Here is a 72,089-nt window from a genome sequence, read left to right as displayed (position 1 = left end):
CTCTCCCTCCTCTCTCTCAATATTTTTCTCCACTATCTCCCTCTCTCTGTCCCTCAAACACCAGCCTTGTGCTCCTCCTCTGCCCTGCTTGTGCCTCCATCTCTCCTTCCTTCTAAACCAAAACTACAGTTTTCTTTCTTTTTCCTTTTCTTTCCCTCTATCTCATTCTCTCATTAGATGTGAATGAGAGGTCTTATATGCAGTCTTTGGCTGGCTTTAAAGTCCAATTATCCTCCAAGGTTAGCGAGAGCTCACTGATCCTGCGGCCCATGGAGGATATCTCTACTCTTTTGAAGAAGGGGAGGTGCACTGTACCATTTCAAATATCAAACGTTACTCATTTTTTAAATGTCACACATCTTGGCTAATAATAACACTTCACTGTCTAAAGTATTACTGACAACCATGATCATCACTCTCTACCCTCTCTCAGCCAGAAGAGGACTGGCCACCCCTCAGAGCCTGGTTCCTATCTCGGTTTCTTCCTACGTATGTAGGATCTTCATTTGAGACAGTTTGCTACAGCAGGAAAATTATCCTACAGCAACATAAAATGTGAATTATTATGTGGATTATAATTCATGGACATTGTTGTAGGGGATGATGTATTTTTCATTAGGGGAAATCAATTCTGACATTTCAGAGTGGAAATTACACATTTTAGAAGCCTTTTTAAAACTCAAATACACGGCAAGTTTGCATTTTCCATTTCTTATTTTCAAAATTAGATCCTACATCTGGTTCCTTCCTTTTCTATGGAGTTTTTCCTAGTCACTGTAACGGCTGATTTCCGCTTTGTCTGTAGAGGAGTAAGGATCGGACCAAGATGCAGCGTCGTAAGTGTTCATGACGATATTTTAATAAAGACAAAATGAACACTCGAACAAAAACAATAAATGATAACGTGATCTACAAAAACCGAAACTGTACCGTGTGGCGACAAACACACACACGGAAACAAACACCCACAAACCAACAGTGAAACCCAGGCTACCTAAGTATGATTCTCCATCAGAGACAACTAACGACACCTGCCTCTGATTGAGAACCATACTAGGCCGAAACAGAAACCAAACATAGAAAAACAAACATAGACTGCCCACCCCAACTCACGCCCTGACCATACTAATTAAAGACAAAACAAAGGACATAAAGGTCAGAACGTGACAGTCACTGTGCTTTTGCATCTGCATTGCTTGCTCTTTGGGGTTTTAGGCTCGGTATCTGTATAGCACTTTGTGACAACTGCTGATGTAAAAAGGGATTTATAAAATAAAATTAATTGATTGAGATAAGGAACCCTACTCAATGGGATAATAGTAGAAGAACACTATGGAAAAAAATATGTTATAACATTTTGTTAGGACCACACCCTAAAACTGATGATTAGATAATATGATCATCGTTAAATCAGCATTGGATTAGATAATGCTTCTTTGAGTCATGGTATGATGGACATGATATAATGCACTCAGTTGTGTGAAAACATGCCAGCATTCTTATCTTCTTTTTTCTTTTACCCCTTTTTCGTGGTATCCAATTGTTTAGTAGCTACTATGTTGTCTCATCGCTACAACTCCCGTACGGGCTCGGGAGAGACGAAGGTTGAAAGTCATGCGTCCTCCGATACACAACCCAACCAAGCCGCACTGCTTCTTAACACAGCGCGCATCCAACCCGGAAGCCAGCCGCACCAATGTGTCGGAGGAAACACAGTGCACCTGTGGCGCACTGCGCCCGGCCCGCCACAGGAGTCGCTGGTGCGCGATGAGACAAGGATATCCCTACCCGGCCAAACCCTCCCTAACCCGGACGACGCTAGGCCAATTGTGCGTCGCCCCACGGACCTCCCAGTCACGGCCGAGCCAGAGCCAGAGCCCGGGCGCGAACCCAGAGTCTCTGGTGGCGGCTGCTTGCGGAGTAAGGAGTGAGAGTAAGACCACTGCGCCACCCGGGAGGCCCCCCATCATTCTTATTTCATTTCAGAAGTTATATCACAGACATTTAATTCCCTAACTGAAATGGAATTCTGCAATCAATGCCATCACATCAGTACTCTTGTTCAAAGCACTGTAATGGCTGGAACGGAGCAAATGGAATGGCATCAAACACAAGGAACCATGTGTTTGATGTATTTGATACCATTGCACTCATTCCACTCCAGCCATTACCACGAGCCCGTTCTCCTCAATTAAGGTGCCACAAACCTCCTGTGATGCACCCCCCCCCCCCCCCCCCCCCCCACTATGACAGCACTGTTGAAATGTGGGCTACATGTGGTGAATGTACTCCATTTACTCTACATGGGTATGTGCGGTCAGCACTAAACCTGGTAAAGACTAATGTTTGAAACATTGTAATCTGTACCAGTGCAGCAAGCAACACTGCAGTGAACATTGAGTCAGTATTCCTTACTATAGATTGTGGATAGTTGCGGTGGTGGTGGTCTGACCTCCCATGGCCTGTTGGAGCTAATGAAGTTCTTCGCTAAGTAATCCACCCCAGTGGAAATCATCTGAGCTGAAGCCAACATATGGTTCCTCAGTTTTATTTCACCATTGCATGCCCATGCATATTCTATCAGGCAGCATGCCGTGCTCCCGTCTGTTTCATAATGGAGATTTTGCCAGATGCAAGGCAAGATGGTGTGTGTTTTTCTTGTATGTCTTCCTTTCACTGTTAATCAGATTTTATAGTTCATGTACAGTCATGTGAGATCTTGGTTAAAACAACTTCGCAATATCCTTGTAGCTGGATACTCCACTAGTCACAGTATGTCTTGTCTCAGGGCTGTATAATGCTGGTATGACTTCTGTTTAGTTCCAGAAATGTGCCCTTTACGCTCAGTTTGTACTGATGTGGGATCTTAATTTGATCACCTTGTTGCAAGGGATGTTTCCTGCAATGCAGGACATTTTACACTTGTAATGTATTTAAAGGTTTAAAAAGGCTTCTAAAGTTTGTAATTTCCACATTGACTTGACTTTCCCTTACAAAAATTGTATCCCCCGCTACACAAATGTCAATTAATTATAATCCACATAATTCACCTTTCCCATTGCTGAAGGATTATTTTCCTGCTGTAGGAGACAGGCTCAAATTAAGATCCAACATCTGAATGTCAAATACAATTTGAGTTATGGAACATTACAGACTATATTGCCGACCTGTAGCTAAATCAAATCAAATCAAATCAAATTTTATTTGTCACATACACATGGTTAGCAGATGTTAATGCGAGTGTAGCGAAATGCTTGTGCTTCTAGTTCTGACAATGCAGTAATAACCAACAAGTAATCTAACTAACAATTCCAAAACTACTGTCTTATACACAGTGTAAGGGGATAAAGAATATGTACATAAGGATATATGAATGAGTGATGGTACAGAGCAGCATAGGCAAGATACAGTAGATGATATCGAGTACAGTATATACATATGAGATGAGTATGTAAACAAAGTGGCATAGTTAAAGTGGCTAGTGATACATGTATTACATAAGGATGCAGTCGATGATATAGAGTACAGTATATACGTATGCATATGAGATGAATAATGTAGGGTAAGTAACATTATATAAGGTAGCATTGTTTAAAGTGGCTAGTGATATATTTACATAATTTCCCATCAATTCCCATTATTAAAGTGGCTGGAGTTGAGTCAGTGTCATTGTCAGTGTGTTGGCAGCAGCCACTCAATGTTAGTGGTGGCTGTTTAACAGTCTGATGGCCTTGAGATAGAAGCTGTTTTTCAGTCTCTCGGTCCCAGCTTTGATGCACCTGTACTGACCTCGCCTTCTGGATGATAGCGGGGTGAACAGGCAGTGGCTCGGGTGGTTGATGTCCTTGATGATCTTTATGGCCTTCCTGTAACATCGGGTGGTGTAGGTGTCCTGGAGGGCAGGTAGTTTGCCCCCGGTGATGCGTTGTACAGACCTCACTACCCTCTGGAGAGCCTTACGGTTGAGGGCGGAGCAGTTGCCGTACCAGGCGGTGATACAGCCCGCCAGGATGCTCTCGATTGTGCATCTGTAGAAGTTTGTGAGTGCTTTTGGTGACAAGCCGAATTTCTTCAGCCTCCTGAGGTTGAAGAGGCGCTGCTGCGCCTTCTTCACGATGCTGTCTGTGTGAGTGGACCAATTCAGTTTGTCTGTGATGTGTATGCCGAGGAACTTAAAACTTGCTACCCTCTCCACTACTGTTCCATCGATGTGGATAGGGGGGTGTTCCCTCTGCTGTTTCCTGAAGTCCACAATCATCTCCTTAGTTTTATTGACGTTGAGTGTGAGGTTATTTTCCTGACACCACACTCCGAGGGCCCTCACCTCCTCCCTGTAGGCCGTCTCGTCGTTGTTGGTAATCAAGCCTACCACTGTTGTGTCGTCCGCAAACTTGATGATTGAGTTGGAGGCGTGCGTGGCCACGCAGTCGTGGGTGAACAGGGAGTACAGGAGAGGGCTCAGAACGCACCCTTGTGGGGCCCCAGTGTTGAGGATCAGCGGGGTGGAGATGTTGTTGCCTACCCTTACCACCTGGGGGCGGCCTGTCAGGAAGTCCAGTACCCAGTTGCACAGGGCGGGGTCGAGACCCAGGGTCTCGAGCTTGATGACGAGCTTGGAGGGCACTAGGGTGTTAAATGCCGAGCTGTAGTCGATGCACAGCATTCTCACATAGGTATTCCTCTTGTCCAGATGGGTTAGGGCAGTGTGCAGTGTGGTTGAGATTGCATCGTCTGTGGACCTATTTGGGCGGTAAGCAAATTGGAGTGGGTCTAGGGTGTCAGGTAGGGTGGAGGTGATATGGTCCTTGACTAGTCTCTCAAAGCACTTCATGATGACGCAAGTGAGTGCTACGGGGCGGTAGTCGTTTAGCTCAGTTACCTTAGCTTTCTTGGGAACAGGAAGAATGGTGGCCCTCTTGAAGCATGTGGGAACAGCAGACTGGTATAGTGATTGGTTGAATATGTCCGTAAACACACCGGCCAGTTGGTCTGCGCATGCTCTGAGGGCGCGGCTGGGGATGCCGTCTGGGCCTGCAGCCTTGCGAGGGTTAACACGTTTAAATGTCTTACTCACCTCGGCTGCAGTGAAGGAGAGACCGCATGTTTTCGTTGCAGGCCGTGTCAGTGGCACTGTATTGTCCTCAAAGTGGGCAAAAAAGTTATTTAGTCTGCCTGGGAGCAAGACATCCTGGTCCGTGACTGGGCTGGATTTCTTCCTGTAGTCCGTGATTGACTGTAGACCCTGCCACATGCCTCTTGTGTCTGAGCCGTTGAATTGAGATTCTACTTTGTCTCTGTACTGACGCTTAGCTTGTTTGATAGCCTTGCGGAGGGAATAGCTGCACTGTTTGTATTAGGTCATGTTACCAGACACCTTGCCCTGATTAAAAGCAGTGGTTTGCGCTTTCAGTTCCACGCGAATGCTGCCATCAATCCACGGTTTCTGGTTAGCGAATGTTTTAATCGTTGCTATGGGAACGACATCTTCAACGCACGTTCTAATGAACTCGCACACCGAATCAGCGTATTCGTCAATATTGTTATCTGACGCAATACGAAACATGTCCCAGTCCACGTGATGGAAGCAGTCTTGGAGTGTGGAGTCAGCTTGGTCGGACCAGCGTTGGACAGACCTCAGCGTGGGAGCCTCTTGTTTTAGTTTCTGTCTGTAGGCAGGGATCAACAAAATGGAGTCGTGGTCAGCTTTTCCGAAAGGGGGGCGGGGCAGGGCCTTATATGCGTCGCGGAAGTTAGAGTAACAATGATCCAAGGTCTTTCCACCCCTGGTTGCGCAATCGATATGCTGATAAAATTTAGGGAGTCTTGTTTTCAGATTAGCCTTGTTAAAATCCCCAGCTACAATGAATGCAGCCTCCGGATAAATCGTTTCCAGTTTGCAGAGAGTTAAGTAAAGTTCGTTCAGAGCCATCGATGTGTCTGCTTGGGGGGGGGATATATATACGGCTGTGATTATAATCGAAGAGAATTCTCTTGGTAGAATTCTCTTGGTAGATAATGCGGTCTACATTTGATAGTGAGGAATGTGAGGAATTCTAAATCAGGTGAACAGAAGGATTTGAGTTCCTGTATGTTTCTTTCATCACACCATGTCACGTTAGCCATAAGGCATACGCCCCCGCCCCTCTTCTTACCAGAAAGATGTTTGTTTCTGTCGGCGCGATGCGTGGAGAAACCCGTTGGCTGCACCGCCTCGGATAGCGTCTCTCCAGTGAGCCATGTTTCCGTGAAGCAAAGAACGTTGCAGTCTCTGATGTCCCTCTGGAATGCTACCCTTGCTCGGATTTCATCAACCTTGTTGTCAAGAGACTGGACATTGGCAAGAAGAATGCTAGGGAGTGGTGCACGGTGTGCCCGTCTCCGGAGTCTGACCAGAAGACCGCTAGTAATATAGTAGAGTGTAAGAGACACAGACTGACCTGTAGTAATGTAGTGAGAGTAAGACGCAGACTGACTTGTATTAATGTAGTGAGCGTAAACACAGACTGACCTGTAGTAATGTAGTGAGTGTGAGAGACACAGATTGACCTGTAGTAATGTAGTGAGAGTAAGACGCAGACTGACCTGTAGTAATGTAGTGAGAGTAAGATGCAGACTGACCTGTAGTAATGTAGTGAGAGTAAGATGCAGACTGACCTGTAGTAATGTAGTGAGAGTAAGACGCAGACTGACCTGTAGTAATGTAATGAGAGTAAGACGCAGACTTACCTGTAGTAATGTAATGAGAGTAAGACGCAGACTTACCTGTAGTAATGTAATGAGAGTAAGACGCAGACTGACCTGTAGTAATGTAGTGAGAGTAAGACGCAGACTGACCTGTAGTAATGTAGTGAGAGTAAGACGCAGACTGACCTGTAGTAATGTAATGAGAGTAAGAGACACAGACTGACTTGTAGTGAGAGTAAGACAGACTGACTTGTAGTGAGAGTAAGACACAGACTGACCTGTAGTAATGTAGTGAGAGTAAGACACAGACTGACCTGTAGTAATGTAGTGAGAGTAAGAGACACAGACTGACTTGTAGTGAGAGTAAGACAGACTGACTTGTAGTGAGAGTAAGACACAGACTGACCTGTAGTAATGTAGTGAGATTGAGACGCAGACTGACCTGTAGTAATGTAGTGAGAGTAAGAGACACAGACTGACTTGTAGTGAGAGTAAGACAGACTGACTTGTAGTGAGAGTAAGACACAGACTGAGCTGTAGTAATGTAGTGAGAGTAAGAGACACAGACTGACTTGTAGTGCGAGTAAGACACAGACTGACCTGTAGTAATGTAGTGAGAGTAAGACAGACTGACTTGTAGTGAGAGTAAGACACAGACTGACCTGTAGTAATGTAGTGAGAGTAAGAGACACAGACTGACTTGTAGTGAGAGTAAGACAGACTGATTGTAGTGAGAGTAAGACGCAGACTGACCTGTAGTAATGTAGTGAGTGTGAGAGACACAGACTGACCTGTAGTAATGTAATGAGAGTAAGACACAGACTGACCTGTAGTGAGAGTAAGACACAGACTGACCTGTAGTAATTTAGTGAGTGTGAGAGACACAGACTGACATGTAGTAATGTAGTGAGTGTGAGAGACACAGACTGACCTGTAGTAATGTAGTGAGATTAGCATACTCTCTCGTGGAGGCAACATGAGCAGCCAAGTAAAACAGACCGTCTGCCCTGCTGCTTTGTTTCTCTCTCCTCCAACACTCTGTCTGTTCCTCTCCTCTTCTGATCTGTTTGTTCTTGCCCCCTCTTCCCACTCTACTTCTCCTCCTCTCGCGAAGGGATCTGATAACATCGCTAGTGCCAATCTATTTCCCATCAATGCCCCAGGCCCAAACGCTCAGGTTCATTTTGTACTCTAATTTCATGTAAACAAATGTGATTTGATTGCCCAACACTTACACTTACACTAGAGAATTCAGACCCAAAAGCCTATCTCTTTGTAACACGACAGCACCCTTACCAAGAAGGGTTAACAATGTGCGATAATTATTTAATGACTTATTCCACAGGCTGTGATGCATGACTAGATTACAGACGCAGAAAATAGATTACACATTTGCCATCTGCTCTCCCTTCATTGATCTTCTGATTGAGGAAAGTTGAGGGCTACCTCATTGAATTTATGCCAATCAAAATGTTCATCTCCCTGGCTGAGGCAATTTCCATCATGTTTCATTTCAGTTGCATAAACACACTGGCTGCACACTGGGAGAAATAATTGACTTACATGCTTTAATGAGTAAGCTATTAGTAATATGGACTTCTACGGTACACTTTTGCAGTGTGTGTTTATGTGTTTGGGCATGTTTGTGTGTTTTTGTGTGCGCGTGCCTGTGGGTGTGTGTGTGTGCTTTTTGGTGCTGTACTGTTTTCAATACAATTAGCATCTGTACATTGGGGAAGGCTCATCCCTTACCGTAGGCAGTCACCCAGCCACAGCTGAACCATACAGCTGTATCCGCTGGTTTAGGGAATTGTGTAGAGTGATATAAACCAGGGACAGGCAGAGAGGAGACCTTGGTTTAATATAGATATTCATAAATTAGATCAACAAGGAGACACGTGTACATGGGAGCAAACTGTTCCAATCGTTTCAGTAATTTGGTTACCAGTGCAGATGACTTGTCGAAGATTTATGAAGTCATTGTCTAATCCTGGTATATACATTACATGGCCAAAAGTATGTGGATACCCCTTAAATTTTGTGGATTCAGCTATTTCAGTCACACACGTTGCTGACAGGTGTATAAAATTGAGCACACAGCAATGCAGCAGAATGGCCTTAGTGAAGAGCTAGAGTGACTTTCAACGTGGCACCGTCATAGGATGTCACCTTTCCAACAAATCAGTTCGTCAAATTTCTGCCCTGCTAGAGCTGCCCTGGGCAACTGTAAGTGCGGTTATTGTGAAGAGTAAACATCTAGGAGCAGCAACGACTCAGTCAATAAGTTCTGGGTTTGGCAGATGCCAGGAGAATGCTACTTGCCCTAATGCAAAGTGCCATCTGTAAAGTTTGGTGGAGAAGGAATAATGGTCTGGGGCTGTTTTTCATGGTTCAGGCTAGGCCCCTTAGTTCTAGTGAAGGAAAATCTTAAAGCTACAGCATACAGTGACATTCTAGAACATGCAGAACATTTGAGATTTTAAAAGGCATCTGAAGTTTGTAATATCCACGTAAAAATTATTTTCCTGCTGTAGCAAACAAGCACAAATTAAGATCCTACATCTGTAGTTTAGGTGCAGAACTGGGGTCAGGAGAATAACTGTTGACTCCGAATGTGATGTTGATATTTAGAACAGTGTGGATAAGAGCTATCATTGTAAAGATGAACACAGTGAATTATTTAATGATAGAGTTTTACAAAGAGGGGAATTAGGCGGCAGTGTTGCTGTCTGAGTGCTGATACTGTACTATCCCTCAGTACAATAATCTCTGTTACTCTCCTCTCTATATCTCCACAGCAACTGGCCCAGCAACCAGACTGCTAACAAAATCAAACTTAACTTAGCTTCTGTGACACATTCATCTTTTGATTAGGAGTTGGATGACTTGTGATTTGTGTTTGCTGAGGTTGTGCCTGCTTGTCATCCGCTGTCATTGATATGATGATTATATGTTGGTTTTCAGCGCATGTACTCTGCATGTGCACACACTCCTAATTTCCTCCTGGCCACGTGTCAATGGGTTCATAATAAATAACCCCAGCATTCATTACTCCTCATATTATTATGGATCAAATTGTCCACACGTCTTCAATCTTAACTGTCCCTCCTCCAATCCCACTCTTTTCCAGTGCCCTCCTGGCCTCCCCGAGGCCCCAGTCACATGGCTGTCTCCACTGACTGGCTGAAGGTTTAATCTCACTAAAAGGCGCCACACCCTCTATCTGGACCACTCTTATTAAGGTAGTAGCAGGTAGCCTAGTGGTTAGAGTGTTGGACTAGTAACTGGAAGGTTGCAAGATTGAATCCCCGCGCTGACAAGTTGTGGTTCTGTGGTTCTGTCCCTGAACAAGGCAGTTAACCCACTGTTCCTAGACCAGTTAACCCACGGTTCCTAGACCAGTTAACCCACGGTTCCTAGACCAGTTAACCCACTGTTCCTAGACCAGTTAACCCACGGTTCCTAGACCAGTTAACCCACGGTTCCTATATTAGAGGTAAGATTAGGATTACAATAGATTATTCAAAGATATTGGTATTGTTTTGAAAATATGTAGTTTTGTTATTTGGTGAAATAATCATGTGTTTTATCAGGTTATGTCTGCTTCCTTTGTCTTACCCATATTAATCAAACATGTGATGGCATTTGAGGAGGAGTTGAGGCCAAGCAAGTGACAGCTGTGGTGTACTGGGAGTCAGTGTGTGCTTTTCAGCAGGAGTCAGTGGGAGACTGGGGGAATCACGTGTAGGTAAAACACACTCCATTGCATCACACTACATTACACACAACAGACTAACTGACTGCACAATGTTTCAGTCTGTTATCATAAAACCATTCAGGACAGGAGTTTTACTTTCATATCTAGACTGAACTGGTGCAATATCAGTGATTCATAGGTAGAAACTGGATCTATACACAATAATGTAACCTAACCTCTGAGAGAGATGTATCATTCTTGTTTCTTTAATAATTGATGCTAACACAGCTTTTGAAACTCTGTGCAGCTAAAAGCCAATGGATTGTTAAGTTGTATTACATGAGATAAACTGCAGAGCAGAGGAGGGAGTACAGTTTAAACATGTCCCACTCTATAGAGAGCGACTGTTGCCAGTCAGTGCATGAGTAGAGTGTACGTACAGTTAAAGTGTACATTTGAAGTAGGTTCAAACTCTTCACACATGCTGGACCAGCTATTACTAATGACACTTGTCCATCCATGACCTCTGAGAGCCAGAAAGCTATGGAATCACCTAACCATACCAATAGGCAGATTCTGAAACCTGACCAGAGATAGCCAGCCACTCCCAAAATGTGCATAGTTACTAATCACACACACACACACACACACACACACACACACACACACACACACACACACACACACACACACACACACACACACACACACACACACACACACACACACACACACACACACACACACACACACACACACACACACACACACACACACACACAGCTCTGTTCAGTTCAGTTCAGTTCAGCTCACTGAATCCTCCAGTGGGGACACAGGCTATAAGCCTCCATCAAAGAGCCTTAGATGAAAGCCTAAATAAAAGCACCTGGGTTGTGATTTGTGATTAGCACTTGGGTCAATGTTTGGATTTGATCAAAGCCAGAGGCTGTCTGTGTGGAAGTCTCTGGTCTGCTGTGGACTCTGCTCATAGGTCTGCCTTGTGATGTGTACTGAGTGGATTTTGGGGCCATTGCAACTAACTCTGCCTGGCTGACTTTGTTTAGCGTGCTCATTCATGTTGTTTCCTTTTCATTACCAAGTAATTAATGTTTGCCTGTGGTTTGTTCATGTCTGGCCTGGGTACACAACTTTAATCATACCCTGTTATTAAAACACAACTATCATTGTCATAAAGTATTTGCACAGAAATTCAAAGTGTCCATGCGTACTCATTACTGTTTATCTAAAGTTAGTAGTTCACTCAGTTTATCATGTCATCAGTGACTATACATATGCTGCTGTATGTTGGTATCCACTCTGTAAACAAATCTTAGTCTTTCTGCTACCCAATGTATGGAACTGTCCTCTTGATGTGATTTAACCTTGTGCCCTCTCATAGCCTGCACACTGACATTGGGTAGAAAGCTGAGGCATTTTGATATTTATTTATTTGTAATTTTTTTACACATACATATATATATATATATATATATATATATATATATATTATTGCTGCAATTCTGGAGCCATTCCAATATTCGCTCCCAATATCCCCATAACAGGGTGCTATGTTCATATCTGATACATCATTTTTCATCTTAACGCATGCTGATTATTACATGTCACAGTAGCAGGATGCAAATAAATGAAACAGTCTCTTTTTTAAATTGCATGTCATGTCACAATCTATCCATTCTATGAATGCTTCAGTAACATGCTTTTTTCAAAGTCCATAGGAGAAAAAAACATACAGTTTCCATTAGAGAACAAAATCTTAACAAAGAGAACATTAGTTTGATATATTTTTAAAGCTGTCAATCTATGATTAATCTCCAGCGCCACCCAAATCCCAGCACCCAACCTGACGCACGCCATGCCCCCGCCCACCTCATAGCTGAAAAAGCAGACTTTATGCAATTATTATTACATTAAACTATTTACAGTAACTTGCAAATATGGCACCAAATTTGGTAGTAAAGAAAACAACTTGTGGGTTACACGTTAAAATGTTCTGTGAGTAAATACTTCTGTTTCCTGTGTAATGGAAAAAAGAAAGGCTTGTTGGAATTCCATTAATTCCTTTAGTGCTTCATACTGTAGTCAGTTCTTTAAGAATGCATAATACAGTAAGAGAGGAGGGGGTGCTAGTGGGGGAGTGGGCGAAGGAGGGGGTGCTAGTGGGGGAGCGGAGGGCGGAGGGGGGTGCTACTGGGGGAGTGGGAGGAGGAGGGGGTGCTAGTGGGGGAGTGGGCGAAGGAGGGGGTGCTAGTGGGGGAGCAGAGGTGGAGTGGGTGCTAGTGGGGGAGCGGAGGGCGGAGGGGGTGCTAGTGGGGGAGCGGAGGGCGGAGGGGGTGCTAGTGGGGGAGTGGAGGGAGGGAATGCTAGTTGGGGAGTTGGTAGAGGAGGGAGTGCTAGTGGGGGAGAGGAGGGAGGGAGGGGGTGCTACTGGGGGAGTGGGGACGGGGAGAGGAGGGGGTGCTACTTGGGGGAGTGGAGATGGGGAGAGGAGGTTTCCAGTTTGTGCTGAGGTATAGTTTTAGTGTTGATTTTTGATGTTTTTTTTAAAGGTGCATCACCTCTGCTTGGCTCCTCCTTACATTGGAGCTGCCGCAGGGAAGGAAAATAACTGAAAGAAAGTTATTTTCATTCCCTCAGCAACTCAACTTCGCCCATCATCCCTGCTCTGACTCTGCAGAACAAAGGCATACACACTGCTTTATCTGTCGCACACACACGTGCAGGCATACCTTCTTGCATATGCACACATACATAAAGAAACTAAGGGACTATGTTGCAAAAGCAAAGGATAGCACTTTTTAGGTGAGACTTATTTCTTATTTAACTGTCCTTATTTCATATTATTACAGTAATTAGTCCTATGTCCTCTTTTTCCAGTGTGTTCTCTTGGAAGGCACCTAGTGTCACCTAGGACTCAGAGCACAACTCCCCCTACAGTTAAAATCTAACTTTAGTAACAGCAACAAAACTGCCCTTGACGTACTTTCTCTCTCTCTCTCTTGAGTCCAAAAAGCTCTTCTCTCCAATAATCCTCCAATATGTCCACGTGAGGTCCCTCTGCGCTCCTGAATAATGTTGCAGTGTACATAGAGTTAGTGCCCCTTAGGGTGGGGGGAGCTGGGCTAAGTGTTTGTCCTCCCCAGAAAAAGATTGCTTGGTCTAGAAGTCCACGTCCCCCCATGTGGAGGAACCTCTGTCAGACATAGGCTGACTCACTGGACTGAGTTCTGCCCAGGTTGGGGGCCTGGGACACATGCGGCACGTCCTTCTTACGCACCTCACAGATGGACTTCCTGCGGGCCTGAACACCCCTGACGGCCGTCTTGATCTTCCTCCAGCCCAGGTGGTTGAGCTCGGCCAGGTTGAGCAGCACACAGATACCGCTCACTGCAAACATGAAAATCAGGAACACCGTCTTCTCTGTAGGGCGTGACACATAGCACTCCACCTCCTTCACACAGGGGTAGCGGTCACACTCAAACATCCCTGGCACGTTGAAGCCATACAGGAAGTACTGGCCAGCCAGGAAGCCGATCTCCAGCACGTTACGGAACACCACCTGGATGACGTAGAAGCGGGAGATGCCCTCCTGCCGCCGAACCTTGGCGCTCTTGGCCTGCGTGAGCCCCCGGGACACATTGGGGATCTCCTTGACCTCCAGGTCCTGCTCCTCCTTGCCGCTGTCGGGGTTCTGCACCAGGATGCCATTGATGTTGCGCAGCTTGCGGGCATGGTGATCGCCTCCACGACTGTGGTGACTTGCGTGACCGTGGTCTATGTAGGGGTGCAGGATGGAGTAACTGCGGTCACGCTGCTTGGCGGACTGGTGTACGGAGTAGGTGATGAAGCATAGGCTGGGCGTACACACCAAGATGATCTGGAAGACCCAGAAGCGGATGTGGGATATAGGGAAGGCCTTGTCGTAGCAGGCCTGGTTGCAGCCCGGCTGCATAGTGTTGCAGATGAACATTATCTGCTCGTCCTCATAGACCTTTTCACCCACTATACCTACTATCAAAATACGGAAGATCACAACTACAGTCAGCAGGATCCTGGAGAGAAAGAAAGAGGGGAGAAGGAAGGGGGGAAGAAGAAAAATACAGAATTTCAGTTGTGTTATCAGGAGTGTAAAATTTCCCTGTAAGAAATTTGTCACAGAGCAGAACAAAGAATCATTGTAAGTACTGTGATACTGTGATACATCATACAGTACAGTATACTGTATGATGTTACTGGTCTATTATAATTCAGTAAAAGTGCCTCGGCATTGTGTTTGCATGTTGGATTTGACTTTTATTATGTGTGACATCATTTGTCTTAAACCAATAAAGGCTGTGCTTATGTACCTCAGCTCAACCATAGCAAATCAATAGAGACAAAAGTAGCTCTCACACCAAGGACAAGTTTCATCAGATGTGTGTAGTAATGTGTGTGTGTATGTGTGTGTGTGTGTGTGTGTGTGTGTGTGCGTGTGGACGAATCCCTCAGCTGCTGCAGTGTGTACGGAGGGGTGGAGTTGTTGCGCTCTAAATAGCATGCTCACGTGAACACACTACAGACTGTGCACACTGATTGAATCAACTCTGTTTCAACATAATTTGTCAACATATTGTGACGTGGAATCAATGTGGACAATACATACAGACAGTACAATACATTTTTTTTTTAAGTCATCAGTATGGAATCTCAAATGTGTTGATAGCTCTGCTAAAATGAGCACAGTTGTTTCCAAAGTTAAGCAGGGTATATAGAGGTAAGCATCTGGATGGTCTCACTGAAGTGCATTACCCCTGATATACCAGTAGGAGTCACTGTTCAGGCAGAAATAGTTGGATTGTGCCTTCACATTTAATTTAAATATACCTCTTTGTTTGCGTTGATAGCATGACGTTGAAACAATGTTGATTTAAATATACCATTTTACTATCAACATTTGAACAAGGTAAAAAAATATTTATAATCAAATCTAAAATTCAACATACATAATTTCAACCACCTAATAATATACTGCATATATAATATAGTATGAACAATATTTTTTACATTTTATGTGGAATTTTCTATGTAATATCAACATATACATAGTTCTGATGATTATATTGAAATGAGATTGCTGTAACAACCTAATAGTTAGATTAAGTCAATGTATTTACATTGAAGTTTTACTCTAATTTCAATGTTTACAACGCTGTTTGAAATTAGATTAAAACATTACTGGTTGATTACTTTTTTCTAATCCAATTTTCCACGTTGATTCCATTTCAACCAGTGTGTGCCCAGTGGGTATGCAAGATGAGGGGATATCACACGAATAGAGGGCATTTCACACTCATCAACACTCCTTAGCTGAATGAGAACAACACACTCACAGAAAAACTATTCAGACTTACACATTAAAATGTGTGTGTGTTTGTGTCTGTTTGCATGTGTGCGTGTGTGTGTGTGTGTGCATGTATGCATGTGTTTGTGTGTGTTGCTGAGATTTAAGACACAAAGGAGGAAGGAAGGAAGGAGAGGATGGAGAGAAGGAGAGTCTCAGTCATTACTGTGAATAATGAACATGTGGGTCCCTGCATGAATATCCATTATGTTGCTGGCTGAGTGTAACCCCACCTGTCTCCCATCTAGCCAGCATTTCCATTCATTTTTCAACATTAGACAGATAAGACATGAGCTCTCTCCCTCACAGTTCTGCCTTTCGAGACATGAGTTGAGAGCCTAATCCCACACCTCCTCAATCTACCCAGAACTACTACATCCACACACAGACACACAAGATCTAAATGGCATTATATTGTAGGCTATTGTACTTTATCTATGCTTCCTTATGTACTACAATATGCTCCACTGGCATCAGTGGATATGTAAACCAAATTAAACCAAATCAGCTATGTTTAAAATCCACTGCTAGTGCTGCCCTGGAGCAATGCCCCGTCTCTCCTGCTCTTACTCCCCCCCTTTCTGTGTATTCATTATTTAGCACACAATATTGGGGAAGTGTTCAATGGGACATTGATTGAGTGTGTGCACTTTATTTGGACCACTAGCCTGTAGAGTTCCTCAGAAGATGCAGACCTCCATTTCCACTGTAGCTAAGCAGCTTAGATAGCCTCCATTTACGTGCCATAGGCAGCTACCAGTGGCTGTTCAATTAAAGTCTGTCGCACTGCTGAACACGTGCTGTCATTTCCACCCCCCCCCTCTCTCTGTCCCTCCCTCCCCCTCCATATCTCCTGTTCTCTCCCTCTCTCTTCTAGTTTTTTAATAGCAAAGTGTCAAAGGAGACCCTGATGTGTCTTTAAAATTAGCCCCACACCCACTCTTCATAGCCGGTTACCACAGCAACCACCTTTTGAACCTCCTCTCTCAGAGAGAGAGGAGAGAGCAAGAGATGAAAGGAACATGAGGGTCGAGGGAGTAAGAGAAACAAGAATTGTGTGTGGGGGGGGAGAGAAGTGAAATAAACCTAGATAAAGGTAAGAGACAGAGACTTAAAATGAGAAAGATCAAATAAAATAAAATGTTATTTGTCACACCCTTAAGCCTTACCCTTAAATGCTTGCTTAGAAGCCATTAATTAACAATTAACAAAGAAATAGAGTTAAGAAAATATTTACTAAATAAACTAAAGTAAATCAAATGTAATCAAATAAAAAAGTAACAAGCAAATGGCATAACAATAACGAGGCTCTGTACAGGGGGTACCGGTACCGCGTCAATGTGTGGGGGTACAGGTTAGTCGATGTCATTTGTAAAGTGACTATGCATAGATAATAAACAGAGAGTAGCAGCAGTGTAAAAACAAAGGGGTGCGGGGTCAATGTAAATAGTCTGGGTGGCCATTTGATTATTTGTTCAGCAGTCTTATGGCTTGGGGGTAGAAGCTGTTAAAAACCTCTTTGGGCTGAGATCCCGCTAACGGGATCGATATGACAACAGCCAGTGAGAGTGCAGGGCGCCAAGTTCAAAACAACAGATATCCCATAATTAAAATTCCTCAAACATACAAGTATTTTACACCATTTTAAAAGATACACTTCTTGTTAATCCCACCACAGTGTTCGATTTCAAAAAGGCTTTACGGTGAAAGCAAACCAAACGATTATGTTAGGTCCGAGCCAAGTCACAGAAAAACACAGCCATTTTTCCAGCCAAAGAGAGGAGTCACAAAAAGCAGAAATAGAGATAAATTAATCACTAACCTTTGATGATCTTCATCAGATGACACTCATAGGACTTCATGTTACACAATACATGTATGTTTTGTTCGATAAAGTTCATATTTATATTTAAAAAATCTCAGTTTACTTTGGCGTTCAGTAGTTCCAAAACATCCAGTGATTTTGCAGAGAGCCACATCAATTTACAGAAATACTCATAATAAACATTGATAAAAGATACAACTATTATGCACGGAATTATAGATACACTTCTCCTTAATGCAACCGCTGTGTCAGATTTTAAAAAATGCTTTACCGAAAAAGCCACGATGCAATAATCTGAGTAAGGCGCTCAGAAACCAAAACAACCCAAATAGGTGTGTAGTCAACAGAAGTCAGAAATAGCATTATAAATATTCACTTACCCTTGATGATCTTCATCAGAATGCACTCCCAGAAATCCCAGTTCCACAATAAATGTTTGTTTTGTTTGATAATGTCCATAATTTATGTCCAAATACCTCCTTTTTGTTCGCGCTGTAGCAGCTGTAGAACTTTTTAGGATCTGGGTACCCATGCCAAATCTTTTCAGTCTCTTGGGGAGAAAATGTGTTCTCGTGCCCTCTTCACAACTGCTTGGTGTATTTGGACCATGATAGTTCGTTGGTCATGTGGACTCCAAGGAACTTGAAACCCTCGACCCGCTCCACTTCATCCCCGTCAATGTTAATGTGTGACTGTTCGGAGGTCTATGACCTCTTCCCTATAGGCTGTCTCATCATTGTCGGTGATCAGGCCTACCACTGTTATGTCGTCAGCAAACTTAATGATGGTGTTGGAGTCATGCTTGGCCATGCATTCGTGGGTGAACAGGGAGTACAGGAGGGGACTGAGCACGCACCCCTGAGGGGCCCAAGTGTTGAGGAGCAGCGTGGCAGATGTGTTGTTGCCTACCCTGACCACCTGGGGGTGGCATGTCAGGAAGTCCAGGATACAGTTGAAGAGGGAGATGTTTACTTCCAGGGTCCTTAGCTTAGAGATGAGCTTTTTGGGCACATAGGTGTTCCTTTTGTCCAACTGGGAAAGGGCAGTGTGGAACGCGATTGAGATTGCGTCATCTGTGGATCTATTGGGGCGGTATGTGAATTGGAGTGGGTGTAGGGTTTCCGGCATGATGGAGTTGATGTGTGCCATGACCAGCCTTTCAAAGCACTTCATGGCTACCGACGTGAGTGCTATGGGGCGGTAATCATTTAGGCAGGTTACCTTCGCTTTCTAGGGCACAGGGACTATGGTGGTCTGCTTGAAACATGTTGGTATTACAGATTCGGTCAGGGAGAGGTTGAAAATGTCAGTGAAGACACTTGCCAGTTGGTCCGCGCATGAGTACACGTCCTGTTAATCCATCTGGCCCTGCGGCCTTGTGAATGTTGGCCTGTTTAAAGGCCTTGCTCACATCAGCTACCGAGAGCTACCGAGAGCGTGATCACACAGTCGTCCGGAACAGCAGGTGCTCTCATGCATGCTTCAGTGTTGCTTGCCTCAAAGCGAGCATAAAAGGCATTTAGCTTGTCTGGTAGATTTTAGCTCGTCACTGAGTTTCCCTTTGTTGTCCGTAATATTTTTCAAGCCCTGCCACATCCTACGAGTGTCAGAGCCAGTGTAGTAGGATTCAATCCTAGTCCTATATTGACACTTTGCCTGTTTGATGGTTCGTCTGAGGGCACAGCGGGATTTCTTATAAACGTTCGGATCAGTGTCCCAATTCTTCAAAGTGGCAGCTCTAGCCTTTAGCTCAGTGCGGATGTTGCCTGTAATCCATGGCTTCTTGTTGGGAAATGTACGGACACTGTGGCGATGACTTCGTTAATGCAGCTATTGATTAAGCAGGTGACTGAGGTGGTATACTCCTCAATGCCATTGGATGAATCCCGGAACATGTTCCAGCCTGTGCAAGAAAAACAGTCCTGTAGCGTAACATCCACGTCATCTGACCACTCCCGTATTGAGCGAGTCACTGGTATTTCCCGCTTCAGTTTTTGCTTGTAAGCAGGAATCAGTAGGATAGAATTATGGTTAGATTTGCCGAATGGAGGGCGAGCAAGAGCTTTGTATGCGTCTCTGTATGTGGAGTAAAGGTGGACTATAAACATTTTTCTCTTGTTGCACATGGTTGACATGCTGGTAGAAATGAGGGAAAACTGATTTAAGTTTGCTTACATTAAAGTCCCCAGCCACTAGGAGTGCCGCTTCTGGATGAGCATTTCTTGTTTGCTTATGGCCTTATACAGCTCGTTGAGTGAGGTCTTAGTGCCAGCATCGGTTTGTGGTGGCAAATAGACGGCTACGAATAATATAGATGAGAACTCTCTTGGTACATAGCGTGGTCTATAGCTTATCATGAGGTATTCTACCTCTGGCAAGCAATACATAGAGACTTCTTATCGCGCACCAGCAGTTATTGACAAATAGACATACACCCCACCCCTCGTCTTATCAGACGTAGCTGCTCTGTCCTGCCAATGCATAGAGAAGCCAGCCAGCTCTGTATGATCTGTGTCGTCTTTCAGCCACGTCTCAGTGAAATAAGATATTAGAGTTTTAATGTCCCGTTGGTAGGATAGTCTTAATCGTAGATCATCCAGTTTGTTTTCCAGTAATTGCACGTTGACCAATAACACGGAGGGTACCTTCGCGATGGATTCATTAAAGAAAACATCTGCTGAAGTGGAGGGAAATAGTGATGGAACAAATTCCTAGCAGGGCAGCAGAGGCACACAGGGTAGAACATGTGTTACTGTGGTACAGATTAAATAGAGCAGCATGCTGCTGCAGGACTGTTCTCACACCACCTGGGCCTTGTGCGTGTGTGTGTTTGTGTGTTTGCGTAAGCGTGTTTGTGTGTGTATTTGTGTGTTTGCGTATGTATGTGCATGTGTGTGTACTTGGATGTGTGTGTGTGTGTGTGTGTGTGTGTGTGTGTGTGTGTGTGTGTGTGTGTGTGTGTGTGTGTGTGTGTGTGTGTGTGTGTGTGTGTGTGTGTGTGTGTGTGTGTGTGTGTGTGTGTGTGTGTAATCCATGTATATCCCTTTTTTGTGCAAGATGGCATGTGCGTCTGGCCGTTTGGAGCAGCTGTGAGTGTGTACGCTACACTACCTTTCATTGTGTTTGAAAATAAAATGGAAGAGATCTTTACGCATTTGGTGTTTCAGATGGGAAATGCATGCCAAGTACACTGTTACACACTCCTGCTCTTACAATACCCACGTGAATGTAGAGAATAACACAAGCAAACAAACACACTCGTTTTCTCATGTACAGTCAGGTCCTGAAGATTTTAAATGGAACAATTAACTTTCTAGCGGACCAAACTAATGCACAGTACACTGTGGCCTGAGCCAGTTATCACTTTGTTTTCTATTCTTTTTAAAAACGTTTTTTAATAATAAATATTTATTTACACACACACACACACACACACACACACACACACACACACACACACACACACACACACACACACACACACACACACACACACACACACACACACACACACACACACACACACACACACACACTATTTTAGGGGCTCAAAAGTAATTGGACAAACTAACACATTCATAAATTCAATTGTGAGTTTTGATACTTGGTTGCAAATCCTTTGCAGTCAATGACTGCCTGAAGTCTGGAACCCATAAACATCACCAGATGTCGGGTTTCTTCCCTGGTGATGCTCTGCCAGGCCTTTACTGCAGCTGTCTTCAGTTCCTGCTTGTTCTTCGGGCGTTTTGCCTTCAATTTTGCCTTCAGCAAGTGAAATGCATGCTCAATTGGATTCATGTCAGGTGACTGACTTGGCCATTGCAGAACATTCCACTTCTCTGCCTTAAAAAAGTATTGGGTTGCTTTTGCAGTACGCTTTGGATCATTGTCCATCTGCACTGTGAAGCGTCATCAAATGAATTTTGAAGCATTTGGCTGAATCAGAGCAGATAATATAGCCCTAAACACTTCAGAATTCATCCAGTTACATTGGCAGCCATACATGCCCACGCTATAACACTACCTGTACCGTTCTTCACAGATTTGTTTTTAAATTGAACCTTTATTAAACTAGGCAAGTCAGTTAAAAACACATTTTTGTTTACAATTACGGCCTACCGGGGAACTGCCAGATTTTTACCTTGTCAGGGTCGGGGATTCGATCCAGCAACCTTTCGGTTACTAGCCCAAAACTCTAACCACTAGGCTATCTGCCACACCACCACAGATGAGGTGGTATTCTTCGGATCATGAGCAGTTCCTTCCTTTCTCTTTCTCTTCCCATCATTCTGGAACAAGTTGATCTTTGTCTCATCTGTCCATAGGATGTTGTTCCAGAAATGTACAGGTGTTTTTTAGACTTAAAAAAAAAACTCTAATCTGGTCTTCCTGTTTTTGAGGCTTACCAATGGTTTACATCTTGTGGTAAACCCTCTATATTTACTCTGGTGAAGTCTTCTCTTGATTGTTGACTTTGACACAGATATGCCTACCTCCTGGAGGGTGTTATTGATCTGGTCAACAGTTGTGAAGGGGTTTTTCTTCACCAGGGAAAGAATTCTTCTGTCATCCACTACAGTTGTTTTCCGTGGTCTTCCGGGCTTTTTGGTGTTCCTGAGCTCACCAGTGCTTTCTTTCTTTTTAAGAATGTACCAAATAGTTGATTTGGCCATACCTCATGTTTTTGCCATCTCTCTGATGGGTTTTTTCAGCCTAATGATGGCTTGCTTCACTGGCAGTTACAGCTATTCAGGCTTCATATTAAGGGTTAACAGCGACAGATTCCAAATACAAATACCACAAATCAAATCTAGATGGTTGATGGTTTGAGTGGACATGGAGGTTAGTCTGTATGAAGTGAGGGGTATTGATGTTTCTTTTCAGCAAGACATTTAACAGACACTGCTAGATGAGAAGCAATTGGTGTCCTGTTCCAAAAAGCCAATGGCAAAGACCCTTATTATACCTACTGTATCTCTGGGCTTTGAAATGTGAGAATATATAGAGCTGTGGCAGATTATTGTCCTGCCAATGTATTGAATGTATAACAGAACAAGACAAGCTTCTGTAGGGGATAGTGGGGTAAGTTGATCCATTTTTACATTCAGCTTCACTCCGTCAAGGGAAATATAGTATTATTTCTAACAAAGACATCATATTTCAGGATGTTGAGTATCTATAGAAATAATCTGAATTCATAGAACATTACAGTTTTGAAAACATAGCTTGTCCAAAAAAGTAGTCTCTTGGAACAACCTATGGGGTAAGTTAAGCCACAGAACCGGGTAAGTTATGCCGCCTACAAATTTCTGTAATGACTGAAATATTACCATGTCTATTGTTATTTCCCAAACACAATTCAACACAATCACAACAGGTTTTTTGTTATTTAATAATTTAAAGCAGATTTTAACACATGCTTAACACCTAGCAAACACTGTACTTTTTTTTACACCTTTAACATAAGCCAGGGCTTGTTGTTACCTCATATCCCAGCAATAATGCCTTGCATTACACCTGGGAAGAAAACACTTACATTTGCTGAACTTGGCATTGGCTCAACTATTGGCTCCACTTACCCCATGGCAAACATTTTGACTATATTAGCCCACACAGCTACAAGGATGCACTAGGTTTAGGACCTTGTATAGAAGCTAAGAAAGACCCCAACTGATGTATAGAACAATCTTAAAATGATATACATTGGTTTACATACAAGCATCACAAGTAGAGTCTGTGTGTGAAAGAGTCTCTGCACTGTCAAGTTGTCACAGAGATGCTCTGAGTGAGTTTGTTTTGCAGCAGTTCCCTTGGTGCAGTCTGGTCCAGGTCCTGCTATCCTGCTATCACTATGAGTGATTGTCATGATCGTTCAAACACCTGCTGTGTGCTGCATCAGTGAAGCGGGCCGTGCCCAGCCATGCGCATCCACACCTACATTACACTACTCAAGCTGTCTGTTCAAACTCCCACTGAATAGGACTGAATGGTTTCTATCTCCTAACCTACCTATAATCAACATGACACATGTGTTCATTAGGCCTCAATAGGGGTTCACAGCAAAGTTATTGTTATTGTCTGAATTCTTATTCTTTTAATTTTCATTGACAACATTCACCTTTTTGAAGTCATCAGAGACATTACTGTGACAAACCATGTCAGGGTTGGCATTGATATCTCAAAAAAAATAAGGACACCATGAACAATGAACCTTTTGGACTATGCAACGCTAATGCTTAAAATAATCATAAAAAATCTTCTTCTCATGGACTTAAAGTCAGATTCACTACAAATGTGGTCTTTGCACTCATCACAATAGTCACTGAAGAGTTTGAGAAATGAAAGTTGATCCATTCAAAGATGTCCATATTATACTAGTTGATGTGTATTAGCACATACACTAATATGCTAAAATATGCTAAGAATACTTAAAAAATCTTGCCATGAACCATATATAAATAGTTGCTGCATTCAAATATGGCTGCACTATAGATGAATGTTAGCACATATGCTAATGCTAAACATGCTCATTAAATCTTCTTCTCATGAACCATAAGTCAAATTGACTCCAGATGTGGTACAGTATATAGACTCAATGAATTAGCCTCTAATGGATTTGATAATGTTTAGTTGCTGAATTCAAGGATGGCCCCGCTACACCACTAGATGGCACCACATCAAACCCAGGCTAAAATAACCTATGGACATGAAGCCATGAAATATGGAATGCAAATTTTATGTACAGTACCAGTCAAAGGTTTGGACACACCTACTCGTTCAAGGGTTTTTCTTTATTTTTACTATTTTCTACATTGTAGAATAATAGTGAAGACATCAAAACTATGAAATAACACATATGGAATCATGTGGAAACCAAACAGATGCTAAACAAATCAAAATATATTTTATATTTTATATTCTTCAAAGTAGCCACCCTTTTCATTGATGACAGATTTGCACACTCTCTCAACCAGCTTCACCTGGAATGCTTTTCCAACAGTCTTGAAGAAGTTCCCACATATGCTGAGCACTTGTTGGCTGCTTCTCCTTCGGTCCAACTCATCCAAAACCATCTCAATTGGGTTGAGGTCGGGTGATTGTGGATGCCAGGTCATCTGATGTAGCACTCCATCACTCTCCTTCTTGGTCAAATAACCCTTATATAGCCTGGAGGGGTGTTGGGTCTTTGTCTTGTTGAAATACAAATGATAGTCCCACTAAGCACAAACCAGGTGGGATGGCATATAGTTGCAGAATGGCAAGTCTCTTCTTCTTATTGGTGTCCTTTAGTAGTGGTTTCTTTGCTATAATTCGACCATGAAGACCTGATTCACACAGTCTCCTCTGAACAGTTGATGTTGAGATGTGTATGTTACTTGAACTCTGTGAAGCATTTATTTGGGCAGCAATTTCTGAGGCTGGAAACTCTAATGAACTTATCCTCTGCAGCAGAGGTAACTCTGGGTCTTCCTTTCCTGTGGCGGTCCTCATGAGAGCCAGTTTCATTATAGCGCTTGATGGTTTTTGCGACCTCACTTCAAAGTTCTTGAAATGTTTCGTATTGACTGACCTTCATGTCTTAAAGTAATGATAGACTGTCGTTTCTTTTTGTTTATTTGAGGTTTTCTTGCCATAATATGGACTTGGACTTTTACCAAATAAGGCCATCTTCTGTATACCACCCCTACCTTGTCACAACACAACTGATTGGATCAAACACATTAAGAAGGAAAGAAATTCCACAAATGAACTTTTAACAAGGCACACCTGTTAATTGACATGTATTCCAGGTGACTACTTCATGAAGCTGGTTGAGAGAATGCCAAGAGTGGGCAAAGCTGTCATCAAGGCAAAGGGTGGCTACTTTGAAGAATCTAAAATCTAAAATATATTGGGATTTGTTTAACACTTCTTTGGTTACCACAGGATCCCATATATGTTATTTCATAGTGTTGATGTCTTCACTGTTATTGTACAATGTAGAAAATAGTAAAATACTAGATACTAGTGCAATAACTATTGATCGAGTGGACTTTGTCTCATCGAAATGAATGTGAGATTTAAATTATGCAGATTAACAATGGGACATATCACGGAAATAACATTGAAAATATTTCACAAATCTGAAGCATAAACCATTAGTCAAATTGACCCCAGATTTGATATATAAACTCAATAAATTAAGTACTGACTTTAAAATTTATTACCTGCTACATTCAAAACCACCATACAGCACTATACTTCACTTGTGTCATCCTTGTGGTATTGAGAGAAAACCATAGTAATACTTTCACTGATTGCACATAAAGGAAGGTAGTTCCTACATGATAGAGTGCTTGCTTTGTTATCCAACTGATCTTGTGTCCTTTCTGTCATCCTGTGGACCCCGTTCATTGCTGCTTACATCTATATTGTTTAATATATTATTGTATTGAATATGGTTGGATATTTCCATGTTTTGTATTTCCTTAGAAAGACACAGGTTATTAAGTTTCCGTTCCGTCTATTAGACTCTGTAGAATTCACAGGGTTGCTTTTCCTGCAATGCTTTACTGAGGTTATGTGATGGTGGTGCACAGTGTGAGTTTTACTGCAGTACTGAACTGTTGGTTTATGCAAGTGTTGGGCTGTCTGGGTGTAGGTGTGAGATGGTTTGGGATTCCGTGTGTGTGTGTGTGTGTGTGGTATTCTGCTGTGGAACAGGATAATCAGCATGCAGTAGATTGCTGCATTAGCAGAAAGCAGTGGAAGAAGGTCATCTAGAAACATCAGTGTTGCTAAACCCTGCAGAGAGAAAAATGCCCATACATTAGAGCAAATTAAGGGAAGAAGGCCCTTGGGCCCTCACCAGCAGAATATCCGATGCCCACTGCAGATGATCAAAAAGATTTAATTAGAAGTTCGCCTGCTTTTTTGAAACCTCTTCAATCAAGCCAAAGGCATAATTTACACAAGGCCATTGATTGAACTGTTTTAACTGGTCCAGAAGATCAAGGATGGGGATCCAGGCCCCACATCTACACAGCACTGTACTACGGCATCAAAGCTCCGGCCTCAGTTCCCTCACAGCAAGACATGCTGAAAAATGATTATGTCTTACATCAGTCAATCTCACACTGGCTATGTTTACACAGGCAGCCCAATTCTGATATGCTTTTTACTAATAGGTATTTTGACCTATCAGATAAGCTCTTAAAAAGATCTGATGTGAAAAAAAATTATGTGATTGGTCACAATACCAATCGATGGAAAAAAGATCAGAATTTGGCTGCTTGTGTAAATGCACTCAGAGTGCCCTACAGTGTGTCCTATACCTGGTGCTAACATGCGTCCTTTGTCCTGATTGAATATCTGTCAAATAATTTGCATACAGGAAGAGACCGGCCAAGAACGCCTTCATCACTGGTACATTAATCTGGACAGGCTGTTTCTATAGTAACGCTGCTTGCTGTGTATATTCATTATGAGTAAAAGTCTAAAAGTATTTGTTTTTAAATATAGTTAAGTATCAAAAGTAGATTAAAAAGTATGAATAATTCAAAATTCCTTATATTAAGCAAACCAGACGTCACAATCTTCACACTCCAACAGTCAGACATAATTTAAAAACAAAGCATTTGTGTATAGTGAGTCCGCCAGATAAGAGGCAGTAGGGATTACCAGGGATGTTCTCTTGATGAGTGTGCAAATTGGACCATTTTCTGTCCTGCTAAGCATTCAAAATGTAACGAGTACTTTTGAGTGTCAGGGAAAATGTATGTAGTACATCATTTTCTTTAGGAATGTAGTGAAGTAAAAGCAAAAGTTGTCAAAAATTTAAAAAGTACTGTTACGGATACAAGTATCCTGTGTGTGTATCCTGTGTGTGTGCTTCTTTTCTCTCCTTCTCCCCTCCCAGGTGAAAATCATCACTCCCCAATCAGTCACCAATCATCAATCAGAAGACACACCTCCTCCTGTTTCCTACCCAATCACCGTTCCTTTCCCTTTGTTTAAAAACCCTGTCAGTTGTTTGCCGTAGAGCTCAATCTCTCTGTAAATGCCATGTCTGTAGATCTCGCTGTTTCACTCTCTTTATGTATTGAGCTATCTTTTGTTTGAGCACCTCCATATCACTTTGTCCTCACCTGTGAGTATTGTTTTTGGTTATGGTGTTTGTTTGTTTGCTGGTGGGAAAAGGGGGAACCAAGACAAGTCGCCCATAGGCATACACTACCCGTAGGTAAACTTTGTTAAATACATTAGTTAGAACTGGGTGGACCACCCACTGTATTTTTAGTTAGTTAGCTGTTGTTAAAGTAGGCTAGTCTAGCTTAGGGGTGTTTTTGAATACTTATTGTTTCTTTCCTTGGGTCCAGCTCAGCCCCTTTTCCTGCTCCCTCCATTACCGTGTGTTTATTAATAAACCTTGAGTTTGACGGTAGATTTCAGTTGTCGTGGTTATTTCGTTCACACTTTTACTTTGTCACTATTATAAATTGCATGAGTTGTTACGGGTCTCATTACCACTCCCCCCCCAGACTGTCGGGCCAAAAGGGATTCGTAACAGTACTGATACCCAAAAACGACTTAAGTAGTACTTTAAAGTATTTTTACTTAAATGCCTTGCACTACTGGTTAGTGCCAGGTATAAACAAAGCTCTTGAAAGCCACAGGATTTGAAGTATATGACAACTATACTTTCAAGGTCTAACTTCTCCAAATCTGCTTTGCATATGTATTGCAATTGATCAGTGAGCATACACAGCAAGCAGTGTGCTTATACACAGTTGTGAGTCCAGATGAATGTACCAGTGATGAAGGCGTTCTTGGCTGTATGTGATGTGAACCACCCTGCAGCCTCTAGTGATCCACCACAGCCAGGTCTCTAACTGAAGACTCAATTAGCTCATCCAGCTAAAGAGCATGTCTGATTGCAGCCCAAGTGGATATTTGAGTCTCAAAAGCTATCTTTGGATTCAGGATGACATTATAATCACAAATCGGAGCAGGCTACTAGAGCTCTTAAAGTTATGCTGAAAGGAAGAAACAGCCAGTAAACTGAGTGTAGAGCCGGTGTCTGTTGCAATATCTGCAGTGTGAAAATGGTTTAATTATACTTGAAATGGTGTTGGTAATATTGCATAGCTTTGAAGACATTATATCCAATGCATTTGATGTATAGCCTCTAAATGCTCTGTAGCTGTCCTGTATTGCTTCTGCAGTATATTTCAGTTTAGCTGTGTAGGCTGCCTAACCTGTGTTCATAATTCGTGTTAGATCCTATGGTATCGCATGTAGTAGCTGGTGTGTTGGCTGGACACGCAGGCCCTGGCTCTCCCAGAGGCTCTCACACACATTCATCCACACAGCAGCTGTTGCCATCAGCCTCAAGGGGCAACACCGGCCCTGAGCACTGACACCAGATGCACTGGGAAAACACACACATCACACATCACGCACACACCTAAAGAACACATAGTAGCACTCACAAATAGGCATGCATACAGACAGAACTAGCAGTAATATATACATTATGGACAGTGCACTAACACCAAGGGCACAAACAGAGCTGTCACAATGTTCAGCCACATACTGGACACCCAGAGTGAAAATGTCATTTAATCTCATATGGAGCATGTCTCCATAATAAGACATAGCTAATTTCTGGTGGCAGAACATAATGAATGAAGACCTGACCAAGCACAGAGATTAGAGCTGAATTACATTACAATACTATGGCTATCGCACTGCAGATGCATCTCTCTCCCTCCCTCCCTCTCTCTTGCTCTCTCTCCCTCGCTCTCTGTCTTTTCCCCCATCTCTTGCTCCCACTCTCAATTTGTGTTTGAGCTAGTTCAAATCCCATATTCTCCTCCCGGAGTATAGTTTTCGGTATCTGTACTTTACTTTGCTATTTAAGCAACTTCTACTCCACTACATTCCTAAAGAAAATAATGTACTTTTTTACTCCATACACTTTCTCTGACTCCGAAAAGTACTCGTTACATTTCAAATGCTTAGCAGGACATGAAAATGGTCCAATTCATGCACTTATCAAGAGAACATCCCTGGTCATCCCTACTGTCTCTGATCTGGCAGACTCACTAAACACATGCTTTGTTTGGAAATTATGTTTGAGTATTGGAGTGTGCTTCTGGCTATCCGTAAATAAAAAACAAGAATTGTGCCATCTGGGTTGCTTAATAAAAGTAATGTGAAATTATTTATACTTTTACTTTTAGTTAAGTATATTTAAAACCAAATACTTTTAGAATTTTACTCAATTAGTATTTTACTGGGTGACTTTCATATTTACTTGAATCATTTTCTATTAAGGTATCTTTACTTTTACTCGAGTATGAAAATTGGGTACTTTTTCCACCACTGTATGCCACTGATCATGATAACAACCTGTGCTGCCTACTCAGATCGTCTGCACATGGAACCGTCCCCTCTTTTCCTCCCTCTCCCTCTTTCCTCCTCCTCCCTCTGTGTATTCATGCTCCAAACCCCTCTTTCCTCCTCCTCCCTCTGTGTATTCATGCTCCAAACCCCTCTTTCCTCCTCCCTCTGTGTATTCATGCTCCAAACCCCTCTTTCCTCCTCCTTCCTCTGTGTATTCATGCTCCAAACCCCTCTTTCCTCCTCCTTCCTCTGTGTATTCATGCTCCAAACCCCTCTTTCCTCCTCCTCCCTCTGTGTATTCATGCTCCAAACCCCTCTTTCCTCCTCCTCCCTCTGTGTATTCATGCTCCAAACCCCTCTTTCCTCCTCCTCCCTCTGTGTATTCATGCTCCAAACCCCTCTTTCCTCAGCCTCTGCAGCTTTATCCCTTCCTCCTCATCCATCTCCTCATTTCCATTGTTTTATCTCTCCCTGATCCACTTGTCCTCCATTATCCCCTCTTTTCGCACCACTCCTCTCTGGCACTGTCCCCACAACAGCATTGCAGTGAAAATGATGCATCAACACACTTCCTTTCACTTTTACCTGCAAGGTGTTTAAATCTGATTTAATACAAGAACACCCAGGCTTATTTCTCTCCTGCAAAAAGCGCATTACAGCTTTGTAAGAGATCACAGGTGTATGTGTGTGTCAAATGGAAGCAGAGAAAGAGGGGGGGAGGTGAGCGAAAGGTTATAGAGGACCGTTAGGACAAACACAGAGTATACACCACAATAACTGCAGGAGGAAGGCAGAGACTTGATTTGAAGTCAGGAGATAATCTAGTCAACAGGATTATCCCAGAACGCTCACATATACATACCTTCTAATCCCACATTGCACAGGTGACAGGACCCTGATGTATAATGAGTTTACCAGAAACTTCTCTGAATGTCTGACCACATGAAACACAACTTCACAGCCTTACACCAACACATTACAGTAGTTTAAATAAGACTCCTGCTAGCCCGACGACACTTAATTCTTCTGCTGCTTCGTCGTTGGCTACATACAGTACTTTCGTCTGAGACTGCCATCATTGAAGTAATTTGTGGTGGGGCACTGTACAAAACCAAGTCATAGGATCGTCTCTAACCAATCAGAGTATCAAAGCCAATTACTGCTGTATTTGTGTTCTGGCTCTGGCCCAGCCCATCGGTTTCTGCACTAATCAGATGGCCCTGAATGTGTTCGCATTCGGTGAAGGGTCGGGGAGGTACTCAGATTCACACTCACTGCGGAGAAGAAACTAACATCTGTGGGCATATCATTTGGCTGGAACAAGGAGTCTGGATAGCCAGGCAACCTGTATACACTATGTACAGTGCATTTGGAAATAATTCAGACCCCTTGACTTTTTCCACATTTTGTTATGTTACAGCCTTATTGTAAAATTGATTAAATTGTTTCTTTTTTCATCAATCTACACACAATACCCCATAATGACTGCAAAACAGGTTTTTATATTAGAAATAAAAAAGCAGAAATGTCAAATTTACGTAAGTATTCAGACACTTTACTCAGTACTTTGTTGGTGCACTTTTGGCAGCAATTACAGCCTCAAGTCTTGAGTATGGTGCTACAAGCCTGGCACACCTGTATTTGGGAAGTTTCTCCCAGTCTTCTCTGCAGATCCTCTCAAGCTCTGTCAGGTTCGATGGGGAGCATTGCTGCACAGCTATTTTCAGGTATCTCCAGAGATGTTCGATTGGGTTCAAGTCCGGGCTCTGGCTGGGCCACTCAAGGACATTCAGAGATTTGTCCAGAAGCCTCTCCTGCGTTGTCTTGGCTGTGTGCTTAGGGTCATTGTCTTGTTTGAAGGTGAACCTTCACCCCAGTCTGAGGTCCTGAGCGCTCTGGAACAGGTTTTCATCAAGGATCTCTCTGTACTTTGCGCCGTTCATCTTTCCCTTGATCCTGACTAGTCTCCCAGTCTATGCGGCTTAAAAACATTCCCACAGCATGATGCTGCCACCACCATGCTTCACCGTAGGGATGGTGCCAGGTTACCTCCAGACGTGATGCTTGGCATTCAGGCCACAGAGTTCAATCTTGGTTTCATCAGACCAGATAACCTTGTTTTTCATGTTCTGAGAGTCCATTAGGTGCCTTTTGGGAAACTCCAAATGGGCTGTCGTGTCTTTTACTGACGATTGGCTTCTGTCTGGCCACTCTACCATAAAGGCCTGATGTCCAAATTAATTTACCACAGGTGGACTCCAAGTGTCAAGGATGATCAATGGAAACAGGATGCACCTGAGCTCAATTTCGAGTCTCAAAGCAAAGGGTCTGAATAAGGTATTTCTGTTTTTATTTTTTGCATTAAAAACAATTATGTGGAATTGTGTGTCGGTTAATGAAGATTTTCTTATTATTTAATCCATGTTTTAATAATAGTGTAACGTAACAAAATGTGGAAAAGTAAAGGGGTCTGAATACTTTCCGAATGCACTGCATATATCTAAACACTATGTCCCATAGATGCTTATAGCTATTACAGCTAAGTTCAGGCATAATGGACCAGCACAGAGATATCAGTTACCGCTAATGCCTAGAGGCTAACCAGACAGTTCTGTTGGCCAAACAGATTGAACATGGCCCAAACACTAAGGGATCATTTACAACACACCCTCATGTCCACATCAGCAGTATTGAGCAAGCTACAGGAGCAACCAGAGGAATCGATCTAGGCTACCGAGGGACAAAAGGTACAAACTCCCAGCCATCAAATAGGAGACCAATATCTGTGGTGCACTATAGGGACACCCATTTCACAATTCACATTACCACTTATTTACATTTGAGTAATTTAGCAGACACTTAAAAGAAAGTGTAAGTGAGTGTTAGTTCACAAAAGGTATTTTTTTTTTGGGGGGGGGGGGGTCAGTGTGAGAAGGTGATGTGGGGGGGTGGTTGAATTATTTAAGATACTCTTTGAAGAGGTAGGGTTTCAGATGTTTTCGGAAGATGGGCAGGGACTCTGCTGTCCTAGGTTCAGGGGGAAGCTGGTTCCACCATTGGGGTTCCAGGACACTGAAAAGCTTGGACTGGGCTGAGCTGGACCTGCCCTCTGGTAGGGGTGGGATGCCCAAGAGACCAGAGGTGGCAGAACGGAAGTTTGGGGTGTAGGGTTTGAGCATAGCCTGAAGGTAGGGAGGGGTAGTTCCCCTTGCTGCTCCGTAGGCAAGTACCATGGTCTTGTAGTGGATGCAAGCTTCGACTGGAAGCCATTGGAGTGTGCAGAGGAGCGGGGTGACATGGGTGAACTTGGGAAGGTTGAACACCAGGCGGGCTGCAGCGTTCTGGATAAGTTGCAGGAGTTTGATGGCACAAGTGGGGAGCCAACAGCGAGTTTCAGTAGTCCAGACAGGAGATGGCAAGTGCCTGGATTAGGGTCTCCGCCACTTCCTGTGTGAGGTAGGGTTGTACTTTACAGATGTTGTAGAGCATGAACCTGCAGGAGTGAGTCACTGCTTTGATGTTTGCAGAGAATGACAGGGTGTTGTCCAGGTTTACACCAAGGTTATTTTCCTCTGGAAGGGGGACACCGTGCAGTTTTCAACTGTGATCGAGAGGTCTTTGAACGGGCAGGCCTTCCCCGGGAGGAAGAGCAGCTCCGTCTTGTGGAGGTTGAGCTTGAGGTGGTGGGCTCTCATTCAAGCTTCGATATCTGCTAGGCACGCAGAGATGCGTGTCGCCACCTGGGTGTCAGAAGGGGGGAAGGAGAAAAGTAGTTGAGTGTCATCCGCATAGCAAGGATAGGAGAGACCATGTGAGGATATGACGGAACCGAGTGACTTGGTGTATAGAGAGAACAGGAGAGGGCCTAGAACCGAGCCCTGTGGGTCACCAGTCGTGAGAGTATGTAGTGCCGACACAGATCCTCTCCATGTCACCTGGTGGGAGCAGCCTGCTAGGTAGGATGCAATCCAAGAGTGTGCAGAGCATAAGACACCCAGCCCTGATATGGTGGAGAGGATCTGATGGTTCATGGTTTCGAAGGCAGCGTATAGATCTAGGAGGATGAGAACACAGGAGAGAGAGTGAGCTTTGGCAGAGCGGAGAGCCTCCTTGACACAGAGAACAGTAGTCACAGTTGAATGACCCGTCTTGAAGCCTGATTGGTTAGGGTAAAGAAGATCGTTCTGAGAGAGATAGCGAGAGAGTTGGTCTCTCGCTATTTCTCACGTCTGGTATAGAATGTGGAAACACCACAATGCCTTTTACACCACACATATAGATGCTACAGAGGAAGATATGACAATTAATAAAAGGATTGACCAAAATTTAGCTTGAGGAGTATTAGTCTTGAAGTATGTTTGATATGGGGTAAAGCCTTTCTTGTCGGGCCTGTAAAATGCATGATCAACAGCAGCACTCAGATTAAGTATAAAAGACAAGAACAGAAGTCCATGTCTGCATTAATAATGCTCTCTGTCAGACGCTGCAGACAAATTGAGAGAGTTGTCTCTGCTTCTGAATTGTTTCATTCATTGATTAATTCTCTGATTAGTTTATTTGTCTTTTGCACCAGACAGGCTATCAATGATTCCAGCTGCCAGAGGTTTGAGCTCAACTCAAAGGAGATGTGAAGAAAATTCAGATCCCTTATCCCGTGGATCAATCGAATGGCACTCAGACACATGGAGAGATATGTATACACCAGGGGAGGCTGCTGAGGGGAGGACGGCTCATAATAATGGCTGGAACAGAGCAAATGGAATGGCATCAAACACATGGAAACCATGTGTTTAATGTATTTGATACTATTCTACTGATTCCACTCCAGCCATTAACATGAGCCCGTCCTCTCACCTATTTGGTTTTGTTTGTGTGGTCTACTTCATTTGTATCTTTCTGAACTTTGATCTACTCTAGCATGACCCCAAACCATATGCACCATATGATGCTGAATAACGTGACAGAAAATACTATGGTGATACCACACCACAACCCTACATTTAACACCTTGAACATTGTTGAGGGCGACATCTTCATAGTGCAAAAGCACTGTCCAAAGTGAAAACCTCTATCTGTCAACGTGATTTAATTTGAAACTTTTCTTAAACAATTTGCATTATGAAGAGGCTATTTATGTGTTGCTCAGTTTAGTAAACTCAAGTTAAATAATCACCTCCGATTTGATTATTTAGGTGATTATGTAACTGAAGTTTAGTAAACTAAGTAATACATAAATAGTTGTATCTTCATAACGCACATTGTTGAAGAAAAGTTGAAAGTGAAATGATATAGTAATACATTCAGCATTATTACATCAAGGGAAATGTTGTATTCTTTCTAACAAAGATATCTGCATATTCTTTAGGGTGTTGTGTATCCTTGGAAATAATCATAACAGTTTTGAAAACAGCTTGGCAAAAAAGTGGTCTCTTGGCACAATTTAGAGTATGGGTACATTGAGCATAGTGATGGGGTAAACATGGGGACACATTTCTAACACTTTGTACTTTTTAAAAACACTTTCAACATAAGCTCAGGCCCTGGTGTAACCTCATAACCCAGTGACAATGCCTTGCATTTCACCTGGGAAGAAAACACTTCAATTGTGGCCTAGAAGGGGGCGAACCCAACTGAAGAATGAATTTGTCATCATTCGAACTTGAGTAATCACATGAATGCGAGGTGTCTTCAAAATACTATGCATAAAACGGACAAAATGTAATCATTTGTATGGGGTATATTGATTAGCCATTTGCTCAACTTTCCCCTGGACAGATGGCACAATTGACCTTAAAGCAACTAGTTTTACTATATTAGCCCACAAATCTACAAGGATGCATTTTCATGCTAGGTTTAGGACCTCATATTGTAACTTATAGAGATCTCAACTGCTGTATAAAATATTTAAACTATCTACTTTGGTTTACATACAAGCATCATGAAACTTATAAGTATGGGTACATTGAGCATAGTGATGGGGTAAACATGGGGACACATTTCTAACACTTTGTACTTTTTAAAAACACTTTCAACATAAGCTCAGGCCCTGGTATAACACAATACATTCTTTTGACTTTGTGAAAATCTGTTTTTTGGATCTAACTTGCTTACCACTTTCCACATATGGCTTCTTCCTTCACAGACTCCATGAAATGACAACCTCTTCCTAAATATTTGGTCACTGATTTTGTGTATGGTTTCCTAGAAACAAGGGGTGGCTCAATTAACCCTTTGGGACGACTTACCCCACTCTCCTCTACTGTATATAGCCTTCTAGCCACACACTCTGATAGACGTTACACACACACACACACAGAGAGACGGATGGGAGAGAAGGTCAGGCGTTGCCCTAGCGGCAGGGGACTACCTGGGGTTGAGGTTAATGAGCACAGCAGTTCAGTTGGCCTCCATGCTAACACAAGTAGCCAAGCTCCCCAGCTCAACATGGAAGGACAGAAAGAGAGAGTACACTAGATTTCTTCTCTACTGGACTGTACTTCAAATCATACAGCTATATATTTCACTGGGTAAGCAAGCATGTGGAAATGGCAATGTTGTGTGTGTGTGTGATTATTCTGTACAGATGGTGAGTGCAGTTTACCAGTAACTCACATTGTGGTTAATGGGTGGAAAACCACACTTTGAATTTGACTAATCACACAGGCGAGAGACAATGAAGCAGATTTTTTACACCCCAGATTAAAAAATAATCTATTACAGAATGTTTGTACTCAATGCATGTCTCCACTGCTAATTAGACTCCAATCTGTTCATGCATGACCTTCTGCCACTACACTGCTGTAACTAGAGAACACACAAAACCAGAGAAATTACACAAAAAGCAATCTTGTCTCCAAGTTCAGATTCATTTTTTCCACCTTCAACTCCTCCTCCAACTTATGCTGCTCCGCTCTCTTCCACACTTCCATTTCTGTCCTCTGTCTCGGTATATCTCTCTCTCCTCTTCTACTAGAGATCCCCCAATGCCCCTCCATCAATACCAGTGCCAATAGTTGAAATCAACCCTAATGCCTTGTAATACCAGTTATTTATTATGTTCAATTAGCTTGTCCCTTAATGATGGCCTAACAGACAAGCTAAATACCTTTTGTGCTCACTTCGAGGCAAGCAACACTGAAGCACGCATGAGAGCACCAGCTGTTCTGGATGACTGTGTGATCCCGCTTCCATAGCCGATGTGAGCAAGACCTTTAAACATTCACAAGGCCGCGGGGCCAAACGGATTACCAGGACGTGCACTCAGAGCATGCACGGACCAACTGGCAAGTGTCTTCACTGACATTTTCAACATCTCCCTGACAGAGTCTGTAATACCTACATGTTTCAAGCAGACCACCATAGTCCCTTAGCCCAAGAATGTGAAGGTAACCTGCCTAAATGACTACCCCCGTAGCACTCACGTCGCAAGCCATGAAGTGCTTTAAAAGGCTGGTCATGGCTCACATCAACACCATCATACTGGAAACCCTAGACCCACTTCAGGGGAGGGAAGGGGAGGCAGAGAGTAGAGGCTACTGCTGAGACACACACACACTTTCAATCAGAAAAACACAATCATCACACAAACATGAAAAAATTAAGAATTAAAAACTTTTGCACACACACACACACACACACACACACACACACACACACACACACACACAGAGGTGATGAGTGGCAGGAAAGTCTTACCTCCCAATCATGGTAGAATGTTGCTGGACAGCAGCCTCTAGCAGCCGCTCCAGAATGGTCCACTCCCCCATGGTCATCGAAAGACAGGTTCAACCTACAGAGGAACTGGGGCTCTGGGGCTCTCTCCCGATTCCTTCCCCTCCTCCTAGGCTCAGCGCTCCAGCCAGAGGGGGCGCATCCGCCCCCGTCCCACACCAGCTTCTCCTGCCCTCTACTCGTTGACCTGGCCGATGGTTCTCTGTAGGAGTGACTGTGTGGGGGTGAACGTGTGTGTCCTCCCTCAGTCCGGTCCCGGTCTGCTCTTCCCTTCCTGGCAGAGGAGCGGTGCCGTCTGCCTCTCCTCCTCTCTCCCCCTCCCTCCCTTTCTCCCCTTTCCTGTGCAGTGAAGCTCGTCCTCCCCCTGCCGCACCACTCAGATCTATACTATAGCTCACTGTATCTGACAGCCATGATCTCGCTCACTCTCTCTCCTTCTCTCCCTCCTCCTTTATATCTCCTTCCTCCCCCTTTTTCTCCCCCTCACTCTCTCTTCCCTACCCCCTCTTTCTCCTTCCTCCACCCTACACCCAGGGCTCTTCTGGTACCTCATATGCACTCCCTCCCATCAGTGCGAAGCTCTTGTCCTTGCATTGTGTTCAGTACTTTCCCTATAACCTTCCTTCTCAAACCCAGCACACTGCACCCAGCTGACCCTTCCTCTGCTCACCTCCATGCAGAGCCGTAGATACACACACACACACTCTATGACCAACTGTCACTGCCCGGGATCCTTACTGCATTTACTACGCTAGAATGTAAAGACACATTTGCAAATAAAGCTCCTGGCATGCACAGTATTGCTTACTGAATTTTCTTGTCATGAGAAACGGTGGCTCCTCCCCCAATCACGACAAGAAACTGTAAAAAGCCCGCCGGCACACACACACTCCCTCAGTAACAAATCAACTGCCTTACTGCATACACCGAGGCAGTGGTGCTGCAGACCTGTTGTCCTGTATCATCCCTCTAGCTAATTCCAGCAGAGTCCTCAGCCTGGAGTCAGGTCTATCGCAGAGAGCAGGGATGAGTGGCTATATAGTAAAACTATTTCTGGGTTCCATCATCTCGTTCCTCTTCTTTCACTCTCTTACTCACTTTGCTCTTTCTCTCTCCTCGCTTCCCCCTCGTCTTGTGTTTGTGTGTTGAGCTCACTCTCTCTGTGATGACTTATTTCTCTCTAGGTCTCACTCCTGTTTCTCCCTATCCTTTCTGTGCGCGCTCTCTCTCTCTGCTTTGCTCTATCAATGTCACACTCCGTAAGCATGCCACACACCCCCCACCACCTTCTCACTCTCTCTCTCTACCCTCTTTCCTTCTCGAGTAAATGTGCTTGGATTGCTACCCTGATCGCTGCTTCACTTGTGCTTGCAATAATTCCTCCCTCCCTTGTGCCGTCTCTGTTCTCTCCCCCTATGCTATTGGAATAAGCGATTCTCCCGCCACCTCTCCTTCCCTGCTTTTTTCAGTAATCCTCCGTCTGTGTGGAGTCTTGGTAGAGCTATCTTTCTCTCTCACTGTAGCTCTGTCTCTCATCATCCTCTTGTACACATGGTCTCTCTTTTTTTTCTCACTTTTGTTCTTTCTGTTACACATCACCCTGCTAGTGCTTCTGTTGAGAGGATTACAGGAGAATCATGGTTCTGCACCCCCCCCTTCCTCCACACCTATTTATCTCTGCGAGAGCCCTATCACCCCCCCCCCCCCTCATTCACTTAATCACATTTTGTCCATTTCCCCTTCTCCATTCCATCCCCTTGTCTCTCTCTCTGGAGAGATGAGCACAGTATAGTATTCTGCCATGACATTGATTACAGCATTCATTAGATTCATATTATGACGGTGTGAGACTGTATATACTGTAGGCTACCCCCACCCACAGATACACACACTCTACCACACCTGTGCATAGCCAACAGTAACAGCATCAAGCGGAAGATGGGCAGACAGATATATGGAGTCTTGGACCATAAGGAGAAATAGAGGGAGGTGAGAGGGAGGGAGGAGGGGGAGGGGGGTGTTCAGGTTGCGTGCAGGTTTGTGAGAGGTGAGTAGAACATGTGCCTGTAATGTCATGGTAACAGTGCATGCATTGTTATAGCATTCACTTATATAAAACCAGCCACGGCTTCCGCAGTCAATCAGGCTAGAGGGGGCAAGTTCATAACCACAAACCTTACACAGCAACATCTGCAGTGAATCAAGAATTGGCTTAACTAGCTCTGTGTACGTGTTTGTGTGTGAGTGAGAGAGCAGACGGAGAGGGAAGGAGGGAACATTGTGTGTGTTCAGCATCTTGGGCGAGGGGGCTTACGGTCTCACCCTCATCCAGGACACATGGTGTATCAGTCTTGTGGCAGGCAGACTGAATGCAACAGCTCTGACTGAGGTGCATCAGTGGAATATGTTTGGACCTGGTTTAGTGGTTAGTGACAGAGAGGCTCTGGAGAACTGTTGTCAGCTGGCCAGGGATAGGGCTGAATGAGTTCAAAGCTCTAAGGCACATGAGAGAGAGAGAGAGACGCAGGTGTGTCATCAGTGACCTGGAACAGCCATCTTAAAACAGACACACAAGCAAACAATGAAATACACACACACACACAAGACCATACACAAATGACCTTGGATGGCCAAATAGGAAACACCAAATTGCTTTAATTAATTAACAGGAAAAGGGCATCTTAGATTAATGGATATTCCAAAAAGACTATTTTAAAGCTGGAATTCTTATGATTTTCTGGCCACAAAGATGCTGATCATTAATGATAGACGTTGCTATTCCCTTGTCAAAATCCTGTATTGATACTCCATATTTAGGGCTTCAAGCTTGAATGTTGAGTATGAATCAAATAAGATGAAAAGAGATTTGACATTTAATAACCCAAAGTGTGAAGTCAGAGAGAATTATCCAGCTACTCTAAAGAACAGGGGTCACTTAACCAAAAGAAGAATGATAGTATATGAACTACGTAGGTCAACGGGTCTCTGAAGGGAGGGGGATGCAAGGTTTGGTGTGAAGCAGCGTTCAGGTGTGTGTTGAAAATGTTCATCAGGGAGCAGATTTAGATCCAAGTTTAACACTCACTCTCCTGTGGATTTTTCTGCTCATGGGCCCCTGGCCAGTCTTTGGAGAGGCTGCCATCTAGTGGCTGTACAGGCTCTCAGCAGGACAGTAAATGGATGGGCTCCTGTTAGAGACCTAGTTGATTTATGCATGTCTCAACACCATTACCCTTTCAATGTTAGAGGGGAGTTAAACCAACCCCAATAAGAAAATGCCAAGTCAAATTCACTGTGATAGCTGGGAGGCTGTAATCACAAACTGATATGAGAGCTGACAAATGGTGGGCTTGTAGCTTACTGGTAGGACATTGATGTTGTCAGAAAGTGGATGCAGGGTTGATGGGGAGTGCAGACAGGCAAGATTAGAGTATACATTCTGACTTTACCCAGTAACTTCCCCTTGACATCTAACCATACCTGACAGAAGGTCAATACTCTGGTCTGAAATGTACAGTACCTTACAAAACACTACCTCGGTCTGAGGATGACAGCTAGTTTTGTCCATGTGTCAGACTTCTTAAACATTGCCCCTATTGACCCATATGTTGTGGGGAAATTATTTAGACTTAAAATATTGAATTCAAATATTTTCCATACTAACATAACACCACTAAGTTCACAGGAAATAACCAGACAACACCCTCTTTCCAGATTGCCTTGTCTAGCATTTATCAATTTATTATTCAACCATCAAAAACAACATTTCAGTTACTAAATGCAGACCTTTCTTGGGGATGTTGATAAGACACTGATGAATTCTAGCAGTGCAAATTATGCGCTTCATTGCACAGAGACGTGGCGGCGCAAAGCAGTTACAGTTTACCTCTAACATCCAGTTAAAACCATTTCAAAGAAAAAAGGTTACGAACTAAGACTACCAAAGAAAGGCCTTTCCTCCAAAAAAATACAAACATTGCACTGTTTTTTTCTTCAGTTAAATTTGCATTTTGGGGTGGAGTAGAGGGGTAGTGATGTCACCAGAAGAGCTGGGAGACATGTTTGAAAATCAGGTGGTTGACAAAATACTCTTATTAGCCATTTAGGGATCATCCCAACAATAATAGTATTAACAATAATACAAATGAAGAAACATGATCTATTAGAAATAAATATTACAAGTCATTATTAAATGAACATGTAAAATAATTATCATTAACAAAAGATCAAAACAAAAACAAGCAAAGAAAAGAAATTACTCTAAAGTGTCAATATTATAACAAACCTAACAAAGTTAGAAAAACCCTAAACCATGGAAGCCCTCTACAATTAACACTTTTAAAAAGGCATGTCTGCATATATTATGAAGTTGGGTTTGTGTTGAATTTGATACTTATTTCAATATACAAAAATCTTTTCGTAAACACTCCTGTTCTCCAAAGCAATATATTTTCATCTATGATAATTGTACTCTTTAGAAAAAAGTAAAGACCTAACCAAGAGATAGAAAAATGGCAGCCAAGGTGAAGATAGCCTTCATTCATTTGTGAGGAAAAGTAAGGGACAAATTAAGGACGGTCGTGTAGTGGTAGTGAGACAGCCCTTGTGTTGTATAATGTCACTGTGGTGGGACTGTGTGTGTGTGTGTGTGTGTGTGTGTGAGTTCTTGTGGTTTCCCTATAGTGTCGTCATGCCATGTTTCTGTGAAGTGACACTGTATGGCTGCTCTGTGGTGGGACTGGCATTAGGAATGGAGGTTGTTGTGAGCGATATTGATTGGGGGCTAAACTGTAATAATCCGTTCAGAACCCACTTATGGCAGAAACATTCCACTCAGTATCTATGGGTCTAGGTCCCTCACAGGCTGCCATCATTTGACAACTGCGCAATCAAACATTTCGGTACTACAGAAAAATAGGATACAGTGCTTGATTTTTGGGGGGATTTTGCCAAAGTAGAGTGAACGATCAACTGAAATAAAATAGCCTTCACATCCATACTGTGCTTGTTAAGCTTAAGGTCATCTCATTGAGAGAGCGGGTTACCACGACGACAAGAATGATGGACAGGTAGTGTTCTTCTCTTTCAGGCTGGGGAGAAGGAGTCAGGATTCAAGGGGTTCAGACAGAGGGAGAGCAGTCAAGCAGAAAGAAAAGGTACAGTATAGAGAGACATAGGGGGAGTGAATAAACCAGGGTGAGAAGGATCAAGAACAAAGCACAGGAGAGAGAGAGCGAATGAGTGATAGAATTGAGTTAGCAGGAGCAGCCTCCTTCGCTGATGGGCTGTTCTGGGGGCTTCTCCAGCTTTATGTCAATCACTGGGGGAGGAGGGGTTAAGGACCAACTCAAAGAGCTCAGACAGGAACACATGAAGTCTTTTCAAACACGTCCCATCTTCTCAATATGTTTTAATAGGTTTACAAGCTACCCAATAGGTGGCTGTAAATGTTCAAGTACAATCTGTTTCTACTATTGCCACTGAAAAACATGCATAGTCAGTCACACACACACACGTTTCTGCGTAGAGTAAGGATACTGTCTTCTCTGCTCTTGTCCTGTGTGCTCTCCATGCCAGGGAGGGCAGCGGCCACGCGTCGGAACAGCTGCAGGGGAGAGAACAGACCTCGTTTGTCAGAGTCAGAACACTCCAACCTTCCTGCCTTGACACCAGGCCTGCAGCTCTGTGTGCTCTCGTTCTTCTTAGTACGTCGTCATTGGTAGGGCTGACAATTACCATATAACCATGGAACCGGCGGTCATGAATGAAGACTGTCATGAAAATACATTAACTGTAAAAAATGTACTTATTATTTGTGGAATGAACAGCTGACTGAAAACGGGGTGGTTTGGCATTTACATGGTTGAGTCTGTTTCTGCTGTAACATGGACTCTACAACGTGGCTCCTTGCTGAAACAAGATGTTGTAAAGTCTGAGGTTGCCTAGGCAACACCCCCCCTCCCTGCAGCCTAGGTTGAAGATGAAAAGACAAGAGGATACCCCACAATGGGACCAGCTATGCTAGTTGATTTTCTAAAAAGCTTCCACATGGAATGACAACAAAGGTTAGGACAAGTTATCTTCAACCTAGCTTGCAGCAGCAGCACATGCAGTCAGGAGTGGAGGAGAGGAGAAAATGTTTCGTTTTTTTTTGTTATTACGATGACCGCTGTCATTTGTCTGAACAATTAGTCATCCAAAATTCCATGACCATCACAACTAGAGGCATTGAATTAAATAAACCAATTTACATTTAAGTTGGACAGCAGTAATCATATAAATGTCCTCCTCAGAGGTAAATACCATCCCATACCTGCTGGAAAGGAGTTTAAGATCATGCAGATCTGATGTATTAAATAGAATCCTTTGATACTAGTCGGAGAAAATCACTTAATCAAACCTGGAGTGAGAATTATACGTTTTAAAAAGATGTACAGTACTGTGCAAAGGTTTTACGCAGGTGTGGAAAAAATGCTGTAAAGTAAGAATGCTTTCAAAAATAGACATGTTAATATTGTATATTTATCAATTAACAAAATGCAGTGAGTGAACAGAAGAAAAATCTACATCAAATCAATATTTGGTGTGACCACTCTTTGCCTTAAACAGCATCAACTCTAAGTACATTTGCATACAGTCTTTGAAGGAACTCAGCAGGTAGGTTGGCCCAAACATCTTGGAGAACTAACCACAGATCTTCTGTGGATTTAGGCAGCCTCATGTGCTTCTCTCTCTTCATGTAATCCCCAGGGATGAAAACTGCTGAGAGCCCAAAAAGGTGACACTTATTTGTTGCACTGAAACATGCAAAAATCCCTGCCAGGGGGAAATGCAGGTTAACTAATTAAACAAAGAATATGATCTATATGATCAGTCTCTGTGTGTAAAATAGTGGTTAATGTGAACCTAATTCACAGCAAAAGAATGTAAAGAAAGCCATCCAATGTTATTTGTTGCTTAGACTTCACACTCAAGTCTTGAGAAAAAAAACACACTAATATTGCAGTTAGCCATGACAGCCTTTATAATAGAACGCTCGTGACCACACAAATATTGCACTTGGGAAAAAAACATCTTAAAGTAGAAATATAATTAAACAAACAGGCATTCTGTTTATGCTCTATTATAGTGGCCACTATAGGCATCGATTAAGTAAAAATAACTAAGTAGTCACACCCCCCCCCCCCCCCCCCCACACCCACACACGTTACTTTCAAGTTCAACACAACAAAGCCAATATCTTTGGACTACACTGCACACTATAACATGTGTCCACAGGCAGAAAGTGTACACTGTTCCACCATGTGCCAACTAAAGTGAGAAAGAAGGAAAGTGTGTGGTGTCCTTTCGCCTCTAGTGGCATCCAGCTTAAGCCAGGCCCAGCTCCACTTGATCCCTGAATCCACTTGTTTAACTTTTTATGGCTGGGGGCAGTATTGAGTAGCTTGGATGAACAAGGTGCCTAAAGTAAACGGCCTGCTCCTCAGTCTCTAATATATGCATTTTATTATTAGCATTGGATAGAAAACACTCTAAAGTTTCTAAAACTGTTTGAATTATGTCTGTGAGTATAACAGAACTCATATTGGAAGGCAAAATCATGAGTTGAAATCAAAACAGGAAGTCAGAAATCTGAGCTTGTATGTATTCACCAGAGTCCCCAATGAAATCCCCTTGATATGACTGATGTTGCACTGCCTAGGGGTTCCACTAGATGTCAACCATCAATAGAAATCATAATGAGGCTTCTATGTTGTTGTGGGAGTGAATGAGAGCAGAATATAGCAGATGTCCATCAAGCAGCCATTTTGTGATAGCGCTTTTTCCTCATGGTAGTCACTTGCGTTCCATTGCTCACGAAGACAAGGAGGAATACTCCGGTTGGAACTTTATTGAAGCTATTTGTTAAAAACATCATAACAATTGATTCTGTACTTAGTTTGAAATGTTTCTTCGACCAGTAATATCACCTTTTGAAGTTAACGCTGACCAGAATTCGCGTTTGGATATGTATACCAAACGCGCTAACAAAAGAAGGTATTTGCACATAAATAACAGACATTTTCGAACAAAACAAACATTTGTGGAAATGTGATTCCTGGAGTGCTTTCTGATGTAGATCATCATAGGGAATATTTATAATGTAATTTCTTGTTTATGTTGACGCCATCTTTGCGGCTGTGGTGTTTTTACTTTTGAGCGCCGTCTCAGATTATTGCATGAGTTTATTTTTCCGTAAAGTTTTTTTGAAATCTGACACAGCGGTTGCATTAATCTATAATTCCATGTGTATAACTTGTATTATCATCTACATTTATGATGAGTATTTCTGTTGAATGATGTGGCTATGCAAAATCACTTGATGTTTTTGGAACTAGTGAATCTAACATGCCAATGTAAACAGATTTTTTGATATAAATATGAACTTTATCAAACAAAACATGCATGTATTGTGTAACATGAAGTCCTATGAGTGTCATCTGATGAAGATAATTCAAGGTTAGTGATTAATTAGATCTTTATTTCTGGTTTTTGTGAATGCTATATTTTGCTGGAAAATGGCTGTGCTTATTGTTGTTTGGTGGAGACCTAACAATCGTTTGTAGTATTTCGCTGAAAAGCCTATTTGAAATTGGACACTTGTGGGATTAACAACGAGAATAGCTTTAAAATTATATAAAACACACATTTTAGGAATTATAATTATGAGATTTCGGTGGTTTGAATTTGGCGCCCTCTATTTTCACTGATCATATCGATCTCAGTTTCGGGATTGCAGCCATAACAGGTTAACAAACAACGCCTCGTTTTCACCTAATATTCTGAAAATGAACCACATACTGTAGATGGAAAACATTACTTAACAGATAGTGGTTAGTTCGTTAGCTAGTTAACATTTCACACAGATTGCCAGGGTCCAGTAAGCGACTAACGCGTTATAACTTGAGGAACGGCAAGGAGTCGAATACCAGTTAATACTATAGCGAATTGGTTAGGTTACTAATGTTAGCTCATCTGATGTTGTAATGTTAGCTGGCAAACGTTATCTGTTTGACTTTATAAGCAAGATCATTTTCACAACATGAACTCAAATTATTTGATCAGATAAATTGGCTAATGTTGGTCAACATTTCTCTGGCTAGCTAACAGAGAATTTGATCCAACTAGCAAGATACTTAACAATGCTAATACTTGTTCCCCCCTCACCTCAAACTTTCCAAATGCCAGTAGTTTTTAGTTACAGCTTATGAAGTACGCATCATCACCTTCTCACCCCCGTCTCCGTGGTCAGACTTCTTACCTAATGTTACCTCTTCGTTACCATTCAGGGGAGGCGCCGATGCTGTAACTGACATTCCAGAGCCGCGCCGATGCTGTAAATGACATTCCAGAGCCGCGCCGATGCTGTAACTGACATTCCAGAGCCGCGCCGATGCTGTAACTGACATTCCAGAGCAGCGCCGATGCTGTAACTGACATTCCAGAGCCGCGCCGATGCTGTAACTAGCACATTGTCTCTTCTTCCTTCAGTCACGTGCTGCGCTTCATTCTGTTATGTAAATGATCAGATGCCAATCAGATGCCTCCCTGAGGGTATTGCATGATGGATAAGTATCTGCCTGTACTTCTCAGCATTGAGGAGACCATTCATTCTGACCAAATCCCCAACTCCATTTGCAGAAATGCAGCCCCAAACTTGCAAGGAACCGCCACCATGCTTCACTGTTGCCCGCAGACACTCATTCGTGTACCGCTCTCTAGCCCTTTGACGAACAAACTGCCTTCTGCTACACACCAAATAGGAATTTGATTGACATTTATTTTGTTCATTTTGCATTTAGTTAAATGATAAATATAATCTATTAACATGTCTATTTTTAAACATTCTTAATTTACAGCATTTTTTCACACCTGCCTAAAACATTTGCACAGTACTGTATATCCCAGACCGGAGGCCAAAGTAGATAGTCTGTCCCAGTCTGTCCCAGGGTGCCCGGGGGAACATTCTGGTCTTTAGTTATTATGGCCAACATGGGATGGATGGGCAAGAGTTCTGAAAATAATCCAAGGACCCCATTTAGTGTAAAGCAAGCCAGATTTAAGAGAGTGTGAGCACTGCACACACACATGCTGTGCTCTACCTGTTTGATATTGTAGCCCGTCTTTGCACTTGTTTCAATAAACAGAACATTCAGCTCTTTGGCTCTCTGTTCCCCTTCCTCTGTGGTTATCTGTCTGCAATGTCCCACGACAACAGACACACACACGAACGAGAAAACAAAAGGAATAGACAATGTGAAGATCGAAGGATGAACATGCCGTGTTTCCTCCCGCTACCGCTGCGGCAGCCTCTGCTCCGTCTTAAAGTGCCCACACAGCCAGACTCTAAAACACCTCAGAGCACCAGCTTAGCTCCACGTTCAATACACCACATATGATTCTAATTAAAGGCTCTTCATTATTGTAGCAATTGACCCTAAACCTCTGACTGTGATGAGTGACCTTTTCAAGGGTGAGCCGAGGCAGAAGCAGTGGCAGCATGGACGGAGAGAACGACTCAGCCATACACATACACTCACCTGCTTGACGTTGTATCCTGCTTTAGCACTAGTCTCAATAAACATTACATTTAGCTCTTTGGCCTTCCTCTCACCCTCTTCAATAGCAACTTGCCTGTGGTAGATAAGAGGGTTAAACATGCAGAACAGCAGCTTACAGTCAGTTCAGAGAATCTAAAGCATGCCAATCATTCAAAAACACAGCCGGACAGCATCAATCACAAAAAAAATGGGAATAGTACAAAGAAGTTGTTTAAAGGCATAAAAGCATTGAGGGTTATAGTGACAAACCATGTTTAAAAAAATAAAAATAAAAAAAAGGTCTGTTTCATTATCACAATTGTTTGAACACACAAATGGATAAGACTCGAGGGTGAATCTCAATCTGTTGAATCTCTGAATAATGAAACTAATTCTAGGCCATGCTGAGCTCCAAAGGCCGTCTGTGTGTGATCTGCCAGATCTGTCTCTAGAGAGCCTGTACCAAGTGACGAGGCTAATAAGTCCCTGCTTAGCTGTCTCTAGAGGGCAGTGTTTCTCTCGCTTAACACAGGAGGGCCTAAAGGTCTCAGTCAGGAACTCACTGTGGCACCAGTCTTAAATCATTCTACAGTAACAATCAGTCGATTCATTAGTATGCTCTAATGGAGAGCCCTCCAGGACCTGGTCTGATGAGAACTGAAGAACTCTACAGGCTTACTGACATCACCCTTTAGTTATTATGTCACACCTTTTGTCTGCAAGGTCAGTCTTGTTTCCCACCAACATGATGATGACATCACTTCCTCTCTCCGTTCTGACATCATCAATCCATTTTGTGGTTTGCTGGAAAGAGTTGACGTCTGATAGAAGAGGGAGGGAGAGGGAGTTCAATGTTAATCTCCAAGTTGTGACAAGTACTGAATTATGGTAAGGAGCAGAAGGACAGAAAGATACTGTCTCTATATTTGCACTGACAACAAATAAGAACATATCATTAAACTACGTAAATCCATCTCCCATTTCCTATCCATCTAGGATTCTCTTATTATTTAGCCATATCCTTGTATTCTACCTTCCTGTCTGTCTATCTTCTTGTCTGTCCAGCTAGATGTGGTGTTTGTTTTTCTGAAGAGAAAGACTTCCTCTTCCAGTTAAATAGCCCTGCTGCAGCGCCATGTCTCCTTATACAGTATCTGCCCCTAACGGTCCTCAAACGCACATGGTAGGAGAGACGTGAAAAAGGAGACATCTCTGAACATTACATTGAAAGGCTGCAATATGATAATTTCATAATGGGCAAAATAGGCCTCTGAAGCAACATCAAAGCTGCCAATACCAATTATTTGAATTAAACCAATAAGACACTTCATTATTTTGTACGCATGTGTCAACAGAACTAGCAAGTAATTGGTGGCCATAATGGGGGGGGGAACAGACATTAAGAAAGATAGCAGAGAAATCAAGATAAAAAGGAAGGATAGAAAAGAAGTGATAGGTTGCTCTGTTGGGGAAAACAAGATGATAAATCTGCCATCCATGTATTCATGACCACAAATCTAAGAAACCACTAGACTATGGATTAAGTCAATGGTTCTTTAGTATTAGATTTCCCCGACTGATATTGTAGCCTAATTGGGTTTGCATGTAGTATTCTACCGAATGCTTTGCGCTCCTAGTATCAATAAACAGATTAGCATAATCTTTTTATATTTGTTACAGAAACAGAAGCTTTCAGACAACAAAAAATGCAAAAAGCTAACAAAAGAATTATGGACTTATCCAAGTGGACTCACATACAAAAAGTGGGAGGGAAAACATCTACAAACAAGAAAAGGGGACAAAAAGGAGGAAAGATAGAGGGTGGGAAAACAGAAAAAAAGAAGAGGGAATTGAGCCAGCGGTGAAAAATGAGGACATCTTTTGTTTTGGTCAGCATCGTTCCATCACTTTTCCATCAATAGGGGCCGCACTCACTTGTGATGTCATAGACTACCACAGCCACGGTGGAATCTCGTATGTAGCTAGGGATCAGACTCCGGAAGCGCTCCTGGCCGGCTGTGTCCCAAAGCTGCAGTCTCACCTGAGCAGCACGTTAGCACCAGCACACAGGGAGAGAAGGAGAAGGGGAGAGATGGCGGAGAGGAAGAGGTGGTGGTAAGAGAGGGGAGAACTGGACGAGGGTTGAGGAGGGGTGGGGAGGGGCACGCACGCACGTCGAGTGGGAGGGGCGCGGATGCGAGTACCTACTTGTGATGTCGTATACTACGACAGCTGCGGCAGAGTCTCTGATGTAACTGGGGATGAGGCTACGGAAACGCTCCTGCCCAGCCGTATCCCACAACTGCAACCTGATCTGTTGCGGATGGGAGGGGAAATAAAAGAAAAGGAAAAGGAAAAATAAAGGATGAAAAGAAAAGAGAAAACGAGTGCAGAAACAAAGGAAAACATGAGGTAAGAAACCATAGAGTAAGGAAATAAAACAAAACCTAATCAACTCATGAGAGAAAAAAAGAGGGAGAGGGCTGCATGCAGGGAGTGTGTGACCATAGGAGTGGTGAGGGCCAAGGGAATCATGGGTACTAGGCCTCATTTCTGAAATGTTCTTCCCTCGTTCAAACTTGATGTTTAATTTTAACATGAGAATGAAGAGAATATGAGCAGATGGGAAAAAGGGAAGAAAATAATGAGTTTGTCTGGAGAAGAAAGCTAGCAGGAAGGAAGATGCAAGGTAAGCGCCAATCCCAGGCCAGGCCGGCCCTCTGGCTTCTTTAAGGTGCTAGTGTGTGCACTGTCTGGTGGGTGTGTGTGTGTGTGTGTGTGTGTGTGTGTGTGTGTGTGTGTGTGTGTGTGTGTGTGGGTGTGTGGGTGTGTGCGCGAACCTGGGCCAGGATAAGACACTGTTAGAGCAGACAGAAATCAGGTCACCCAGTATCACCAAAGTCCCAGAAACCACCAGTGGCAAGGACTCAGGGACCTGTGTGATTGGGTGGGGGTGTGTGCGTGCGTGCCAGTTGAATGGGTACATTTTTTAATTTCAATGAAACTGGATTGAAGGGAGACATTTTCAAAATCACCATAATGAAATGTAACATTCAGTCAAATCACAATGCGACAGTCATGACTAACAGACTCACTTAAAAATGAACTAATTCCTCTCATAATCAATATATTATGACAAAATCAGCATGCTACCACTCAATGGAATTTAAAAAGGAGAAAGTAAAACTTACTGTTCTGTCTTCGAGGTACATGGTTTTAGACAAAAAATCTATTCCTATTGTGGCCTGGAAATGTGAAAGAACGAAGAGAATGAGACAGAACATTCTAACAATTATGATGGTAGATTGATAAGGAAAGGCTTGAGTACTGTACTTAAACTGAAGGAACAAACCTATTGCCCATGCACCTAAAAAAAAAAAAAATTCAATCAAAAGAAAAAAAGTTTTAGTTGAATCGAACATATATAGTTGGCCCAAAATTAGCTCCAACTTAAAAATAAATTTAAAAAGTATGCAAAAATGTAGTCTAATTTAAATTGCGTGTTTGCTCAACTTGTCTCATGTTCATTCAACTAGAAATTATTATTTGGGCATCTTCACTAAACAAGGTTGTGGAACTAGTTACACAATGTGCTTTTGACATAGGCTACAATTTTTTCTACTTACATTTGGCAGACATGATTACATTGTGCTTATTCAACTATACAGTAATTATTATTCAACATGTCCTGATTTGAACACACAATCTCTTGTAGAGGTTGGCCGATTAATTAGGGCCGATTTCAAGTTTTCATAACAATCGGTAATCGGAATATTTGGACACCGATTATGGCCGATTACATTGCACTCCACGAGGAGACCGCGGCAGGCTGACCACCTGTTACGCGAGTGCAGAAAGGAGCCAAGGTCAGTTGCTAGCTAGCCTTAAACTTAACTTATAAAAAACTATCAATCTTAACATAATCACTAGTTAACTACACATGGTTGATGATATTACTAGTTTATCTAGCTTGTCCTGCGTGGCATATAAATCGATGCGATGCCTGTTAATTTAGTATCGAATCACAGCCTACTTCGCCAAACGGGTGATGATTTAACAAGCGCATTCACAAAAAAAGCACTGTCGTTGCACCAATGTGTACCTAAACATTAACATCAATGCCTTAAAATCAATACACAAGTATATATTTTTAAACCTGCATATTTAGTTCATATTGCCTGCTAACATGAATGTCTTAACTAGGGAAATTGTGTCACTCCTCTTGCATTCTGTGAAAGCAGTGTCAAGGGTATATGCAGCAGTTTGGGCTGCCTGGCTCGATGCGAACTGTGTGAAGACCATTTCTTCCTAACAAAGACCGTAATTAATTTGCCAGAATTGTACATAATTATGACATAACATTGAAGGTTGTACAACGTAACAGCAATATTTAGACTTAGGGATGCCACCTATTAGATAAAATACAGAACAGTTTCATATTTCACTGAAAGAATAAACGTTTTGTTTTCTAAATGATAGGTTAATAATATGGTCAAATCCGGAAACTAAGGCTCGTATTTCTGTGTGTTTATTATATTAGAATTAAGTCTGATTTGATAGAGCGGTCTGACTGAGCGGTGGTAGGCAGCAGCAGGCTTGTAAGCATTCATTCAAACAGCATTTTCTTGCATTTGCCAGCAGCTCTTCGCTGTGCTTCAAGAATTGCGCTGTTTATGACTTCAAGCAATACTAAAGTGCCTATACGAACATCCAATAGTCAAAGGTATATGAAATACAAATGGTATAGAGAGAAATAGTCCAATAAATTCCTATAATAACTACAACCTAGTACCTGGGAATATGGAAGACTCATGTTAAAAAGGAAACACCAGCTTTCATATGTTCTGAGCAAGGAATTTAAAATGTTAGCTTTTTAACATGGCAAATATTGCACTTTTACTTTCTTCTCCAACACTTTGTTTTTGCATCATTTAAACCAAATTGAACATGTTTCATTATTTGAGGCTAAATTGCTTTTGATGTATTATATTAAGTTAAAATAATAAAAGTGTTAATTAATTTAGTATTGTTGTAATTGTCATTATTACAAATGTATATATAAAAATCTGCCGAGTATATCGGTGTTGAAAAATCATAAATCGGTCGACCTCTAATCTCTGGCTCACGGCGTACCAATCTTCCTGTTACGCCAGCATGTATGTGTCAATGACTGATTTCACCTGTATTGCTACACTTTGCAATTCAAAGTAAATCTCGGCTCTGTTAAAAGTACACTCAAGTAAAACCATTTTATTTATCTGTCACTAGCCGGCTACCACCCCGTTACTCAACCCTGCACCTTAGAGGCTGCTGCCCAATGTACATAGACATGGAATTACTGGTCACTAATAAAATGTTTATATACTGTTTTACTCATTTCACATGTACAGTGGCAAGAAAAAGTATGTGAACCCTTAGGAATTACCTGGATTTCTGCATAAATTGGTCATCAAATTTGATCTGATCTTCATCTAAGTCACAACAATAGACAAACCGTGTGCTTAAACTAATAACAAATTGTATTTCTCTTTTCTATGTTGAATATTTATTTTATTTAACCAGGTGGGCCAGTTGAAAACAAGTTCTCATTTACAACTGACCTGGCCAAGATGTGCAACACAGAGTTACACGTGGGATAAACAAACGTACAGTCAATAACACAATAGAAAAAATCTATATACAGCGTGTGCAAATGTAGTAAGATTAGGGAGGTAAGGCAATAAATAGGCCATAGTGGCAAAATAATAACAATTTAGCATATAATTTAAAACATTCACAGTGCAGGTTGGAAAAAAGTATGTGAAACCCCTAGGCTAATGACCTCTCCAAAAGGTAATTGGAGTCAGGAGTCAGCTAACCTGGAGTCCAATCATTGAAAAGAGATTGGAGATGTTGGTTAGAGCTGCCTTACCCCATAAAATAACTCACAAAATTTGAGTTTGCTATTCACAAGGAGCATTGCCTGATGTGAACCATGGCTCAAACAAAAGAGATCTCAGAAGAACCAAGATTGAGAATTGTTGACTTGCATAAAGCTGGAAAGGGTTACAAAAGTATCTCTAAAAGACTTGATGTTCATCAGTCCACAGTAAGACAAATTGTCTATAAATGGAGAAAGTTCAGCACTGTTGCTACTCTCCCTAGGAGTGGCCGTAAGGGAAAGATGACTGCAAAATCAGTGCAGAATACTCAATGAGGTTAAGAAGAATCCTAGAGTATCAGCTAAAGACTTACAGAAATCTCTGGAACATGCTTGCATCCCTGTTGATGAGTCTCCGATTCGTAAAAAAATAAACAAGAATGGTGTTCATGGGATGACACCACGGAAGAAGCCACTGCTGTTAAAAAAAAAAAAACATCTGAAGTTTGCAAAAGTGCACCTGGATGTTCCACAGCACTACTGACAAAATATTCTGTGGACAGATGAAACGACAGTTGAGTTGTTTGGAGGAACACACAACACCATTTGTGGAGAAAAGAAAAAAAAGGCACAGCACAACATCAAAACCTCATCCCAACTGTAAAGTATGCTGGAGGGAGCATCATGGTTTGGGGCTGCTTTGCTGCCTCAGGGCCTGGACAGCTTGCCATCACGGATGGAAAAATGAATTCAAGCTTATCAAGACATTTTGCAGGAGAATGTAAGGCTGTCTGCCTGCCAATTGAAGCTCAACAGAAGTTGGGTGATGACACTCCAAGGTGGCATAGCAGTTCAGACGTCTTTTGTCCTTGTCGTGTGTGTATGTGTATGTATATATATTTACAACTTTTTTCACATACATTTTATTTTTATTTTCCATCAACTCATCTTCAAAACACTCTCCTGCAACCCGCCTCACCAATTTATAAAAAAGTATTATTTACCTCAAATCTGTAATCCTCCAAGAAGCTAGCCTGAAACTAGCCAGAAGCTAGCCAGAAGCTAATCCAGAAGCTAATCCAGAAGCTAATCAGAAGGTAGTTCAGAAGCTAGTTAGCTCCTTTACTGGCAAATCGTTAGTATTCAGCTAACCACGGTTTGTGGTCATCAGCTATCCTTTAGCTCGAAAATCTATCGCCAGTTCTGTACGGCGCAGCGCGGCTCGGAACGGAACATACCGGACCAATCTCTCTCCATGTCCCTGGATTTCAACTGCTCTCTGGACATTCATACCCGGATCTCACAGCTAGCTAGCTGCTATCCGTGTGACTATCGGCCTTCGTCGATTCCAGAGCAAACATCAATTATTCAATTATTTTTTCTCCACAAGATAGAACTGCCAAAGGGGGCGGTGTTGCAACCGGCTGCTATCTGAATAGACAATCGGACAATTTATTTATTTTTCTTATTATTATTATTATTATTATTATTATTATTATTATTGTTTTCTTCTTGGGCCTCTATAACTATATCTATTGTTTTTATTTTTGTTGTTGTGTGATTTGGATTAATCCCCTCTACCACACGGAACCCCACTAATCTACTGACGGAACGCAAGAGGTGGCTAACAACAGACCTCCATCCTATGCTAGCTTGCTACCGATGGCCTAGCTAGCTGTCTAAATCACCAACCAACCTCTCCACTCACTGGACCCTTTGATCACTCGACTAAGCATGCCTCTCCTTAATGTCAATATGTCTTGTCCATTGCTGTTCTGGTTAGTGTTTATTGGCTTATTTCACTGTAGAGCCTCTAGTCCTGCTCACTATACCTTATCCAACCTATTAGTTCCACCACCCACACATGCAATGACATCTCCTGGATTCAATGATGTTTCTAGAGACAATATCTCTCTCATCATCACTCAATACCTAGGTTTACCTCCACTATATTCACATCCTACCATACATTTGTCTGTACATTATACCTTTTATGACCAATATTTGCGGAAATCCGGGTATTTGCCACTGCATTCTAGTCAATACCACTGACATTGCTCGTCTTTAATATGCATATATTTCTTAATTCCATTCTTTTAAATTTGTGTGTATTGTTAGACACTACTGCACTTTTGGAGCTAGGAACACAAGCATTTCGCTTCACCCGCAATATCATCAGCTAAATATGTGTATGCGACCAATAAAATCTGATCATTTCTAGTAGAATTAAGATATGAGACAAGTTGAGCAAACACATTTTAAGTTAACTGAATTGCCTGTTTTCTTAAGTTGGAGCCAAGTTTGGGTCAACTAAACATGTTAAATTCATGTAACACTAGCCGAAATGTTACTTTTTTTTAAAGGCTGTGGAACCAGTTAGTTAATAATATTAATTAGTTTAAAATATTTTTTTACAGCGTAGTCAAGCGCAGCACTACCACACCGGACTCAAATGGCTAATCATGAAGACTGACTAGCTGAATCAATTGTGTTTGTCTGGAACAAAAGCTTGCCCACTCTGTAGGAGGACCAGGACTAGGGTTAGGCATTGAGACCAATGATGTAATAAACCTAGCCCTAACCATCATATCCAGATTCAACTCTCTATGTGTGGTCTAGCCTCACCTGGTAGGTGTTGTCGAAGCTGTCGTACATGAACCTGGTAATCAATGATGTCTTCCCCACTGAAAAACAAGACAGGCTCATGTTATGACCAACATTTTTATAACCCCATTAATCGGTTTAATAAAACATGTACTACAGTCTTGAAGGGCAAGTAACACACCAGTAAGGCTGGCAGATTGTCTGTTTTGTCAGTACTCTGACAAGTCTCATTTCACATAGCCAACACAGAAATAGAATGAATCATTCCATTTCTATGAACTAACATGTTCCAGCCTGATTTGATGCATCAAATCTCCAGCAACTCCTCAGTCAATTTGCAGGCCACAGCTCATCACAACTGTATGACTTGACTCCACCAACCAACCATCAAGAGGCCTGGAGTAAGAGTCCAGGAGGAGGTGTCTGAGTCTGCATGCTCACCATAAGAAACCCAACACCACAATATAGACTGCAAATCAACAAGGGATTTCTGAGTGAAAAACCAGCAAAAATGACATAAGAAAATCAAATGTTTTTTGTATAGACTTGGAAAAAAACCTTTAAAGGAATGCTGGGAGATTGTCAGTGGCGGTGCCAGCCCAGACCTGGCCCTCTGAAACCAACACTCCCTCGCCCTGCACTGGCATGTGACAACACTAAGGGAAATTAGAGGGGGATTTAAAAAAAAACAGGGAAGAAGCAGAGGAAAAGCAAGAAGAATGGACAGCATTTTGTTTCATTGCTCCAGTCTACCACATTGTGGAATGCACAAGTATTCATTTCCAGTACAACCTCCCTCTCCCTACTCCTTTCTACCGCGTCCATGTACGTCTCACCCGGCCACTATCATATTACTGCTGTGTCACTGTTGAACCTGGCTGGGTAGCCTCAAGTCATGTATCCTGAGCAGAGCTCTCAAAAACACAGCCTCGGGAGCAGTGTCCAGAATCACAGTACACACAGCAATCTGTACCATCAATATAACACTACACTAAAGGTTGAACGATTGATCATATTTTTTTTATTCCTTTATTTAACTAGGCAAGTCAGTTAAGAACACATTCTTATTTTCAATGACGGTCTAGGAAAGGTGGGTTAACTGCCTTGTTCAGGGGCAGAACGACAGATTTTCACCTTGTCAGCTCGGGGAATCCAATCTTGCAACCTTACAGTTAACTAGTCCAACGCAATAACGACCTGCCTCTCTCTTGTTGCGCTCCACAAGGAGACTGCCGGTTAGCGCAAATGCAGTAAGCCAAGGTAAGGTGCTAGCTAGCATTAAACTTATCTTATAAAAAACAATCATAATCACTAGTTATCATCAACCATGTGTAGTTATTACAAGATATTATCTAGCGTGTCCTGCGTTGCTTGTATGCTCAGTTAGATTATATGCATCTAAGTATCTGACTGAGCGGTGGTAGGCAGAAGCAGGCGCATAAACATTCATTCAAACAGCACTTTCGTGCGTTTTGCTAGCAGCTCTTCGTTGTGTGTCAAGCATTGCGCCGTTTATGACTTCAAGCCTATCAACTCCCGAGATGAGGCTGGTGTAACCAAAGTAAAAATGGCTAGCTAGTTAGCACGTGCTAATAGTGTTTCAAACATCACTCGCTCAGCATTGGGGTGGTTGTTTCCCCTTGCTCTGCATGGGTAACGCTGCTTCGATGGAGGCTGTTGTCGTTGTGTTGCTGGTTCGAGCCCAGGGAGGAGCGAGGAGAGGGACGGAAGCTATACTGTAACACTGGCAATACTAAAGTGCCTATAAGAACATCAATAGTCAAAGGTTAATAAAATACAAATGGTATAGAGGGAAATAGTCCTATAATAAACTACAACCTAAAACTTCTTACCAGGGAATATTAAAGACTCATGTTAAAAAGGAACCACCAGCTTTCATATGTTCTCATGTTCTGAGCAAGGAACTGAAACGTTAGCTTTCTTACATAGCACATATTGCACTTTTACTTTCTTCTCCAACACTTTTTTTTTGCATTATTTAAACCAAATTGAATACGTTTCATTATTTATTTGAGGCTAAATTTATTTTATTGGTGTATTATATTAAGTTAAAATAAGTGTTCATTCAGTAGTTGTAATTGTCATTACTACAAATAAAAATATAGAAAAAAATTGTCAGATTAATCGGTATCGGCTTTATTGCCCCCCAATAAATCGGTATCGGCGTTGAAAAAAAAACTATCGGTCGACCTCTACACTACACAATATTGGAACGAATGTGTGCAGGATTTGAGCACGATGGACAGGCAGTAGTCTATATTTTGCTACATTTAATATGGACTGGATCAGATTAGCCAGTTCTTGCTGTAAGATGTTACCCCACTCTTCCACCAAGGCACCTGCAAGTTCCAGGACATTTCTGGGGGGGGGGGGGCATTGTCATGCTGGAGGGTCATGTCAGGATGAGCCTGCAGGAAGGGTACCACATGCGGGAGGAGGATGTCTTCCCTGTAACGCACAGCGTTGAGATTGCCTGCAATAACAACAAGCTCAGTCCGATGATGCTGTGACACACCGCCCCAGACCATGACGGACCCTCCACCTCGATCCCACTCCAGAGTACAGGCCTCAGTGTAACGCTCAATCCTTTGACGATAAACAAAGCCGACCATCACCCCTAGTGAGGCAAAAACCGCGACTTGTCAGTGAAGAGCACGTTTTGCCAGTCTTGTCTGGTCCAGCGACGATGGGTTTGTGCCCATAGGCGACGTTGTCTGGCGAGCCTCTCTCAGCCAATTGCGGACAGTCTGAGCACTGATGGGGGGGAATTTGGTGTTCCAGGTGTAACTCAGGCAGTTGTTGCTGCAATCCTGTACCTGTCCTGCAGGTGTGATGTTCGGATATACCGATCCTGTGCAGGTGTTGTTATGTGGTCTGCCACTGCAAGGACGATCAGCTGTCCGTCCCATCTCCCTGTAGCGCCGTCTTAGGCGTCTCACAGTATGGACATTGTAATTTATTGCCCTGGCCACATCTGCAGTCCTCATGCATCCTTACAGCATGCCTAAGGCACATTCACGTAGATGAGCAGAGACACGGAGTAGCTTTCTTTTGGTGTTTTTCAGAGTCAGTAGAAAGGCCTCTTTAGTGTCCTAATATTTCATAAGTGTGACTTTAATTACCGTCTGTAAGCTGTTAGTGTCTTAGTGTCTTAACGATCGTTCCACAGGTGCATGTTCATTAATTGTTTATGGTTCATTGAAAAAGCATGGGAAACAGTGTTTAAACCCTTTACAATGAAGATCTGTGAAGATATTTGGATTTTTACGATTTATCTTTGAAAGACAGTGTCCTGAAAAAGGGACGTTTCTTTTTTTGCTGAGTTTACATAGTTGAAGTTGGAAGTTTACATACACTTTAGCCAAATACATTTAAACTCAGTTTTACAATTCATGACATTTAATCCTAGTAAAATGCCCTGTTTTAGGTCAGTTCGGATCACCACTTTCTTTTAAGAATGTGAAATGTCAGAATAATAGTAGAGATTTATTTCAGCTTTTATTTCTTTCATCACATTCCCAGTGGGTCAAAAGTTTACATGCACTCAATTAGTATTTGGTAGCATTGCCTTTAAATTGCTTAACTTGGGTCAAATGTGTTTAGTAGCCTTCCACAAGCTTCCCACAATGAGTTGGGTGAATTTTGGCCCATTCCTCCTGACAGAGCTGGTGTAAATGAGTCAGGTCTGTAGGCCTCCTTGCTCGCACACGCTTTTTCAGTTCTACCCACATATTTTCTATAGGATTGAGGTCAGAGCTTTGCGATGGCCACTCCAATACCTTGACATTTTTGTCCTTAAGCCATTTTGCCACAACTTTGGAAGTATGGTTGGGGTCATTGTCCATTTGGAAGACCATTTGCGACCAAGCTTTAACTTCCTGACTGAGGTCTTGAGATGTTGCTTCAATATATCCACATAATTATCCTGCCTCATGACTCCATCTATTTTATGAAGTGCACCAGTCCCTCCTGCAGCAAAGTACCCCCACAACATGATGCTGCCACCCCTGTACTTTACGGTTGGGATGATGTTCTTCGGCTTGCAAGCCTCCCCCTTTTTCCCCCCCAAACGTAACGATGGTCATTATGGCCAAACAGTTCTATTTTTGTTTCATCAGACCAGAGGACATTTCTCCAAAAAGTACAATCTTGTCCCCCATGTGCAGTTGCAAACCGTAGTCTGTCTTTATGGAGCAGTGGTTTCTTCCTCATCAAATCTACACACAATAACAAAATAAACATTTTTAAATTCTTGCAAATATATTAAAAATAAACAAAATGACCTTATTTACATCATTATTCAGACCTTTTGCTATGAGCCTTGAAATTGAGTTCAGGGTCTTCCTGTTTCCATCCTTGAGATGTTCCTGCAACTTGGAGTCTGTGGTAAAATTCTATTGATTGGACATGATTTGGAAAGGCACACACACACACACCTATATAAAAAAGGTCCCACAGTTGACAGTGTATGTCAGAGGAAAAGCCATGATGTCGAAGGAATTCTCCGTAGAGCTCAGAGATAGGCTTGTGTCGAGGCACAGATCTGCAGCATTGAAGGTCCAAGAACAGTGGCCTCCATCATTCTTAAATAGAAAAATTTTGGAACCACCAAGATTTCCTAGAGCTAGCAGCCTGGCCAAACTTCGCAATCGGAGAAGGGCCTTGGTCAGGGAGGTGATCAAAAACCCAAAATGGTCACTCTGGAGGTCTGTCAGAGTTCCTATGTGAAGATCGGATTGTCTAGATTCTCTGGTCTAATGAAACCAAGATTGAACTCATTGGCCTGAATGCCAAGCGTCACACCTGGAGGAAACCTGGCACCATCAGCAGGGACACTAGTCAGGATCAAGGGAAAGATGAAGAGCGAAGTAGAGAGTGATCCTTGATGAAAATCTGCTCCAGAGCGCTCAGGACCTGACTGGGGCAATGGTTCACCTTCCAACAGGATAACAACCCTAAGCACACAGCCAAAACGACACAGGAGTGGGCTTTGGAACAAGTCTCTGAATGACCTTGAGTGGCCCAGCCAGAGCCTGGACTTGAACCCGATCTAACATCTCTGGAGACACCTGAAAATAGCTTTGCAGCGACACTTCCCCATCCAACCTGACAGAGATTGAGAGGATGTGCAGAGAAGACTGGGAGAAACTTCCCAAATACAGATGTGCCAAGCTTGTAGCATCATACCCAAGAAGACTCAACGCTGTTATCGCTGCTAAAAGTGCTTCAAAGTACTGAGTAAAGGGTCTGAATACTTATGTAAATGTGACATTTCCTTCTTTCCTCTTCCCCACACCCCAAAAAAGTTTTTGCTTTGTCATTATGGGGTAGTGTGTGTAGATTGAGGGGCAAAAAAACAATTTGATACATTTTAGAATAAGGCTGTAATGTAACAAAATGTGGAAAATGTCGAAGGGTCTGAATACTTTGAATGCAGTGTATAGTGTAGTAAATGGTCATCTAAACTGCTGTGAAACATTTTCCATAACCAAAAATATTTACATTTTCAGCTGGTGTACAAAAATCAAAAGAGGCAAAAACAAAAACAGGAAGCATAGAAATAAAACAGATCTACCGCTTCTTACTTGCTTTCAAATGAGAATGATAGATCTAGAACTGACATTGCTATGTGAATTTGGTCAAGTCTCCCAAAAAGATATATAGATATCTATAGCAACTTCAACAATGATAGCCCCTTGAATCATTCAGAGAAGATGACGGTTTCGGCTCGGAAGAATGTGGACGTCTTTACTGTCGTGTAAAAATGGGTACAGAAAAAAAGCTGACCCACTAGGAAGGTGCAACTGACACTTCAGCGTGAGAACGACACTTATCAAGAGAGCTAGTTCCACCCATGCCCCTTCTCTATAGCGAGCCCTTCATCTGGCCCACTGAATGTTGTTAACCTCAGCCCAAAGAGAGGATACGAGAGCAAAGGGAGGGTGGAAGACAAACGACACAGAAAGGAATGTGTAAAGAAAAAAAAAAAAAAAAGTGTGAGTTGGCCTCAATTCTCCTCAGCTTTAAAGCTTTAAAGCTTCTCTCACCTGTTTCAATTATTAATATGCTCTGCTGGCAATCTATGTACCTCAGTGTGTGGGTGAGTGTCTGTGCCCTCCCTCTTTTTAAACAGGTCAAATATCTTCCTTAGAAGACCGATCCTAAAACTCACATATCCTCTCCTCCCAGACCCCTCCCAAACCAGCAGGTTCACCCCTCCTCCCATTTCCCTCATGGTAGGACATCCCCCCCCCCCCCAGGACACAAGTCTCCTGTCAGCTCTATTCCCCCTATACCCGTTCCCACTCCTATTGTTCTGTAGTCAGTGCCAGTGGGCAGACAAAGGCGATCTGCATTTGGGAAAGTTCAAAAGAATGTTTAATGAGCCAAAATGCAGAGGCCCACCACTTCCTAAATACAAAATTGTATTTGGTCTTTCATTGAATTAAACACAAGAGTTGTTTGTTAACACATTTTTACTTACCAGGTAAGTTGTCTAAAAAGTGGGAACACTTTACAGCAACAACCTGGGAAAGAGTTGCCGGGGCGATGATAGTTGAAGCTGGGGATGATTAGGTGGCCAGGGTAATATGATGGCAATCTTGGGAATCAGCCAAGAAACCAGGGTAAACACTCCCTCCCTACTCTTATCAGGACCTCGATTTAACATCTCATAATTATTGGGACGGGTAGGCCTAACTTGGTAGGGTCTGGGTTTAGGGTCAGGCCATCCTCTCAAACATGTTATTACACTAATAAGACTTAATTGTTAAAAAAAACCTGGAAAGTAAAGCAGAGGAGTCTGGTGGGAGGAGCTATCGGAGGATGGGCTCACTGTAACGGCATAAATGGAATGGTACCAAACAAGAAAAATTGAAACAACGTGCCTGACCCTGTTCCACTGAGTCTTCCCACCTGCCTCCGATGCAAAGTCACTTCAAAATCTATACTCAGCTTAATGGGAGTCTGTGGACATTACATATCAAACAAAAATCTGGAGTGTGAAATGTATTGTGTGTAAGTTTCCCAACGGTGAGGGATTTATACTGACCAGGCCTATGTGTGCACATGAAAAGGCAGTAGATAGTTTGTCACCCTGATCCAGTGTCAATCTCTCACGCCAGTGCGGAAATCCACATTTACATAAATGTCTGTGGTGTGAGGTCAGTAGGGGCAGGACGATTTCAGTATCTCAATACTCGTTAGTATCATCATTAACTTCTTTAGCACTGGTTCTAGTGGCATGCATTCAAAATGAGTAGCTTTTCTTTTGCAAAATAACTATGAATTAACTAACTTATTTTGAAATAATTGTCAACATATAAACATCAAATTAAGGTGTGGGACATTCACTGTATTACAAGGAACAATAGCAGGTGTATTTCGCTCTAGTAGCTGGCATATTCTGTCCGTTCATAATGCACCTGGGGCAGCAGGGTAGCCTAGTGGTTAGAGCGTTGGACTAGTAACCGGAAGGATGCAAACCCCCGAGCTAACCCACTGTTCCTAGGCAGTCATTGAAAATAAGAATTTGTTAACAGACTTGCCTAGTTAAATAAAGTTAAAATAAAATACCTGTGGGAACATACCGGCTCTCAAAACCCGACAGCAGAAAGTTGGCCAATAGTATCCGAGAGATTGTTTGGGAGGAAATTACCTCAGCCCTCGAATTGCAATTAAAAACTACTTAATCCCTTGCACTGCTCACTTCTAAAGTGGATACAGTGCATTCCGACCACTCAAATTTTTCCACATTACAGAATGATTCAAAAATGGATTAAATCGTTTCCCCCCTCAATCTACACACAATACACCATAATGATGAATCAAAAACAGTTGACATTTCTTGCAAAAATATTTTTTTTAATAAAAGAAAATATAATACCTGGAAATATCACATTTACATAATGTGATATTTCAGTTTTTACATCCGGTTTCCTCCAGATGTGATGCTTGGCATTCAGGCCAATGAGTTTAATCTTGGTTTCATCAGAACTCAGAATCTTGTTTCTCATGGTCTGAGAGTATTTAGGTGGCTATTGGCAAACTAAGCGGGCTGTGATATGCATTTTACTGAGGAGTGGCTTCCATCTGGCCACTACCATAAAGACCTGATTGATGGAGAGCTGCAGATATGGTTGTCCTTCCGGAAGGTTCCCCCATCTCTATAGAGGAACTCTGTCAGAGTGACCATCGGGTTCTTGGTCACCTTCCTGACCAAGGATCTTCACCTCCGATTCCTCAGTTTGGCCCGGCAGACAACTCGAGGAAGTGTCTTGGTGGTTCCAAACGTCTTCCATTTAAGAATGATAGAGGCCACTATGTTCTTGGGGACCTTCAATGGTGCAGCTTTTATTTTAAAGAATAAATACAATAAATACACTTCAATTTTTATTTGAAGGCCGTTGCTCCCGCCTGAGAAACTTGCTCCACCCTCCAGTCAAACCAGCTCCACTCACAATCTCGCAGCGTAGCCAATGGCTGTGATACTGCCCTCAGCACAAGACAATGATGAGAACACCCCCTCAATTGGGTAAAAGGAACTCATTATTGCCAAGCATTGGATTTCATTATTATATTGTCTATGTTCAAAGACATTTAGACAATGACTCCACGCGAACTAAAGAGGTACGGACAAAAAAAAGTGCATTCGGAAAATATTATAAAATGGATTAAATACTTTTTTTTATTTTTTTATTGCTCAATCTACACACAATACCCCATAATGACAAACCGAAAACAGGTTTAGTAATGTTTGCAAATGTATTACAAATAAAAAACTGGAATATCTTATTTACATAAGTATTCAGACCCTTTGCTATGAGACTCGAAATTGAGCTCAGGTGCATTCTGTTTACATTGATCATCCTACAAATCTTTCTACAACTTGATTGGAGCCACATGTGGAAAACTCAATTCATTGGACATGATTTGGAAAGGCACACACCTGTCTATATAATGTTCCACAGTTGACAGTGCATGTCAGAGCAAAAACCAAGCAATGGGGTCAAAGGAATTGTCCATAGAGCTCCGAGACAGGATTGTGTTGGAGGCACAGATCTGGGGAATTGTACCAACAATTTTTTTTAATTTTTTTTATTCAGCAGCATAGAAGGTCCCCAAGAACACAGTGGCCTCCATCATTCTTAAAAATGGAAGATGTTGAAACCATCAAGACTCTTCCTAGAGCTGGTCGACGGGCAAACTGAGCAATCGGGGCCTTGGTCTGGGAGGTGACCTAAGAACCCGATGGTCACTCTGAGCTCCACAGTTCCTCTGTGGAGATGGGAGAACCTTCCAGAAAGACAACCATCTCTGCAGCACTCCACCAAGCAGGCCTTTATGGTAGTGGCCAGACAGAAGCCACACCTCAGTAAAAGGCATGACAGCCCTCTTGGAGTTTGCCAAAAGGCACCTAAAGACTCTCAGACCATGAAAAACAAGATTCTCTGGTCTGATGAAACCAAGATTGAACTCTTTGGCCTGAATGCCAAGCGTCACGTCTGGAAGAAACCTGGCGCCATTCCTACGGTGAAGCATGGTGGTAGCAGCATCAAGCTGTGGGGATGTTTTTCAGCGGCAGGGACTGGGAAAATAGTCAGGATCGAGGGAAAGATGAACAGAGCAAAATAGAGAGATCCTTGATGAAAACCTTTTCTGTGGCACTCAGAATCTCAGACTGGGGGCAAAGGCTCACCTTCAAAACAGCTGTGCAGCGATGCTCCCCATCCAACCAGACAGAGCTTGAGAGGATCTGCAGAGAAGAATGGGAGAAACTCCCCAAAGACCGGTGTGCCAAGCTTGTAATGTCATACCCAAAAGACTTGAGGCTGTAATCACTGCCAAAGGTGCTTCAACAAAGTACTGAGTAAAGGGTCTGAATATTTATGTAAATGTGATATTTCAGTTTTTATATTTTAATACATTTGCAAAAATTGTCATTATGGGGTATTGTGTGTAGACGAGGGGGGGAAACGATTGAATACATTTTATAATAGGGCTGTAACGTTACAAAATATGGAACAAGGGGTTTGAATACTTCCGGAATGCACTGTATTGAAGTGCCATACAGACTGAGGTTGCTTTCTTGTGTGGCTACAGTACATTGTATCCCTATGGGCTAAACTGTTGAGGATAGATGGCCAGTCCCATATGGGCTTCCACACAATCATCCCATCCATCCGTCCCCCCCCCCCCCATCCGTCCGTGTTACCCAGCAACAGCCCCAAAACGTCACTGCTCTAGAGGAGATCTGCATGGAGGAATGGGCCAAAATACCAGCAACAGTGTGTGAAAACCTTGTAAAGACTTACAGAAAACATTTGACCTCTTGTCATTGCCAACAAAGGATATATAACAAAGTATTGAGAAACTTTTGTTATTGACCAAATACTTATTTTCCACCATAATTTGCAAATATATTCATTAAAAATCCTACAATGTGATTTTCTGGCATTTTTCTCATTTTGTCTGTCATAGTTGAAGTGTACCTATGATGAAAATTACAGGCCTCTCTCGTATTTTTAAGTGGGAGAACTTGCACAATTGGAGGCTGACTAAATACTTTTTGCCCCACTATATTTGAAGTGTAGCATGGGTTCTGGTTAAAGGAGGGGGATGTTTGTTGCTGACAGTGGTATATAGGATAGCCTACTTTATAGCCTTGCCTACGATGAGAGGAACAGATTGACGTACAGCCCACCTCCATACCAGCCCACCCCCTCAGCAGTGCTGTGATCAGGCTGGTCACCCAGGCTTCACTCCAGTCCTTGGTTCTCCCTCAATGCACTTTCATACTGAAAACCACAGGCCTTAAATCAGGGTGGTTCTGTCTGCAATGTATGTTGTATGAAAGTTGGGTTTCAGGTATACCGGTTCCATCCAGCATATACAATAGCTCAAATTCTCAGAATCAGAGATAGGCAGATTGTTTCATAAGAATGGTGATGCTTTTTAAAATCACAATTGCCACCACATCATGAGAATAGAGAGCTGTTGAAATGTACAATATGAAGTCCCCACATCAGAGAAAAAGACAGTGCTGGCTGGCTGGCAGGCAGGCGCCTATAAATCAACCATATAACGTTGATACTTGGTTTGACATGCAATGAGACATCTTTCTTGGCACAGAGGCTGTCTTTAGCGAGAGTGACGACTGAGATGGTTAGCACCAGAAACTCTACAGCCGCTCTGAAAACCAAAGACAAATCTGACTGAATAAACACACCAGAGCAAACCCTAGCTATAGTTATACAATAGCGGCTAGTTATTGTAGTCGTAGTATGTAGCTAGGTTAGTGGTTCATGTATTGATTTATTTTAGCTAACGTTACAAACCGACTGCTGACTAACTAGAAACAATTAGTCTCCCAAAAACAGCTTGTTAGTTTAGTTAACTTGCTAGCCTAAATAGCTAGCTTCCTGACCTGTGTCGAAAACATTAGTTAAAATAACTGGCTTACACTGCCAAATAGTTAGCCAACTAACCATAAATTAGTTAGCAATGTAAACATTTGATATCACCGAAAGGTTAAGTTAGATACCAATGATCGGTAATCGTAGCTAGCTATATAACTGAATCGCCATGGTCTCAGTTGTATGACAGTCGGTGGATATCGATTTTTAAAAAAGAGACTCGCCCAAGATGAACAGGGCTGGCATTAGCTAGCTAGCTAGCCAGCCAGCTAAGTTAGCAAGCTTTTGATCACATAGCTAGCTATTTAGCGAACTCAGTGTTAAAAATATGTCTCATTTTCAACCTTGGCCGAACGTTACATCATATAGTTTTCAGTTGTACACTTACCGCTCTGCTCGCCAAGAAAGACTAATTTAAATTTCCTTAGAGGGTTTCCGAAATCTCCTGCCGCGGTCATGACTGCAGTATAGTTAGGCAGGCAAAGGCAAGTTGGAGACTGTGGGAGAAACACACTAGGGCCCTACTTCAGTGAGCTAGCTAAATCGCTAGCTAGCCAGTTCGTTAGCTACCTAGCATTAAGCAATGCTCCTCTAGTGCAGTATATTGGCCAGACTGGCAGTCGGTGAGTTTAATAGGTAATTGGCTAGCTAAACCTCAGCACTCCCCCCAGTGTGTTGTGAGCAACATTAGCGTGAGCAACAATAGTGGAAACGGCAGTTACTTCAAAATAAAAGTCACCAATTGATCATGCAAACGGATTTTTAAAAAAAGAGTAGAATCATGCCAGAATTGGCCTAGATAATGCTAAACAAGGTTGAAAAAGACAATTATTAGTTAATTTGACCAAAAAATATTTTTAAGTGACTAATATTAGTGTAAACTCTACATAGTTGTGTTTTGTGAGTGTCACTCAGTAGGCTGATACCCCATGTTCATGGGTGCACAAACCATAGATTAGGCTGTACAGTGCAATATTTTTTTTATTTTACCTTTATTTAACCAGGTAGGCTAGTTGAGAACAAGTTCTCATTTGCAACTGCGACCTGGCCAAGATAAAGCAAAGCAGTGTGACACAAACAACAACACAGAGTTACACATGGAGTAAACAATATGAATGTTCAATGCACATTCATACTGTTTAATTTTTTTATTTATTTCACCTTTATTTAACCTGGTAGGCTAGTTGAGAACAAGTTCTCATTTGCAACTGCGACCTGGCCAAGATAAAGCATAGCAGTGTGAACAGACAACACAGAGTTACACATGGAGTAAACAATTAACAAGTCAATAACAGTAGAAAAAAAGTCTATATACATTGTGTGCAAAAGGCATGAGGAGGTACCCCCATAGAGACTGCCAGAGGACCGGACAGCATGCCCTCTGATTTGACGCACTGAACTCTGTCTGCAAAGTATTTGGTGAACCAGGCAAGGCAGTCATTAGAAAAACCGAGGCTACTGAGTCTGCCGATAAGAATATGGTGATTGACAGAGTCGAAAGCTTTGGCAAGGTCGATGAAGACGGCTGCACAGTACTGTCTATTATCGATGGCGGTTATGATATCGTTTAGTACCTTGAGCGTGGCTGAGGTGCACCCATGACCGGCTCGGAAACCAGATTGCACAGCGGAGAAGGTACGGTGGGATTCGAGATGGTCAGTGACCTGTTTGTTGACTTGGCTTTCGAAGACCTTAGATAGGCAGGGCAGGATGGATATAGGTCCGTAACAGTTTGGGTCCAAGGTGTCTCCCCCTTTGAAGAGGGGGATGACTGCGGCAGCTTTCTAATCCTTGGGGATCTCAGACGATATGAAAGAGAGGTTGAACAGGCTGCGACAATGGCGGCGGATAGTTTCAGAAATAGAGGGTCCAGATTGTCAAGCTCAGCTGATTTGTACGGGTCCAGGTTTTGCAGCTCTTTCAGAACATCTGAAAGGGGGCGTAGCTGTTGGCCGAGGTTGGAGTAACCAGGAGGAAGGCATGGCCAGCCGTTGAGAAATGCTTGTTGAAGTTTTCGATAATCATGGATTTATCGGTGGTGACCGTGTTACCTAGCCTCAGTGCAGTGGGCAGCTGGGAGGAGGTGCTCTTGTTCTCCATGGACTTTACAGTGTCCCAGAACTTTTTGGAGTTAGAGCTACAGGATGCAAATTTCTGCCTGAAGAAGCTGGCCTTTGCTTTCCTGACTGACTGGGTGTATTGGTTCCTGACTTCCCTGAACAGTTGCATATCGCAGGGACTATTCAATGCTATTGCAGTTCGCCACAGGATGTTTTTGTGCTGGTCGAGGGCAGTCAGGTCTGGAGTGAACCAAGGGCTATATCTGTTCTTAGTTCTGCATTTTTTGAACGGAGCATGCTTATCTAAAATGGTGAGGAAGTTACTTTTAAAGAATGAGCTTAATGTTGCTCATTTCAGTGGTTTTAGAGTTCCGCAATAAGAGCTAAGACACTAATATCTGTGGAAACTCTTCACATGTATGTTATGTGGCTGTCACTAATTAGGCTGATAAACCATTTAACCATTTCATGGATGCACAATCCATAGGTTAGGCTGAACAGCGCATATATGTATGCCCCAATGGAATTCTGAATTCAAATACATCCACTTTTATAGCAAAATATTTGTACATGTTTTTTTTGTCAAATTAACGAGTAATTGTCATTTACATCCCAACCTTTAGCATTATCTAGTCCAGTTGTGGCATCATTCCACTAGTTTTATCTGTTTGCATCAGTTTCCATGGATTACTTTTATTTTGAAGGTGAACTGCCGATTCAATTATTGTTGCTCACGCTAAAGTTATTCACAACACACTGGTAGCACTCCCACTCGCTAGCTGTTTCAGAGGAAGTTTGTCACAACCTCATTTTTTACGACGACAGACACGGCTCCACCAATACAATGCAATTGTTGCATCCGATGCAGTGGTGTAAATTATGTCATTATGGCCCACAAACGTTCCAATATATGATATATCCGGTATTATAAACTGGGCGGTTCGAGCCCTGAGTGCTGATTGGCTGACAGCTGTGGTGTATCAGACCGTATACCACGGGTATGACTAAACATGTCATTTTATTGCTCTAATTACGTTGGTAACCAGTTTATAATAGCAAGGCACCTCGGGAGTTTGTAGTGTATGGCAAATATACCACGGCTAAGGGCTGTATCCAGGCACTCCGTGATGCGTCGTGCATAAGAACAGCCCTTAGCCGTGGTATATTTATTGGCCATGTACCACACCTCATCGGGCCTTATTGCTTAAATATATTTCTTAATGGGAACCTGTACATTAAAGCGTGGCTTGCTGCTTTTGTGTTTCGTTCTCGCGTCCTAATTTTGGATATTTCATTAAATTCCATGTATTATTTGGGCCAGAGAGGAAGAGGCGAAGTTTTTGCATGGGAATGTAAAATACACATCCGAGAATGTCTCTGTCACAGATGAAAGGGTGGCTCTTGCAGTGTTCAAAACAACGGAAACAAGTACATCTCCGACTTCAGCGCGTTCAAGACAACTGTGAACTCGGGGAAAAATGCGCTCCGACAGGATTTTTTGGTTGTTTTGAATGGTTATCCAACTCGAAATTCCAAGCCGGAAACTCGGCCATCTTTCTAGAGCTCCTACTTTCCGACCTATAGATCACTGATGTCATGACTGACCTCGTTTTTTCCAAGTTCCCGTTTGTCTTCAAAGCACCATAAGGTCCTGTCCAGTGGTGTAAAGTACTTAAAGATACTTTAAAGTACTATTTAAGTATTTTGGGGCGGGGGGTAGGGGGGGGGGGGGGTCTGTAATTTATTATTTATATTTTTGACAACTTTCTTTACTTCATTACATTCCTATTTCAATTTGAAATAATGTATTATAATTTTAAACCAAATA

General features: G+C 42.5%; 3 protein-coding genes across 10 annotated transcripts in view; 1 reads left to right on the top strand and 2 right to left on the bottom strand.

Annotated features, from left to right (window-relative positions):
• Positions 1-11,956: 11,956 nt before the first annotated feature.
• LOC109892103 (gap junction delta-2 protein-like) lies at positions 11,957-39,227 on the bottom strand. The gene is made up of 2 exons (XM_020484521.2): positions 37,687-39,227; positions 11,957-14,451 (listed from the first exon to the last, which is right to left on the bottom strand). Exons 1-2 carry the CDS (start codon positions 37,761-37,763, stop codon positions 13,596-13,598), a joined length of 933 nt encoding a protein of 310 aa, XP_020340110.1. The 5' UTR covers positions 37,764-39,227; the 3' UTR covers positions 11,957-13,595.
• Positions 39,228-41,427: 2,200 nt separating this feature from the next.
• rab6a (RAB6A, member RAS oncogene family) lies at positions 41,428-68,905 on the bottom strand. 8 transcript variants are annotated; one of them, XR_004210250.1, is made up of 9 exons: positions 68,590-68,875; positions 56,788-56,846; positions 51,494-51,547; positions 50,511-50,616; positions 49,012-49,123; positions 48,303-48,396; positions 47,865-47,958; positions 43,261-43,327; positions 41,428-43,042 (listed from the first exon to the last, which is right to left on the bottom strand). XR_004210250.1 is itself a non-coding variant. In XM_020485301.2 (8 exons), exons 1-8 carry the CDS (start codon positions 68,657-68,659, stop codon positions 42,978-42,980), a joined length of 627 nt encoding a protein of 208 aa, XP_020340890.1. In that variant the 5' UTR covers positions 68,660-68,905; the 3' UTR covers positions 41,428-42,977. The 8 variants fall into 8 exon arrangements, 6 of the variants coding, with proteins under 6 accessions (XP_020340890.1, XP_020340893.1, XP_020340892.1 ...); XR_004210251.1 differs by lacking the exon at positions 47,865-47,958 and adding an exon at positions 50,238-50,343 and having other exon boundaries at positions 68,590-68,865; XM_020485301.2 differs by lacking the exon at positions 47,865-47,958 and having other exon boundaries at positions 68,590-68,905.
• A 2,727-nt stretch (positions 68,906-71,632) lies between these two features.
• LOC116374287 (39S ribosomal protein L48, mitochondrial-like) overlaps positions 71,633-72,089 on the top strand; it is a 2,245-nt gene continuing 1,788 nt past the window's right edge. The window contains 1 exon segment of the mRNA XM_031825905.1: positions 71,633-71,655. Within this exon segment, the coding sequence (XP_031681765.1) occupies positions 71,633-71,655 (23 nt within the window).

This window comes from Oncorhynchus kisutch, linkage group LG6 (genome assembly GCF_002021735.2).
Source record: "Oncorhynchus kisutch isolate 150728-3 linkage group LG6, Okis_V2, whole genome shotgun sequence".
NCBI classification, from domain to species: Eukaryota; Metazoa; Chordata; class Actinopteri; order Salmoniformes; family Salmonidae; genus Oncorhynchus; species Oncorhynchus kisutch.
This window is presented reverse-complemented; position numbering and strand designations above follow the sequence as displayed.

What these genes read in the sequence shown, in the direction of transcription:
- LOC109892103 (XM_020484521.2), bottom strand. Translation starts at nt 37,763, where the DNA reads ATGACCATGGGGGAGTGGACCATTCTGGAGCGGCTGCTAGAGGCTGCT. An exon ending in CATTCTACCATGATTGGGAG is followed by an intron (nt 14,452 to 37,686) that starts GTAAGACTTTCC and finishes CTTTCTCTCCAG; the next exon opens with GATCCTGCTGACTGTAGTTG.
- rab6a (XM_020485301.2), bottom strand. Translation starts at nt 68,659, where the DNA reads ATGACCGCGGCAGGAGATTTCGGAAACCCTCTAAGGAAATTTAAATTA. An exon ending in CAGGATACAACGTCAAGCAG is followed by an intron (nt 43,328 to 48,302) that starts GTGAGTGTATGT and finishes TCTCCCCTGCAG; the next exon opens with CTGTTCCGACGCGTGGCCGC. An exon ending in GGACAAGAGCAGAGAAGACA is followed by an intron (nt 43,043 to 43,260) that starts GTATCCTTACTC and finishes CTCCTCCCCCAG; the next exon opens with TGATTGACATAAAGCTGGAG.